At 39.2% G+C, this 66,270-nt stretch overlaps 3 protein-coding genes across 6 annotated transcripts; 1 reads left to right on the forward strand and 2 right to left on the reverse strand.

Moving 5' to 3' along the window:
- Positions 1-671: 671 nt before the first annotated feature.
- LOC309395403 (complement factor I-like) lies at positions 672-19,007 on the reverse strand. The gene is made up of 13 exons (XM_081959600.1): positions 18,765-19,007; positions 18,351-18,606; positions 17,024-17,174; positions 15,216-15,385; positions 13,852-13,962; positions 13,631-13,735; positions 11,574-11,600; positions 6,683-6,718; positions 6,219-6,322; positions 4,787-4,893; positions 2,520-2,797; positions 1,676-1,777; positions 672-942 (listed from the first exon to the last, which is right to left on the reverse strand). Exons 1-13 carry the CDS (start codon positions 18,825-18,827, stop codon positions 725-727), a joined length of 1,728 nt encoding a protein of 575 aa, XP_081815726.1. The 5' UTR covers positions 18,828-19,007; the 3' UTR covers positions 672-724.
- Positions 19,008-27,363: 8,356 nt separating this feature from the next.
- On the reverse strand, positions 27,364-45,049 carry LOC309395402 (complement factor I-like). Its single transcript, XM_081959599.1, has 14 exons — positions 44,687-45,049; positions 44,273-44,528; positions 43,628-43,778; positions 41,759-41,928; positions 40,413-40,523; positions 40,190-40,294; positions 38,202-38,228; positions 37,176-37,220; positions 36,425-36,445; positions 35,963-36,066; positions 32,649-32,755; positions 30,657-30,934; positions 29,065-29,166; positions 27,364-28,184 (listed from the first exon to the last, which is right to left on the reverse strand). The coding sequence occupies exons 1-14, from the start codon at positions 44,747-44,749 to the stop codon at positions 27,967-27,969; spliced, it is 1,758 nt and encodes a 585-aa protein (XP_081815725.1). The 5' UTR covers positions 44,750-45,049; the 3' UTR covers positions 27,364-27,966.
- Positions 45,050-52,867: 7,818 nt separating this feature from the next.
- GAR1 (GAR1 ribonucleoprotein) lies at positions 52,868-61,803 on the forward strand. 4 transcript variants are annotated; one of them, XM_081959977.1, is made up of 8 exons: positions 52,868-52,892; positions 53,897-54,010; positions 54,780-54,957; positions 55,039-55,193; positions 57,196-57,255; positions 58,803-58,923; positions 60,146-60,271; positions 61,419-61,803. In XM_081959977.1, exons 3-8 carry the CDS (start codon positions 54,789-54,791, stop codon positions 61,430-61,432), a joined length of 645 nt encoding a protein of 214 aa, XP_081816103.1. In that variant the 5' UTR covers positions 52,868-52,892; positions 53,897-54,010; positions 54,780-54,788; the 3' UTR covers positions 61,433-61,803. The 4 variants fall into 4 exon arrangements, with proteins under 4 accessions (XP_081816103.1, XP_081816101.1, XP_081816104.1 ...); XM_081959975.1 differs by having other exon boundaries at positions 52,877-52,956; XM_081959978.1 differs by having other exon boundaries at positions 52,877-52,956; positions 60,155-60,271.
- Positions 61,804-66,270: the final 4,467 nt, after the last annotated feature.

Raw genomic sequence — 66,270 nt, forward strand, 5'->3', positions numbered from 1 at the left:
TGTAAAAAAAGATCTCGCGAGTTGAACTAATGAGAGTTTTTTACAAGGGGATTCAATCAGCGAAAGGGCGAGGAACACGACGGAGCTGGAAAGGTAGGAGGCGTGCCTTGCTTCTCCCCCCCACCCCACCTGCCGCCCCTCGTTAAAGGGACGGCGGGGAAAGGAACCAGGCAGGCTGCCTTTACCATTGGGGCAAAGTGGGCGGTGTTGGGCCGCGGGGCGTGCCTCCTACCTTTCTAGCTTTGTTGCATTCCTCGACATTATATTCAGGGAAGTCCCTGGTAAAAAAAAAAAAAACCTTCTCGCGATTTCAAGATGTTTGATTGAACTCGTGAGAAGTTTATTTTTTCACCAGCCGCTTCCCTGAGCACAATGGCGAGGAACGCGAGGAAGGGAACCAGGCAGGCTGCCTTTGCCATTGGGGTTGGCGGTGTTTTTTTGCACGAGTAGGAACAGGCAGGAGGGGGTGATCACATTGCTGGCCTGCCGCTGTTTTTGCGGCGAGCCCTCTTTTTGCCCCGGAAGCTGTACCGGTAGGTGGTACAGTGTTAATGGCGGGGACTGGGGGCGGGCTTATTTTCAGGGGAGGGCGTATTGTGGCGCATGCTATGAAAAGCCCGATTGGGCTTATTAGCAGGGCGTGGCTTATTTTCAGGGAAACACGGTAGTTGATCTTTGTTTCATTAATGCTGGTAAAAGGGGAAGAATATTTGCATTCTAACAATCACAAATTATATTTGGAAATGAGATTTATTCCAGTATGTCGAGCAATCCAATCAAAATAGTGTACCACTTTTGTATAAAGACCAGGCTTTCCCCTTTCACCACAGGTTTCACGTCTGCTCACAATGCCCCAAAGATATCCCACATTGTTAGGGTCAAAGCAAACCAAAGGTCCTCCTGAATCGCCTTTACAGGCATCTACAGAACCATCATACGTACCTAAAATAAGAAAAAACAAAGAGTTCCCTATGAACATTCTTTATTTTATATTTTTAAGCAGAATTTCACATATTTCACATATTCACTGAAAACATACTACTATACATATGCAGTATATTACTTGTATGCTATGATTTTTAATCTAAAGTATTTGTAGTTCATTCGGTTAAACAATTATCCCTCCGTTTATTATTTTATTTTACTTTATTTTAGTATTTTTTATATTTGCATCTTGTCTTTTCTCCAGGAGTTCAAGGTATACACACAAGATTCCTTGTTCCTGTTTTTGCCACAACCAACCATCCTGTGAGGTATTGAGAGATTATGATTGAATTGATAGCAATTAATTCAATGTCAGCGTTAAGCTTCTATGGCTGAGGTAAACCTGAACTCACATCTCAGATCCCTACTTCAATATGTGAACCTTTATTCTTTACTGGCTTTTAATACTGAATTAAAACAATGTCCAATTTGGAAGAAAACCCAAAGTGCATAAAAACCTGTGGTCCCAGAACTGGATGGATGCGGCCAATGAAATTCTTTCTCAAACAATGTTTAAATTACCTATCCATAATTGGTTTGTGATGGCTGGAAAGGAATGCATTCTAGATTGGGATGATATAGTTAATATTGAAATTTTTGATCACCAGACCAACATTTGATGGCCCATTCTATCTACCAGCTCAGGTAATGGTGTCAGAATGGAGGTAAGAATTATTCATTTCATGCTCACCGGCACATTCCATTCCTTTGAAATATCGATTCTTGTAGATTTCTGAACAGTTATCCATTAGATTAACATAACCCCACTTAAGAGTATATTGCCTTGTAGATCCTAAACAAGAAATGGGAAAGAGACAAATAAATCAATACCAAAGCTTAATTACAAAAAGATTTCTAATAGGTTGCCAAATCTTTCTAATGTTTTAAAATCCAAATTGACTTAATTGATCCATTTCTTTTTGTGACAAATAATTAATTACATTTTTTAGAAATCATGTATTTCTTCTTTCAAGATGTATACATTGTAGGGCATTTTTCAAATCCTATTTAAGAATATTCTATTTTGCCCATTTTTTTCCTTGTGGTGTTGAAAGTTAAGCGAGACAGTTGTTAAATGAACATGTGGGCTGTTAAATGGAGCATGGGGTGCTTCAAAGGTGGGCCAAGGCCTACCCCATCCCTTATTACCCCTTTTTCCACTCTCCCTCCTTGGGGTGACTACAGCCCTTGGACCTGCTTCCCCCCACACCAGATCCCTGCAGACATTCCCTCTTTTCACCAGGTCGCTTCCTTTGGCCTCTTCCCTGTCATCCATTGCACACTTATAATTAGAAGATCTCCAGAGCTCTGGCACTTTCCACAGTTCTGTACAGACTGCATTAGGAATGCAGAATAGTATGGTCTGTCCCTAGGCCACGTGGCAGCCTCTGGGAAATGGATGCCATTTTGACATGCTAGGAATAAGTGGCCTGCCCTCTTTCCCCAACAGCCTTCGGAGGTTTAGATAGACTATGAACATATTCATTCCAAAGAAAACAGTTTTATAATCTCACCAAATAGTAAGCATTAATTACCTTCACCAAGTCCCCAGCCAGATACTTTACACTGTTGACCGCCTCTGAACATATATTGTGACCAGGGAATGCATAATGGCACAGTATCAGGAGGAGAACATGGTTTCCCTCGATTTTTCGTTTGCATCTCCAGCAAAGCAATATCATTTTCATACGTTTCAGAGTTATAGTTCTCATGTATGATCATGTTCTTTAAAGAATATGTTTCTACCCTGTTATCGAACCGTAAAAGGTTTAATGTCCCAGTCCAAATCCTATAAATTTGAAGATGGCTCCTCCTAGCAAAAAGAAAATGGAAAAAAAAGAGAAGAGAAATATTGTTTAAGGTATAACTTGATAGGAAAGTAAATTTGGCTCCAATTAGATTTTGAGTTGATTAAGGAGCAAAGTGTTTTATATAGTTATTTTCAGGGGTAGGAATCAGCTGGTTCGTACCAGTTCAGCGAACCAGTAGCTCTGATAATCAGCTGAGAGCGAACTGGTTCACTCCAACGATTATGTCCCCCCCCCATCTGCACTCGCGCTTTACTTATCATGCCTCAGTTGTGTTACTCCCCAAAAAGTAATGTGGAAGGGAGGTTTTGGTAAAACTGCGCATGCGTGCACAGCGATCTCCGAATTGGTTATTAAACCGGCAGGATCCCACCACTGGTTATTTTCCACTTTTAGTGACATACTTTACCCAATTGATAGGAAGGCAGATTCTTAATAAACATTAGAGAAAATCTATGATCGAAGTATAGGAATACTTCGATCATAGATTCAATTAGCCAAAGTTGTGGTGAGATCCGTCTGCTGAATGTATTCAAGCGGACGCTACATGGGGTTCTATTAGGAGTGATTACTGCAATTTGGATTCCTGAACCCAGCAGCAGAGTCAATGGTGTGAATATTCTACCCTTTTCAACTTCATGAATCTAGGATTTTATAGGTATTTTTATCGATGTTTCTAACATTCATTAGAGAGTTTGTATTTAGTCACTTCTGAAGCTCTACCAGAGCACTCAATGCTCTATCTCAGAGGTGGGGAATGATTTGTCTTATATGAATTGTGGACTTCAACTCCCTGAATTACTGAGCTAGCCATGCTGGCTCAGGAATTGTGGGAGTTGAAGTCCACAATTCATAAACAGGCCATCATTCCCCATCCCTGCTCTAGGGGAATGTGTATGTAGATAAGCATTTGTACACAGATGCTTTAAACACAAGCACCCATGTCTATTTCTCTACTTGTCTAATCTCACAAGCACTATATAAATAGAATAGAATAACAGAGTTGGAAGGGACCTTGGAGGTCTTCTAGTCCAACTCCCTGCTTAGGCAGGAAACCCTACACCACTTCAGACAAATGGTTATCCAACATCTTCTTAAAAACTTCCACTGTTGGAGCATTCATAACTTCTGGAGGCAAGTTGTTCCATTGATTAATTGTTTTAACTGTCAGGAAATTTTTCCTTAGTTCTAAGTTGGTTCTCTCCTTGTTTAGTTTCCACCCATTGCTTCTTGTTCTACCCTCAAGTGCTTTGGAGAATAGGTTGACTCCTTCTTCTTTGTGGCAACCTCTGAAATATCGAGACACTGCTATCATGTCTCCCCTAGTCCTTCTTTTCATTAAACTAGACATACCCAGTTCCTGCAACCATTCTTCATATGTTTTAGCCTCCAGTCCCCTAATCATCTTTTTTGCTCTTCTCTGCACTCTTTCTAGAGTCTCAACATCTCAACATATACTGAACTTCGAGATGGCTTTCCTACCTCTATCCACATTCAAGCACAACTCTACATAATCCAAAGGACCTTGGAAGTAGGTCCACAAGGTAAAACCAAATACCAGCAGACATACCTCTGTAAAATAGTGGGCAAAGTAAAGAGACAGGATGTTGATTCAGGCAAATCAACAGCTCTTTATTCGGTAAAACAAGTAGGACCCATCAACTTGCCAATCTGACAGTTCTCCCTTTTATAGGGAGCTGTCAGACGGCTCAACCAATGAGATTTTTCAGTCCTAATATTTAACACCTTCTTCCTCACAAACATACGTTACAAGTAGAATTTGATCCTCTGTTATTATATTTCCAGGACCACGTAGGTAACTTTGAATAGATTTCTTAAGGAAACTTTTATAACTAACAATTGTTGGGCTGTTACAGTTTCAATATAAGATTTTAGCTGAAGTTCCTGTTTTCCTTTAATCGTCGCTACAAGAAAGTCCCAATCACCTTAATGTAAAACTTTAAGGAGTTATAACAATACAAAAGATTTCCTACTGAACACAATGTGCAGCTGTCAAAACCCAACAGCCTCCAATGTACGTCCCACCACAGTCCAATGGATACTCTTTGCCTCTAATAGCCACTTGCCAGGGAAATTCAAGCTATTAAAAAGGGGAAAGAGACAAAAAAAAATCAGTGTAACTATTATTATTACGGATTATTACAGATACACTTTTAAAAGCCAGAACAGATTTTGATAAAATTTACATAAATACACAGCAAGCTCTTACTGTTTTGCCCATTGGTGGATTTATTTAATCTACAGAGATAGCAAAATGTGTAGAATAAATAGCAATTCTCCAAATATTACAGAACATTAATTTACTTGTGCTGTCCATTCTGGCTCTCTATCGTAGAGAAAGAGAGAAGGGAGAAATAAGAAAGCAGGATTGAAAGTATAACAGCAACTTGACTTTGCTGTTGTTTTTCTTTTGAAAACATTTTGCTTCTCATCTAAGAAGCTTCTTCAGCTCTGACAGAATAGTGGGGGATGGAGGGATTTATATTCCTTGCAGACAATTTACAGGGACTCTCTAAAAGGATGCAAATTACCAGTTGTCTCCTGAAAAAGCCCCTTTGGGACAACCATGACCTGGATGACTGAGAATCTCTAAAGACCTTTATAACATGGAATTAATTCCTCATTATAGTCTCCAGATTTTCTCTTTTTGAACAATCATTAGATTAGAGGTACTCCTCAATTTATGAACACAACTGAGCCCAAAATTTCCCTTGCTAAGAGAGACAGTGAGGGAGTTTTGCCCCATTTTACAACTTTTCTTGCCACAGTTGTTAAGTGATTCGCTGCAGTTGTTAAGTTAGTTCAATGGTTGTTAAGTGAATCTGGCTTCCCTTTTGACTTTGCTTGTAAAAAGGTTGCAAAAGGTGATCACATGACCCCAGGACACTGCAACCATCATAAAACATGCCAGTTGTCAACCATCCAAATTTTGATCACGTAACCGTGGGGATACTGTATAAATGGGCAAAACAGTCATAAGTCACTTTTTTTCATTGCCGTTGTAATTTTGACTGGTCACTAAATGAATAGTTGTAAGGACTGCCTGTATTGCAGAGGTGGTATTCAGCAGGTTCTGACCAGTTCTGAAGAACCGGAAGCAGAAATTTTGAGTAGTTCAGAGAACCGGTAAATACCACCTCTGACTGGCCCCGCCCCCATCTATTCTCTGCTTCCCGAGACCCAGCTGCAGTAACCCTTCCTGGGGTGGGGAGGGAATGGAGATTTTACAGTATCCTTCCTCTGCCATGCCCACCATATGCCACGCCACGTCCACCAAGCCACATCCACAGAACTGGTAGTCTAAAAATTCGAATCCCACCACTGCTGTATTGCACCCCATTAGTATATTATTTATGCATTCTTATCAATGTTATCGTTTAACCAAATGCCACCTTTTGCGTTTACCGGTTGTGCAGTAAATCCACCAATGATTCTCTTCCGACGAGTAACTGCGTGATTTCTAATGCCACAGGATATTACTGGAAGCAAAGTCTTTATCCTTTTTCTTTCTTTAATAAAATAAATAAGCAGTGTCATAATACTCATAGGCTAAGGTTTTTTAATGCCTTTATTATTAAAGATTTAATATTAGCTATTTCTATTTTTTTTTTTTTACTTTTAGAGAGTTATTATCCCAAATGTCCATTGAAAATCAATATGGTAAAATTCTAATGACAAGTGTAAAATCTGAGTTATGTTCAGAGCCACTTTAAAAATGGATGATATTTCAGTTTAGCAAATTGCTTTACATTCAACTGATGTATATAACCCTACTTGAACATTGTCACATCCCTAGAATTTACAAATGTGAAAAAAGAGAAGATTGTTTTTAAATATGAGGTTTTATAGTAATTTATCTACACATTTACCTTCATCCATGGACTCTATAACTTGATTTGATTCTTCTGCAAAAAAAAAAAACATTACAATTGAGTTGAAAGTACTGTAAAAGAAATGTCCATACATACATACATACATACATACATACATACATACATACATACATACACACACACACACACACACACATACATATACACATACATACATAAATACATATATACATACATACATACATACATACATACATACACACACACACACACACACACACACATACATACATACAGGTTTTGGTGTATTCGGGTCTTTTCCCGTGTAAGATTGAGAGAATCTTGGCAACATTTCGAAGAGGTCACACTCGTTATCTTCAGGCTGGTGCCTGAAGATGGCAGCTCCGATCATGTTTTGCTCGCACAAGCACGAAGCCTAAGGCACCAGCCTGAAGATGACGAGTGTGACCTATATATATATATATAGGGTTTTGGGTAGGAGCTCCAGTCTTTCTATAAATCTTGGTGGGGGTGTGTGGAGTGCTGGCTTTGTTTCAGTAAGTGGAATGATTGGTTGTGTGGTTGTATCATGATTGTTAGATTGGTGCTGATTGGTGCTGGCTGTGTGTCCGTTGTTTTGTGTTGTAATGGCCTGGGTGGTGGGTGGGGCTTGTTTGTTGACTATGGCTGGTTTACAGATGTCTGGTAGGTGGGAGGTATCGTCACGTTTATTCATGTTGTGGGGGTGTTTCTCTATTTCGATAGCTTCCATAATTATTCTCTTGTTGAAGTGTTCAGTTATGGAGATTAACCTGATTCCTTCAAAATTAATTTCATGTCCTGTAGCTTTAAGCAGCTGGAAAAGGGAGGAAGTTTTGATTAGTTCCCATCCATTACTTCCATTGAATCCATTGGGGACAGAGCAGGGGTGGGTTCTTGCCAGTTCTAACCTCTTCTATGGAAGAGGTTCCACAAATCTACAGTGCCGTTTAGAACCTGTTCCAGCTCCCTCTCCCCGCCCGTCCGCACATCATCAAAATGAAGAGCGAGAGGAGGAATTCTGGGAGTTGAACTCCACAAATTTTAAAGCTGTCAAGTTTGAACACCCCTGGATTTTTTTTCTAAAGGGTTAGGGGTGCAAGAGTCTTATAACTTGACAGCTTTAAGACTTGCGTGCTTCAAATGCCAGAGTTTCTAATATAATTAAATATCTCCTTTTGTAGAATTTCAATACCTCCTTTGGGCCCCTATTAGTTTTCTAGCATTACAAGTACTTTGATTCTAAAATACTTTTATCACATTCAGCCAGACCACCTGAGAGTCTAAGGCCGGGATGTCGAACCTATGACACGCTGAGCCACTTGTCAGCTGGCCAGCGCGCATACGCGCGCTGGCCAGCTGAATTCACCCGTTTTAAAAGCTATTTTTCGCCCTCCACGGGCTCCAGGGGCTTTATAGGAACCTGGGGAGGGCAAAAAGAGCCTCCCCTGCCCTCTGGAGGTTTCATGAGCTTCCCTGAAGCCTCCGGAGTGCAAAAAAACGCCCCTATGGGCAAACTGGAAGTTTGGGAACGGACTTCCGGTTTGCTCGGAGGGTCGTTTTGAGCGCTCCGAAGGCTTCAAGGAAGCCTTCTGAAGGTCACTGAAGCCTTCGGAGTGCTTAAAACGACCCTCCAAGCAAACCAGGAGTGACTTCCGGTTTGCTCGGAGGGCTGTTTTGACTGCTCCGGAGGCTTCAGGGAAGCCTCCTAAAGGTCCCTGAAGCCTACAATACAATACAATACAATACAATACAATAGTAGAGTTGGAAGGGACCTTGGAGGTCTTCTAGTCCAACCCCCTGCCTAGGCAGGAAACCCTATACCGTTTCAGACAAATAGCTATCCAACATCTTCTTAAAGACTTCCAGTGTTGGGGCATTCACAACTTCTGGAGGCAAGCTGTTCCACTGATTAATTGTTCTCACTGTCAGGAAATTTCTCCTCAGTTCTAAGTTGCTTCTCTCCTTGATTAGTTTCCACCCATTGCTTCTTGTTCTACCCTCAGGTGCTTTGGAGAATAGTTTGACTCCCTCTTCTTTGTGGCAACCTCTGAGATATTGGAATAATGCTATCATGTCTCCCCTAGTCCTTCTTTCTCTTAAGCTAAACATACCCAGTTCCTGCAACCGTTCTTCATATGTTTTAGTCTCCAGTCCCCTAATCATCTTTGTTGCTCTTCTCTGCACTCTTTCTAGAGTCTCCACATCTTTTTTACATCGTGGCGACCAGAACTGAATGCAGTATTCCAAGTGTGGCCTTACCAAGGCATTATAAAGTGGTATTAACACTTCACGTGATCTTGATTCTATCCCTCTGTTGATGCAGCCTAGAACTGTGTTGGCTTTTTTGGCAGCTGCTGCACACTGCTGGCTCATATTTAAATGGTTGTCCACTAGGACTCCAAGATCCCTTTCACAGTTACTACTACTGAGTAAGGTATCACCTATACTGTACCTGTGCATTCCGTTTTTGTTGCCTAAATGTAGAACCTTACTCTTTTCACCATTGAATTTCATTTTATTAGATAGTGCCCAATGTTCAAGTTTGTCAAGATCCTTCTGTATCTTAAGCCTATCTTCTGGAGTGTTGGCTATTCCTGCCAGCTTGGTATCATCTGCAAATTTGATGAGTTCCCCATTTATTCCCTCATCCAAATCATTGATGAAGATGTTGAAGAGTACTGGGCCTAAAACAGAGCCTTGGGGTACTCCACTGCATACTTCCCTCCATGTAGATGCAGTTCCATTGAGAACTACACGTTGAGTGCGGTTGGTCAGCCAGTTACCAATCCATCTGGTGGTGATGCTGTCTAACCCACATTCTTCTACTTTATCTAGTAGTAGGTTATGGTCTACCTTATCAAAAGCCTTACTGAAGTCCAAGTAAACTATATCAATGGCATTCCTCTGGTCCACTAATTTTGTCACATTATCAAAGAATGCAATAAGATTAGTCTGGCATGATCTGTTTTTGACAAATCCATGTTGGCTTTTGGCTATTACTTTGTTTGCTTCTAGGTGTTCGCAAATTCGTTGCTTGATTATTTTTTCCAGAATCTTTCCTGGTATTGAGGTTAGGCTGATAGGTCTGTAGTTTCCTGGATCTAATTTTTTCCCTTTTTTGAAGATGGGAACCACATCAGCTCTTTTCCAGTCCTCTGGTAGTTCCCCGGTGTTCCAGGATCTCTGAAAGATATAATTCAGTGGTTCTGAGATCTCGTCTGCTAGTTCCTTCAGAACTCTGGGGTGTAATCCATCCGGTCCTGGTGATTTGAACTCATCTAGGGTAGACAGGTGCTCACTTACCATTTTCTTCCCTATTTCAATTTGTGTTCCTAATTTTGTGGTGCTGCTTTTGATAGGTTGGACTGTTTTATCCCTTTGTGTAAAGACAGATGCAAAACATGAGTTAAATAGTTCTGCTTTCTCCCTGTTGCTTGTCACCTTCTTGCCACTTTCTCCTAGCAATGGACCAATTGTTTCCTTAACTTTTTTCTTGTTTTTAACATGTTGGAAGAAGCTTTTTTTGTTAATTTTTACTTTTGTGGCAAGCCTTTCTTCATTGTGAGCCTTAGCTTTCCTCACTTCATCTTTACAGGCTCGGGCTATTTGCTGATATTCTGCCTTAGTTATGTCCCCCTCCTTCCACTTTTTATACTTACTTTTTTTGTCTTTCAATTTGTCAGATAGTTGTTTATGCAGCCATGCTGGTTTCTTTTGGGAGCTGTTGTTTTTCTTCTTCATTGGTATTGTGTTAGACTGGGCTTTTCTAATCTCATTTTTCAAAATTTCCCAAGCTTCTTGAGTTGTTTTCCCCTCGAGGATACAGAGGGCCTCCGGGGGGGGGGGGGCGGAGGAGGCTGTTTTCACCCTCCCCAGGCTCCTATAAAGCCTCTGGAGCCTGGGGAGGACGAAAAAAGCATGCAGAAAATGGGGAGAGCACCTGTAGTGCGTGCATGCGCACTGGGGGGGTTCATTGCATTATGGGTGCAGCATGCCTGCACACGACCCCCCTGCGCTCCCCCCACTTATGGCACGTGAGCCAAAAAAGGTTTGCCATCGCTGGTCTAAGGTGAACAGTAGAACATATGAAGTTAATGCAGACCTGTTTTTGCCTAGCTATTGATGTGTTCACCTTTAAAACACAGGAAGAATAAATACAATCTCTCAATTTTCCTTACAAAGCAGACAATGAAAACACACAAAATTACAGAATGTTGATATTAGTAAAATATTATCTTTATAGTCTACATTTACTTTTTTTCTGTGGCCAAATTTACCTTTCTTGTTTCCTTCTGTTTCTATTGAAGTAGAATAATAGTTAACATTTATGGTAGGTGAAATTCTTATTATTTGTCTTTTAAATCTTATTTAACACCAAAGTATAGTTTCAAAAATATCACCTTGAAAGGTAGAGAAAGAAAATTATTGTATAATTAACTAATAAAAAATGATTGTATGCAACAAAATTCGTAAAGTTATTTTTTGGTATAAAAAGAATATGGAACTTAAAGCCAAAATCTCCACTGCGCTATTATTCATAGAAGCTAAAAAAAGATGCTATTATTTGCCATCCAGATTTTTGAAGCCCATATATGGAAGCCTTTGTTTAACATCCTATTTTTATTATTATTGCATATTAAATTTATTGTATATGTCATTTTCAACATATCTACAGCTCCTTTTCAAATCAAGATTCTCAAGGAAACAGATAGAACTTATTAAAATTATTCAGAGTAATTATTCCCCCAGACAAAAAGCCAGACAAATATCACTTTGTTTCCATCCCTACTAAGTGGTTTCCAGCAAAGAGCTGAGATGATAAAGAGACAATCCCATTTAAGAATAGAAAAATAAATAGAGGAAAAAAACATACAAAGAATTTTACCTTCTTTAGTTCTTCCAGTTTTATCACCTAATGAAAATAAACACGAATACAAATAAATGATTTAAAACGTTAAAAGGTGCCTTTTTTATGCACAATTACATATTCAGACTATGACATGACGTGAACCAGCTTGTTTCAACCAACGTGATAAAATTAGGCCCATAAAACTCACTTTTTAAAAAAGTGATTGCATTCATTCCAAGTAAAATCCGTATCATATTAAAATGAATAATATACCAGCCTTCTGTAATAAGGTTTTCCCCAAACAAAGAAATCTTTGTCAGGTTTTCTACATTCTTTCAGCCACCATTGCCCTTGAGAAGTTAAGCTATTTGGACACACAGAGAGAAAAAAAACCGCTTGTATAAACCAGAGATTTTGAATTGCTAAACTATGAGATTTCTCTGGCCCACTTGCTTCATTGCTGGTGACTCCACTGACTTTCACCTGTGCCATGTCCTTCCCTTGGGAGCTATTTGGAGGACAAGGAGAAACCTTATGGATGCCATTTGGGATATCATTCTTCCAGAAAGACTGACAATATACAGTTAGTCTTTGACTTACGACCACAATTGAGCTCAAAAATTCTCTAGCTAAGTGAGACATTTGTTAAGTGGGTTCTGCCCCATTTTACAAATTTTCATGCCACATCTCTTACGTGGATCATTGCAGTTATTCAGTTAGTAACCCAGTTGTTAAGTGAATCTGGCTCCCCCATTGACTTTCCTTGTCAGAAGGTGGTCACATGACCCTGGGACATTTCAGCTGTCATAAGTATGAGTCAGTTGCTAAGCATCTGAATTTTGATCACGTCACCGTGGAGATGCTGCAGTGGTCGTAAGTGTGAAGGATGGTCATAAGTCACTTTTTTCAGTGCTGGTATAACTTTGAATGGTCACTTAATGAACTGTTGTAAGTTGAGGACTACCTGTTCATCCTACATTGCCTAGTAGAGAATATACATATGTTGTTTAGGACTGAATGTTTTTCTGCGGTTGTTTTTTTCCTGCTGACATTTGCAGAACAGGTAATCAAACTGCAATAGAAAAACAAGCAAGCTCGGAGAATACCAAGAATCCAACCGTAACCCTGCCTTACCAATGGCAAAATGTACTTTGGCCTTGTCAGTTGGGAAAATGTAAAGTGGTTCCTGCCAGTTTGTGGCATAAGCTTTTCCCGTTGTGGAAAGGAATTCTTTGAAATCAGTTCAGCCGTTCTCTCATTCCAGATCATACAAAGTTTTGAAATCAACTAACTCCATCCAGCCATTTCATCTGATTCACTCTTTTTCCAGTGAGGGAAATGGGGATTAGATGAAATCTAATGTTACAAAGCAGGTGTTCCCCTTGCCCTTCTTCTAAGGAGATGCATAAAACCAAGAAGGAAGGCTTCTAAGCGAAAGCCTTGCCCTTTGATCTCATTCAACTCTTCAACCAATCTTGTTTGACCTCCTTGTTGTAAATCAGATTGATAATCAGATCATTTCCTGACTGTCATTTGTTATTTTATGCTTATCATATTCACCCAACTGGAATCCAGCTATTGAGCTGCGGTGGCACAGTGGTTAGAATGCAGCACTGCAGTCTCTGCCACGCATTTGCCATGGGCGCGGCATATGCGGGAGACACATGTGTGCATGCCTGGGGGCAGAGTGAATGCAGGGGTGGGTGCTCGCATTGCGATCATCCTTGCGCCCTGTTTTGGGCCTCAAAAGCCTCCTGTACCAGCCTGGAAGCCAAAAATGGGTGGGGGGGACAGGTGCATGTGCAGGGAAGAGCAGGTTGTCATGCACGCATGCATAGGGCAGGGGCATATGTGCATGCATAGGGTAGTGCACAAAAGGGGGGGTGGCACACGCATTGCATTATGGGAGTTGGGACACGCTTTGGCACGCGATGACAAAAAGGTTAGCCGTCACTGCTCTATTATACACTAGTTTTAAATAGCAATAATAGCTGATTCCAAACTGATATCTGAAACTTATTCAAGTGCTTATATCCATGGGGGAAATTACGGTTTTAACCTAGCCATAGATAATTTTCGAAAGCAATGCTTACAATTGTGTTCGTCTTCTCCTGTTAGGCAATCCAGTTCATTATTACACACGTAGCTGCTTGGAATACACACATCTGAGTTACAATGGAACATGTTCCTTTTGCAGGCTATTGGAAAAGAAATAATTATATAATAAGTAAAGGTTTGTTAAAAGTTATGCTAAGCACTGTGCAATAAATACATATGTGTATATAGAACAGATGCGTGTAGAAAAGGAACATACCTTTGCAACATAATTCATCACTTGAATCACCACAGTCATTCATTCCATCACATGTTCTCATTAAAGAGATGCATTTTCCATTGACACAGCGGAATTCTCTGGCGTTACAGCCTGACAAGTTGAATTTTAAAAAAAACAATTGTTAATCATGGTGTGGAAAATAAAATGGCTAAATTGGGTTGCTCCAACATGTTGCCTTTCAAATGTGCCGGAATATAGATAGGTCCCACTATCTTCAGTTACAGGTAGTCCTTGACTTAGAACAGTTTGTTTAGTGACCATTTGAAGTTACAACGGCACTGGAAAAAGTGACTCGTGATCATTTTTCCCACTCCCCACGCCATTGCAGCCTCTCCATGGTCACATGATCAAACTTCAGCCACCTGGCAACTGACTCATATTTATCATGGCTCCAGTGTCCCAGGTCATGTGATCACTTTTTGCAACCTTCTGAGAAGTAAAGTCAATAAGGTATCCAGATTCACTTAACAACCATATTACTAACGTAAGAACTGCAGGTATTCACTTAACAACCATGGGAAGAAAAGTCATAAAATGGGGCAAAACTCACTTAACAAATGTCTCACTTAGCAACAGAAATTTGGGGCTCAATTGTGGTCGTAAGTCAAGAACAACCTGTATTAACATCTCTGGAAAGCATCAGTCGAATTTTTGGGGAGAACATTCTGAAAACAAGAGCAGCTTGACAATGGAACCATCTCATGAGGAAGGTAGTAACTCCTCTTCCTGGAATGAATTTAAGTGAACACTGGAGAGATGTCTTTCAGGGATATTTCACTTTGGCTTGAAGGACAGAAGAGAAGATTGAACTCATTGACCGTAATCAGCGGTGGGTTTCACATTTTGTTTCCACCGGTTCGCCACACACATGCACACTCACTCCATGGACACATGTGCCCCTTCCACGCATATACACGGCCTTCTGTGCATGCACTTTGCTTTTACACACGCCTTCTGCACATGCATCTGACCTCAAAAACGTGCCTACATAGGACGGCATAGAGCAAGGACAGGTGGGCCAGTGAGCGGGCCCACCCGCGATTTCTGCTACCAGTTTGGGCGAAGTTGTCTGAACCAGCTGAATACCACTTCTGACCATAATGCCCTCTTCTAATTGAATCAATTACGATTCAGTCATATCCACCCACAAAAAAAACCCCGCTACTAAGGCCAGATCATTGCAGTGGCTACAAATATGCTGAGAGAATATAAAGAGAATATGCCTCGGTGGAACAGTGAAAATCAGTATTTTGCATTATATTTTATTGCAGACTACTTTTGTCTCTAACTTATAATTACAATATCAGAAATTGCTAGTTATTTACACTATATATTTTACCAACCTCTGTATTCTGCACTACATGTCACCTTAGCCAACTTCCCAGTGGTCAAACTCATTCTCCTTAACTCACACTCAGCCAGCCTGGTCTCTATCCCTCTGCAGGTTGCTTTAAGGCATTCAAGTGACCCCTGGTCTTCGTCTGGGTCAATAGCTTCTCTCCTATCAGCTCCTCTGTACAATTCAGCAAAAAATAATCAAATCAAATCAAACATATTGAAATTTTCATCTCTCAGCATTGTAAAATTAGATGAATCACTTAGTTAACTAGCTTTTACTTTGCCACCCAACAAACAATACATCTATTATTGATCATTATCTATGATTTAGGGCATTTATCTTATTTAAGATTATCTTAAAAAATGATATGTCCAGAGAAAAAAGAGCAGGGGGAAGATGAGGAAGGAAGTTCAAAGGAAAAAATAGTGCACTGGGAAATGAAAAATGGAAAAAGAAAAGAATAGAGCTGGAGAAAGAAGATACACAAAAATATAACTGAAAAAAAAAGAAAGAATTATCTGTTTAGACATTAACCACAACAAAGCAGCAGAGAAAGCAGTGATATGTGCTACTTTCCAAGTAAAAAAAATGCACCACAAATTTTTTTACATTGAGTCCTTGTTATTCTCTGAGTTTTGTTGTTTGCTGGCAGGTATTTTATTACCCAACTAGGTAACATGATCAGTGCCAATGATGTTAGTAACTAGGTAATGGAATGTTTGCCAACAAATAATCAAGTTCATAGTGCACCAAGCATTCTGAAATTCAGTAGTGAGCTATGGATAGTCTCTTCTTTGGGATTTTATTTTTCGGTGGTATTAATAGTTTCTTCCATAAATCAGGAATAAAGAATCACTTCTTCCTCATTCACCTTCATTCCAATGAATTATTTGAAAGGAAAATTATTGAATCAAATAAAATAAGTGCTGTCCTCTTTTTAAAAACTTCTTGTTCTAAAGGAACAGGTATGTGATTGCTACAAAATATTATTTTTTTCAAGTTGTGGATTGCACTTTAATTTAATCACACATTTTTGCTCTGGCCTCATCCCTTTTTTCCTGACCATTCCAACTTTTGAATATTGGCCTCACTGCATCACACAAAACTGAATGAGGGTCTTGGCACCACAAAGTTTGCCCATGCTACTTGAAGTAAAGAGACTGAAATTTTATACATAGATGATATTGTCAACAGATTGTGATTTTTGTAATGATACTTGAAAATCTACATAGTGAAGGAAGCTCCTCTAATATATTTTCATTTATTTTTTTAAAAAGGAAAATATTGGAACAACTACAGTTCTCCAAAGAATATTTTATTTAAAGTTATTAGCACAAAAGCATTTTATTCTATTAGAGCAGGAGTGTAAAACTCAAGGCCCTGGAGTTGGAGTCGGCCCATGGAGTGCTTAGATATGGCCTGCAGGGCTGCCCTGAGAACAGTGAAGGACCAGCCCGTGGTGCCTCTGCCAGAGAAAACAAAGCTCAGGAGGGTTGCATGAGGCCCTCCTGAGGTCCATTTTTGCTGGCAGAAGGTTGCAGGAGGCCATCGCAACCTAAAACAGAGCTTGCGAGGGCTGTGGGAGGCACTCCCAACTCTGTTTTCACTGGCAGAGAGTTGCAGGAGGCCATCACAGCCAAAAACATAGCTTGGGAGCCCGTTTTCGCTGGCAGAGCACTTCAGCAACCACAAACGCCCCAACATGAGTGACACTGAGCTGGCCACGCCCACCCCAGCCCCCAAGGTCAAACACAACCCTGATGCAGCCCTCAATGAAATCAAGTTTGACACCCCTGTATTAGAGAATCTTACCTAGCAAAACCAATATGTCTACAGATCACGTTGGCTTCATTGATGGTTAATCCTTTCCCACATATGTATGATATCTCTGAGTTGCTCAGTTCAACCTGAACAATTCCTTCTGAGCTGGAATTTCTTGGATTGAAAAGAATATTAAAACGATCTAGAAAACACATCAAAATCTATTAATATATACTGTATGTTTCTGCACCTTACAGAAGACAGAGATTGATTCTATGAACTATAAACTGGCTAATCTACAGCAGTAATACACAAATGCTCCAATAAAACAACTTATGTAAATATCTACAAATATATACATTTGTAAAAAAAAATGCCACTAGAATATTTTTTGTAAAAATATGAGTTTAATAGAACTTTCTTCTGATTGTCAAGATTAGACAGTCCCCATCCCTCCAATTCATTTTAGTAGCCCACTTCTCACAATCCAGTGGTGGGTTTCAAATTTTTTTAGAACCTATTCTGTGAGTGTGGCTTATTTTGTGGGTGTGGCTTGGCAGTTATGTGACTGGGCGGGTATGGCCAACTTGACATCACTCATGCACACTCAGTCACATGACCACACCACCACCCCCAAGCCATGTGGCAAAATTTTGGGGGACTCCTATGAAGGGGGGGGGGGAAGAGAGGGGAAAACCTCCCAAAAATAGACAACTGGAGGATCAAGGGCCGAAATTAGGGAGATTGGAGAAGGCAGGACAGAGAGGAATCCAGTAGAAAACTATCACAGGCTGGGGAAAGAACCTTGGGAGATCGGAGGAGGCAAGACAGAGGGGAATCCAGTAGAAAACTATCGCACACTGGGCAAAGAACTTTGTGAGATCGGAGGACAGAGGGGAATCCAGGAGAAAACTCCTGAGCTTGCCGATGCTGTCTGGTGGATTGTGCTGCTGGACCTCTCCATGCTTCTCAGTTCACCACCTCCACTCCCAGGTATGGAACTTGACACCAAATTGGGCTAGGATAGTGCAGACGGGCAGGCGGGTGGGGGAGTGAGCCGGAAGTTACTTCCGGGTCCACCGTTCGAACCTCCTCTCATCGGATCGGTAACTTTCACCATCCGGTTCTCCTGAGCTGGTGCGAACCGGCAGAAACCCACACTGTCACAATCCTATTGTTCTTTGAGCCATTTATGAAAGAAAACCAGACCTAGGAAAGGGAAATACATAGTAATCTCTAGAATTTGGCCCAAAGTGAAATAGAATTACTCAAAGTACCTATCATTGTCAAAATACTTCTATATTGCATTTCAGTCTTAAAGTTTGTCACCTCCTACTAGTGTTAGCTGAAAAAGCAAAAAAGAAGTCTTTTTTTTTACCTCCAGGGTTACAACTACCCCTGTTCATAAATTTGCTGAATTTTTGACGACACTCGTAACTTTTTAGTTGACAGTAAGTTTGGAAGCTCCTTCTGACATTGGAACAAACTGAAGTGCCATTTTTGGGGCACTGGTAAGGTATTTTACACAGGCAGGTTCCTGCTACACACGTCTGCCAAGGCTCACAAAAAACTTTCTCACAAGATCGCTCTGTGTAATTGTTCTTCACACATTCCTCTATCAAGTAATTCTCTTGCTAGGAGAAAGAACAGAAACAAAAATTATGAAATTAACTCATTTTCTTAAGATTTTTAAATATATACTTCACAGGAGGTTTATTAACTGCTTAAAATACTCCTTAAAATATAGTAAGGAAAGTCTGTCAACCACAATTTAATTAAAATAAAAGCTTACCCCTTGTGCAAAAGCATGATGTGACAGGTACAGTATAAACAAAAGAACTGGTCCTTGTTTCATGATGAAGAAAAATCTGCACACCCAGAACAGATTCTTGCTCTCAAATCCTCTCTTAGTTGCCTGTGTTTAATTTTTAACTATAAACAAATATTTAAAATATAACGCTGAAATCAGTACAAGTCCCTCTCTACTGTGGTAGTTCTAGAATTTCTGACTCTTTTGAAAAGGTTCTTCGCCTCAGTTTCACCCCAAGTCCAAGAAAAGGCTGTTGTAAAAAATAATATAAAGAAAATGCCTAGTACAAATGTACTATTTTGTGCTTAATCCTTCAAATCCAGCCTCAACACTTTCAGTTTTCCACAGAGCACTTCCTTTATGTGCCTCTGTAGAAGAGTCCTAATACATCAATCATGACTGGCTGTTATTTGCATAATAAACAGTAAATTTACATCAGGGTTATGCTTGGTCAGTTGCTCAAATTCTTGGACTAGAAAGCTGTGCTAGAAAGGAGAGAGATGCAAGTAAGTTCTTCCTTATGTTGGAGAGGACAGAAATAATGCAGAATAGTACAAAATACAAATCAAATTATGAAACCATGGAATATCAAGCAATTTGACTAGAGTGTCAAGGTTCAAAATAGCATCCAAAATTAAATCAGAGTCCAAGGCAAAGTATTGCTCAAAGTTCCAATTTATTAAGAGAGCCATGTTGGCACATTTGGGAAAACCCGAATCTGAAAGCTTCCTGGTTTTCCCCACCCAGTTGAAAGTTCAAGATCTTGCCCCCAAAAGAGATAAGAGTGTTTTGTTACTGGATAGACACAGGTTGACAATGAATGCTGATAATTAAAAACTTAGTTAATATTTGGTGATTAATAAGTAGGATTTTGTAGATGCTCATAGAATGTTCTTGTTCTTTTTAAAATGTTTATTCATTAACAGATAATTCATTATGATAATAATAGTGAAATAACAACTCTAATTAGTGAAAACAATTTGGATATAAACTGTAAATTGGGACCTGGGAAAAGGACTTATCAATTTTATTAATACTTTTTAGTTTGGATTTTGTTATGAAGATGTAATTCTTTCTGGGTACCTATAAATTTTACTACAATTTAGATATAAACTATAATATGGGACCTGGGGAAAAGATTCATTAATTATATTTGTTTAGATTTTGTTATAAAGATGTAATCTTTCCTGGGTACTTATAAATTCTAGTAATAAATTTTTGTCTAGATTTATTATAAAGATGTTAGATAACTACAATAATAATAACGAAATGTTAATGGATAATGTTTAATGATTTTACATGGGTTGGCATTGATGAAAGCAATTGGATATAAGCCTGAAATTTATAGAAATAGCTAACAAATGCCAGTATGTGGTTGTATCCTTAAATACAAATGATTCTAGATAAAAGCACGTTTAAACAAATATAGTTAAATGAGAGTGATGGTACATTGATGGTATATAAAGATTTTTCATTTAAAATATATAATCCAATATGAATGAAGTATAAAGAATGATTGTGGTAGTAACGCACGAAATTTATTTGTAACCAATCGACATGCTTTCTGGAAGATGTAATGAAGAATGTTTTTGTGTGTGTGTGTGTGTTTAATTAAAACAATAAAAAAAACTTTAATTAAAAAAAAAGATCTTGCCCCCACACCCACAAGTCCATCACATGGTCCAAACTTCCCCTGCCATGCGGGTAGTTCCACCCATCCAGTTCCGGTCAGGTGCAGAGGTGTAGAGACAAAGGATGACCTTGGATTCTAGAAAAGAATTTTATTTTAGCTACATTGTTGCAAAAAATCAGGAGACTCAGACTGCGAGATCAAGATAAGCTTTATTTGGCCAAATGGCTCAGACAGTGTAAACCCACATTTGACGTCTGAGCGAGCTTCTTAGGGAGAAGCGTGTTCTTATAACTTCCTCAAAACAGCTAACACAGAAATATCTTAAAACATTTCTATTGGCTAAGCAGATTATATTGTGCTGTCCTTTCATGTCTAGGCTGCAGTTGGCATGCAGGAAGCACTAGTTACATACTGGCTTTTGCGGTTAAGCACTATACCTGACTCACAAGCGAGACCTCCAACTGACTTGGCCTACAACAGCAGATGTTATTTTTTGTGGTTTGACATTCAAGTTTCCTGAGTTCAAGTTTCTGGTTTTACTTCAAGACTCAGTAAATGTATAACAAGATAGAAGGAATAGACGCTCCCCCCCCCGCCGTAAAACTTATAGTCTGACCCCGTTTCATGTTATGTCCAAATCTCGCTTTATGTCCTGCCTTAGTCCCCCCCTTCAAGACTCTATTTTGTGTCTTGCCTCTTATTGTATCTTATTATGACATTTAGCATTGCATATGGCAAGATTAATATCTCAGGAGTACATATTAGCAATGCAAACATATAATACTATCAGTTCAGGATAATGATACATAGCAGTGAGAAGAAAAAAGACAAGTGATACATATAGAATGATTCTCAGATCTTACTCTCTGAAGGCACTTTCTCCAGTCCCCAGGGTGCATGTTCCAGTCCAACTGCTAGGTAGGCATAAATATGCATTTTTCCCACATAAAAGAAAACTCCATTTTCTCCTACACGCACCTATGTTCATGGAAAAAGGCATGGGTTCGGAGGTTCTTTTCATTAGTCCAGGCTTGCAAAGTTCCTGCCAGGAACATACCAGTAAATGGTTGTAATGGAGCTTCTTGCTTAGGGTCCTTTCGCTTATCCCTGAGAACTGAACCTTCAAACAGATAATGGGAACTGGTATTTCCAAGGGGAAAGTGGAAACATAATCCTGATGAGGATTGAATCGAGAGCCAAATTGGGAATCAGGGTGGCTGAAATGGCGTTGGGCATTTTTCAGTAGTCAAATTCCCCTCCCAACGGTTACTAGCGAGGGGGGGGCAGAAGCGAGAAGGTGACCTTCTGTTGGAAGAGGTTGTGGGCAGATGGAGACATACTGCAGGTTAATTTTACATGCACGAGTGTCTTTCTAGGGGCAAGGTACATTTCGGATGGACATTGTTCTTCTGACAGTGACCCCACAGGAATGCCAGGTTTCTGATAATGTTTGACGCACAAGGAGGGTGACCCTATGATTTCCATACCCATGGCTATGGGGCCAACAATGGATAGGTGATTCATCCCCAGCCTTTGGAGTGCATTATAAAAGTCACCTTGAGACTTGGCTTCTGCTGTGTTGGTTCTCCATCTACCATCTCTCTCAAGGACTATTGTGGCCCTGGTCTTTTCCCAAAGATCTGGGTCAACTGGAACTGCATTGTAAGATGAAGGGCCAGCAGACAAGCACAACCAGCACTTTTGACTTAGGGCAGGGTCAGACTGATTACTTAGGCTTTGACCCAATTCCAGTATTCTTAACATATAGTTCCCTTTTCTCAATTGTTGCAGGGGCCCGTTCTCCCTTTGTTCTATCCCACTTTTTACCGGGATTGTCAGAGGCTGGTCCTTAGGTCTTGGAGTTGGCCTATGGTTCCATCCCCATGCATAGACAATGCGCCTTTGGCGGGAGCGGACCTGTCCCAAAGCATCCACACCCTGTGACCTGATCCTGCCCTGTTCCTTGGGGTTCTCAACAGCCTCGGATCCTCCCTCAAGGGCAAGGGGGGGGTCACTCAGGCATTCTCACAACACTAGGAACTACTGTTCAGGATGTTATCACTCAGCAGGCCCTTTGCCAATAACAGGCAAAGCCATTAAAAAACTCATAATTGTCCTTTACAAAGAACCTACCCAATCACAATTCTCTTAATCTACAAAATCACCACGTCAGGAAGAAGGTTAGGGTTATATGTGACTTGGGAAAGGGCAATATCAATCTTAGGTGTTCCACAAAACCAACCCCTATTTGTAACATACAATGTCCACAGACCTAGGACTAATATAGCACTACAGAGAGCCCACTCCCAGGTTTCCTCAAACATAAGTGTCTCCAGGGGTTTCGTAATGCTGTCTGTCACAATCAATGATTTTTTGACTCAGCACCTGCCTTTCTGGGGAGGGAGCGAATCCAGTAGAATGAATATCCAACACAGCAAATCACAATAAGGGCAAGCACACTCACTAAAGCAACAGATAATGTAGCTCTGGCTATGTATGCTTGACTATCCATCCCCTGACAGGGTTACATCTAACAATTGGAAAGTTCTCTTCTTCCTCCAAATCTTCGGCTATATGTAAAGATGTCAGCTTCCAGGGGTGACACCAGTAAGGCCTCTTCTGCCCCATATGTAAGTTGGCCATTGCCGGTAGGACAGTTATAGGGGCGCTTTCTCAAGCGTACCACTAAAAGACGGGCTTCATCCTGGTCTGGCTCCCAATGCTCATCAGCAGCTGGCTTAACTCGAGTCCAGTGAATCCAAAACCTGGATTCCAACACTCTTACTGCAAGTGGAGAACCCCTAACCACAGTATACAGGCCCTTTCACTTGGGTTTCAAGTTCTTCTCCTTTCCAGTGTTTTACCTTTACTTTCTCCCACCTGAATATTATGACTAGAGGTGCTCAGAAACAGTGGGCTAAGGGACACACAATATTGTTGGATTTCTTATGTCTGTTTGTTTAATTCTCCCACCATTTGACTCACTCATGAGGCCCCTAGTTAGGCAAGAGGGTGGCCACATTAAGGGCATTTGTCTGTTTCAATGTCACTTGAGGATTATGAGTGAGGAGAGTTTGATACTTATAAATTAGTTGGTTGTCCAAAAGTCAATTTATTAGCTTTCTCTATCAGAAGAGCGGTGGCTTTGAGTTCACATACAAATTAAAAGGTTTCTTGGGAAGTCCCATAACAGGAGCTTGAGACAATTTTTACTTCAAGGTTTCAAATGCTTGTTTCTGTTCCAGTTCCCAAACAAAGGGTTCTTTTTCACCCCCTTTGTAAATTCATAGAGTAGTTTGGCTAGTTGGGGAAAATTTGGCATCCATTCCATCCTGTCTTTAGGTTGTTTTATGCACAACAGAGACAGGTACTTTCTTTCCAAATAGCCCCATGAGCATGTAAAACTCTAAATATATATATTTTCTGTCTGTGTAGACATTAACCATCTTTCCTTTTGCCAACTGGAGGGCTCGTCCTCTAATCCGGCATGGGATTCTAATTACTGATACTTCTGGCAACCCCTGGCATCCCACTCTTTCTGTCTAAGAGCCTCAGTGAGAAAAAATGTGTTTCCTCTCGCCTTTTAAAGTTCCTTCTTCTCTAAAATTTGAGCCCAATTACTATATGCTTTATATGCTAATTCCATAAGTTCAGAGATGCCTTTCCTGGGGGCCCCTTGGTCTTCTCTAATTTGCCTCTAATGTCATCTGCAGACTGACCAATGAAGATCATATTGACCATTCTCTTATTTTCTTCAGCCTCAGGATCTAATTTGGTATATTGCCTAAAGGTTTGATAAATGCATTCTAGGATTTCCCCTGGATTTTCATCCTGTTTCTGTTGAATTTGATAGACCTTCTCTAAGTTCTTAACTTTTGTTTGAGTCCTAACAAAACTAATGTCCAATAGTTTTGCAGCTGAATGGACTAAGGGTCCCAATCTGGTTCCTTTAGTAACCATGTCCAGTCTGGATCTTTTGCATGATCCTTCTGCAAAGGCTTATTCACCAGCCTTCTTTTCTCTGGGGTTAATAAAAATTCCTTCAGACTTTGTATGTCTGCCCAAGTACACTGGTGAGTGTAGAAAAATGGATGCAAAAAGGACACGCATCTCATCTGGATTTTCTCTATAATTAGGAATTTGATTTTTCCAATTATATAAATTAGCCATTGAGAATGGAGCATATATCCACACCTTACGTAGCTCCCCCTCAGCTCCTGGCAATAACATTTCCCTTAAGGGCAGTTAGAGTTTTTGTTTCAACTGTTCCCTTCGGTAACCTTTTTGGTTTCTTCCTCCTGGCCCCACCTAATGGGACTGTTTGTTCTTTCTAACCAATATCTGATTCAACCTTTTGTCTTCCTGAGTCTCCTACTTCTTCAGTGTCAACCATTTCATGTCAAAGATACACAGGTGGAGGGCACTGATGTCAGAGATTCTCTCTCTTTTCTTTTCTTTTTTTTTAAAAAACAAAACAAAAAACACTTAAACATATCAACAAAGGCAAACACACAAGTTAAAACAACACAGGAACTAAATGTTTCATTGAGACTCTTTTTTTTCTTTTTTTTTCTTTTTCTTTCCTGCTTGAGGCTTGTTACCCATCCTGGTAACTGACTATATCTCAGGGTTTTTTTCTAAGAGTGTTGTATCCTGTCCTCCCAGGATTACACACCTTACAACTCTTTTTTCCTTCTTCTTCTTTGTTCCGGGGTATCCAGTGTCTTCTCTTCTCTACTTTTTTGGATCTCCCAGCAAGTGCTGGCATATTTTTAAAGATCAAGATCTATAGAGTAACATGTTTTGAAGAGGCGTTCGAGAAACGCTTCCTTCACCACCCATGTTCTATTTCTAAGACACGGTCACTGACTTGGGAATACCACAGTCGCCTTCAGGAACTGCGATGACTTAACCACCCACACAATTCTAGAGCCTCATTAGGATACACCGGTTTTGTTAGGAAGGGACGCTATCCTGGACTCAGGGGGGTAATTGGGCCCCCTCTTCCACTCTCAACCGAGTGGGTCTACAATTCCCACAATACTTGGCTGCAGGTGTCTTCTTTTCTCAGCCGGCGTTATTTATGAGCTTGTTTTGATCTCGTGGTAGTTCTTGGATCGGTCGGTGACCACCAAGTGCCAAAGAGGGCCGTGAGTCACCTTCCAGAGAAACACTCTCTGTTGGCGCCTGAAAGTAGGACTAGACGGCCTCAATTGGGCACTGGTCAGTCTGTGCCATCCTCAGCGAAATATCGCTCCTCATCTCCTGGCTGGCTCGCCACAAATGTTGCAGAAAATCAGGAGACTCGGACTGCGAGATCAAGATAAGCTTTATTTGGCCAAATGGCTCAGACAGTGTAAACCCACATTTGACATCTGAGTGAGGTTCTTAGAGAGAAGCGTGTTCTTATAACTTCCTCAAAACAGCTAACACAGAAATATCTTAAAACATTTCTATTGGCTAAGCAGATTATATTGTGCTGCCCTTTCATGTCTAGGCTGCAGTTGGCATGCAGGAAGCACTAGTTACATACTGGCTTTTGTGGTTAAGCACTATGCCTGACTCGCAAGCGAGACCTCCAACTGACTTGGCCTACAACAGCAGATGTTATTTTTTGACATTCAAGTTTCCGGTTTTACTTCAAGACTCAGTAAATGTATAACAAGATAGAAGGGATAGATGGGGGCCCCCAGGAGATCTTATAGTCTGACCCGTTTCATGCTATGTCCAAATCTCGCTTTATGTCCTGCCTTAACGTAGCATTTAACTCCGTACAATCCCCCTCCCATTTTCTCACAATAGAAACAGCATGGTAGAATAATAGAAAGTGTGGCAGGCCAAAGGTCCAAAAGAGAATATGGCTGCAGGCCTGACATAGAGATTAGATTATTATCTGCATTAAAATCAAATTAGTGTCGCACTATTTATATAAGATTGATGGTCACCCTATTAAAACCAGCGTTATAAGATTAATTTCATTTTTAGGCAGAGGGTGAAAAAGAAGTAGAAAGAAATTTAAACATTTTATAACATTTAGAATTTTTAAGTAGAGGCGAAAAGGAAGTGGAGAGAAATAGAAACCATGCTGTGTTTCTTTTTACACAGACATCCTCTTATCTTAAGAGTATCATACTCTTATTTTACACAGACATATTCTCAAAAAGGGAAGATTGGCTTTTGTTGCCCTCTGTTGCAAAATTTAAAACAAATAGTCTAACAATGAATTTCCAGGAAATGTTGAGTAATAAGTAGCAAGATATTGGCCAGGAATTGCTTCAGGATGTTGGCACTAATAAAAGACCTCACCCATAAAGAACGCATGTGCTCTCCCCCTTGCACACCCATGCATGCGCCCTTTCCCCTGGGCATGCATGCGCAGCTCCCCCACACTCCCCCATCCTCCCAGGCATGCACCCCTCCCCCTCCCCTTGCCCATTTTTGGCTTGGTGCAGGAAGCTTTCCAGCCCCAAAATGGGGTGGGAGGGGGGCTGCATGCACCACCCACATTTTGAGGCTGGAAGGCCTCCTACACCAACCTGGAAGTCAAAATGGGATTCAGGGGCACTACGCAAAGCCCCAAAATGCAATGTGATTGCCCCCCACACCCCATTTTGGGCCTGGAAAGTCTCCAGCACCAACCTGGAAGCCAAAACGTGCATGAGCGCACTGCACGAGCTCCCAAAATGCAATGTGAGCGCCCCCTGGCATGTGCCCCATTCCTTCTGCATGCATGGCAGAGACCTGAAGACCAGCTGGCTGGTGGGAGCGAATGCATGGTGGAGCTAGGCTGGGGCGATGGCCGGCCTGCCCGCAAAGAGGGCTCGGTGTCACCTGTGGCACATGTACCATAGGTTCGCCATCAAGGTGTATCTTTATTTATATTTGTAATATTGTTATATCACTAACATGCATAGTTAGTGGATCTTAATCAAAACAAACTGAGAAACATTGCCTGTTGCATACATCATTTTTTATTTGAATATACAAAGTGAATACATACAAAAATAGAGCAGATTTTTCTAAAATGTCAGCAAGGTTTTAAAGCCATAAATGTACAATTTTATAAGTCACTAGAGTTCTTCTGGGGCATAATCGATATTGAAATACGCTTTTAAGTACTAGAGATTTTAACAGGTTTAAACTCTACTTTTATATATAGTAATATATCTATTTAGGAAGATGTTTCAAATAATTCACAATTTCCAATTTATTATAATGGTTAACTCATCAGGCTAGAATCCTTAGGTGCAAAGTTACCTGGCCAAATTCGCACCAGTCAACTCTGTTTCAGCCCCTATGAAAAGGGAATGGCAAATCATTTCTGAAATCTTACTGAAATTGCTGGGATCAGGCAGCTACCAAGAGTCAAGGCCGAATCAAAGGCACAAACAACAAAGCAAAAATTTAAATTGTATAAGAACTGTTGTTGTTGTATAGTTAAATCAGTTAAACTTCAAGTACTTAATATTTGTTGAACTGAGCCACCAGTTGCCTAGTTGATCTTTGTTTCATTAATGCTGGTAAAAGGGGAGAATATTTGCATTCTAACAATCACAAATTATATTTGGAAATGAGATTTATTCCAGTGTGTCGAGCAATCCAATCAAAATAGTGTGCCACTTTTGTATAAACACCAGGATGTCCCCTTTCACCACAGTTTTCACCCCAGCTCACAATGCCCCAAAGATATCCCACATTGTTAGGGTCAAAGCAAACCAAAGGTCCTCCTGAATCGCCTTTACAGGCATCTACAGAACCATCATCTGTACCTGAAAGAAGAAAAACAAAGAGTTCCCTATGAACATTCTTTATTTTATATTTTTAAGAAGAATTTCACATATGTTTTGGTCATTCACTGAAACATACTACTACACATATGCAGTATATTACTTGCATGCTATGATTTTTAATCTAAAGTATTTGTAATTCATTCGGTTAAATGATTGATATCCCTCAGTTTATTATTTTATTTTACTTTATTTTAGTATTTTTTCAGATTTACATCTTGTCTTTTCTCCAGGAGTTCAAGGTATACACAACAAGATTCCTTGTTCCTGTTTTTGCCACAACCAACCATCCTGTGAGGTATTGAGAGATTGTGATTGAACTGATAGCAACTAATTCAACGTCAGAGTTAATCTTCTATGGCTGAGGTAAACCTGAACACACATCTCAAATCCCTACTTCAATATGTGAACCTTTATTCTTTACTGGCTTTTAATACTGAATTAAAACAATGTCCAATTTGGAAGAAAACCCAAAGTGCATAAAAACTTGTGGTCCCAGAACTGGATGGAGGCGGCCAATGAAATTCTTTCTCAAACAATGTTTAAATTACCTATCCATTATTGGTTTGTGGTGGCTGGAAAGGAATGCATTCTAGATTGGGATGATATATTTAATATTGAATTTTTTGATCAAAGACCATCATTTGATGGCCCATTCTATCTACCAGCTCAGGTAATGGTGTCAGAATATAGCAGGGGTGTCCAAACTTGGGAACTTTAAGACTTATGGACTTCAACTCCCAGGATTCCCCAGCCAGCCATGCTGGCTGGGGTATTCTGGGAGTTGAAGTCCACAAGTCTTAAAGTTCCCAAGTTTGGACACCCCTGGAATAGAGGTAAGAATTATTCATTTCATACTCACCGGCACATTCCATTCCTTTGAAATATCGATTCTTGTAGATTTCTGAACAGTTATCCATTAGATTAACATAACCCCACTTAAGAGTATATTGCCTTGTAGATCCTAAACAAGAAATGGGAAAGAGACAAATAAATGAATAGCAAAGATCAATTACAATTTTTTTTCAGTAGGTTGACAAATCTTTCTACAGTTTTAAAATTAAAATTGACTTAATTAATCCAATTATTTTTGTGACAAATAATTAATTACATTTAAAAAAAAAACCAGGTGTTGAAATTTAAGCAAGACAGTCTCAGCGACCCCTGTTCTCCCTGATGCAGTCGTTAAATGACCATACGGGCCGTTAAATGGAGCATGGGGTGCTTCAGAGGTGGGCCAAGGCCTACCCCATCCCTTATTACCCCTTTTTCCACTCTCCGCCCTTGGGGTGACCACAGCCTTTGGACCTGCTTCCCCCCACACCAGATCCCTGCAGACATTCCCTCTTTTCACCAGGTCGCTTCCTTTGGCCTCTTCCCTGTCATCCATTGCACACTTATAATTAGAAGATCTCCAGAGCTCTGGCACTTTCCACAGTTCTGTACAGACTGCATTAGGAACGCAGAATAGTATGGTCTGTCCCTAGGCCACATGGCAGCCTCTGGGAAACGGATGCCATTTTGACATGCCTGTAAAGAATTGTGGGAATGCTGAAAGTGGTGCTCTCTTCTGGGAGGCAGCCAAACATCCCAGGAATAAGTGGCCTGGCCACTTTCCCCAACATGAAGTCCAAATATATTCAGAAAGTAAATGGGGGATGGGCTGGCCCAAAGGTCAGATGGGGTAGAGAGGCAGGGGAGCCGTTACAACATTGGTGCTGAAGGTTGTAAGAGGAAATGACCATGAGACACTATAGCAGCCATAACTTCAAAATATGATCATAAGTAGCTTTTTGGGCAGTGTGTGTCTGTCATAACTTCAAACAGTGACCAGATGTTAAGTGAAGACTTCTTTATACCTAACAAATTTTATTTATTTAAAACATTTATCTAACCACCCGTTTTATATCAAACTCTGGATGATTCCCAATCAACAATTACAACATTATGAATAAAAGGGTATTTTGCCATTTTGACATGCCAGGAATAAGTGGCCTGCCCTCTTTCCCCAACACGAGGTCTGAAGATCTTCAGAAAGTAAATGGGGGATGGGCAGGCCCAAAATGAGATTGGGGAGGTGGAGGCAGGGGAGCCATTACAAAATCCGTGCTAAAGGTTGTAAGAACAGCCATAACTTCAAAATATGGTCATAAGTAGCTTTTTGGGTGGGGGTGTGTCTGTCATAACATCAAACAGTGGCCAGGTATTAAGTAAAGACTACCTGTACCTAGTAAATTTTTATTTATTTAAAACAATTATCTAACCACCCATTTTATATCAAACTCTGGATGATTCCCAATCAACAATTGCAACATTATGAATAAAAGGGCCTTCCGTTGCTTTATGTCCTCAAATGGAGCCTAGACAGCCACTGAGGTTTAGATACACTATGAACATATTCATTCCAAAGAAAACAGTTTTATAATCTCACCAAATAAGTAAAGTATTAATTACCTTCATCAAGTCCCCAGCCAGATACTTTACACTGTTGACCGCCTCTGAACATATATTGTGACCAGGGAATGCATACTGGCACAGTATCAGGAGGAGAACATGGAGTCCCTGCATTTTTCGTTTTCATCTCCAGCAAAGCAATATCATTTTCATACGTTTTGGAGTTATAGTTTTCATGTATGATCATGTTCTTTAAAGAATATGTTTCTATCCTGGTATCATACTTTATTGAGTCTAACATCCCAGTCCAAACCTTATAAACATGAAGACGGCTCCTCCTAGCAAAAAGAAAAGGGAAATAAAAAAAGAGGGGAAGAGAAATATTGTTTAAGGTATAACTTGATAAGGAAGTAAATTTGGCTCCAATTAGATTTTGAGTTGATTAAGAAGCGAAGTGCTTTATATTATTTTCCTCTTTTAGACACATACTTTACCCAACTGCTAGGAAGGCAGATTCTTAACAAACATTAGAGAAAATCCTCCACAATAGGAATACTTTGATGATATAAATAAAACCATATATAAAACTGGTTTTACATACTGCATATTAACTGCAGCTAGAATTGTATTTGTGCAACAATGGAAAAATAATGAAATACCGTCAGGTGAGAGTGCAATTAAGAAAATATTAGAATGCGCAGAAATGGACAGATTATCGCTCATTATTAAGGATAAGAAGAAACTGAGTATTTCTTGATGTGGGATGTATTTTACCAATGATGAGACAATAGAAACAGAAGTTATAAAAGAGGAGATATAATAAAAGAGTAAATGTTAATGTGGAGATAATTTCATGATGAAGATGTTATGTGCTATTGTAATTGTATTGATAGATAGTTATATTATTAATAGTATTTTTCTGAATATTATTACAAATATTTGGATATTGATTGATTTAAACCCAGATATCAAACTGTTCAGTGGAAATAGAAAGTAATATAAATAAAATAAATAAAACATGAAAAAAAGGGAATACTTCGATGATAGATTCAATTAGCCAAAGTTGTGGTGAGCTTCAAGCGGAGGCTACATGGCCTTCTACTAGGAGTAATTAATTTGGATTCCTGAACTAAGCAGAGGAGTCAATGGTGTGAATATTCTACCCTTTTCAACTTCGTGAATCTAGGATTTTATAGATATTTTTAATAGATATTTCTAACCTTCATTAGAGAGTTTGTATTTAGTCACTTCTGAGGTACTACCAGAGCACTCAATGCTTAGGCAGGAAACTCTACATCACTTCAGATAAATGGTTATCCAACATCTTCTTAAAAACTTCCAGTGTTGGAGCATTCATAACTTCTGGAGGCAAGTTGTTTCACTGTTTAATTGTTCTAACTGTCAGGAAATTTTTTCTTAGTTCTAAGTTGCTTCTCTCCTTGATTAGTTTCCACCCAATGTTTCTTGTTCTACCCTCAAATCCTTTGGAGAATAGTTTGACTCTCTCTTCTTTGTGGCAACTCCTGAGATATTGGAACACTGCTATCATGTCTCCCCTAGTCCTTCTTTTCATTAAACTAGACATACCCAGTTCCTGCAACCAGTTTTCATATATTTTAGCCTCCAGTCCCCTAATCATCTTTTTTGCTCTTCTCTGCACTCTTTCTAGAGTCTCAACATCTCAACATATACTGAACTTTGAGATGGCTTTCCTACCTCTATCCACATTCAAGCACAACTCTACATTATCCAAAGGACCTTGGAAGTAGGTCCACAAGGTAAAACCAAATACCAACAGTCATACGTCCTTCCTCCCAAACATATGTTACAAGCAGAATTTGATATCCTATTATTATATCTCCAGAACCACGTAGGTAACTTTGAATAGATTTCTTAAGGATACGTTTAAAACTAACAACATTTGGGCTCTTATGGTTTCAATATAAGATTTTATCTGAAGATCCTGTTTTCCTTTAATTGCCGCAACAAGAATGTCCCAATGAACTCAATGTAAAACTTTAAGGAGTTATAACAATGCAAAAGGTCTCCTACCGAACACAGTGTGCAGCGGTCAAAACCCAACAGCCTCCAATGAATGTCCCACCACAGTTCACTGTTTGCCCTTCACCTCTAATGGCCACTTGCCAGGGAAATTCAAGCTATTAAAAAGGGAGAAAGAGACCAAAGAAAATCAATGTAACTATCTGGATTATTAAGGATACATTTTTAAAAACCAGAACAGTTTTTGAAAAAAATTACGTATATACCCAGCAAGCTCTTACTGTTTTACCCATCGGTGGATTTATTTAATCTACAGAGACAGCAAAATGTGTAGGATAAATAGCAATTCTCCAAATATTACAGAACATTAATTTACTTGTGCTGTCCATTCTGGCTCTCTATCGAAGAGAAAGAGAGAAGAGAGAAATAAGAAAGCAGGGACCTAAGGATTGAAAATATAATAGGCAACTGGACTTTCTTGTTTTTTCTTTAGAAGACATTTTGCTTCTCATCTAAGAAGCTTCTTCAGCTCTGACAGAATAGTGGGGGATCTAAAAGGATGCAAATTACCAGTTGTCTCCTGAAAAAGCCCCTTTGGGACAACCATGACCTGGATGACTGAGAATCTCTAAAGACTTTTATAACATAGACATTAATTCCTCATTATAGTCTCCAGATTTTCTTGTTTTGAATGATTATTAGATTACAGGTAGTCCTCAATTGATGAACACAACTGAGCCCAAAATTTCCCTTGCTAAGAGAGACAGTGAGGGAGTTTTGCCCCATTTTACAACTTTTGTTGCGGCAGTTGTTAAGTTAGTTCAATGATTGTTAAGTGAATTTGGCTTACCCATTGACTTTCCTTGTAAAAAGGTTGCAAATGGTGCAAAACATGACCCCAGGACACTGTAACCATCATAAAACCTACCGGTTGCCAACCATCCAAAATGTAATCACATAACCATGGGGTTGCTACAACAGTTGTAAATGTGAAAAAGAGTCATAAATCACTTTTTTTATTCCCATTGTAATTTTGATTGGTCACTAAATGAATAGTTGAAATGAGGACTACCTGTATTGCAGAGATGGTATTCAGCAGGTTCTTACAGTTCTGGACAACCAGAAGTGGACATTTTGAGTAGTTCGGAGAAACGGTAAATGCCACCTCTGGCTGGTTCCACCCCCGTCTATTCTCTGCCCCCCAAGTCGCAGCTGATCGGGAGGGAATGGGGATTTTGCAGTAACCTGCCATGCCCAAGCCACACCATGCCCACCAAGCCATGCCATCAGATGCATCCCCGTATGGCATAGGCGCAGATTTGAGCCACAGGCTACCTAATGGAATTGAGGCGCCCATTGCTTACTTTTCCCGCTCCTTGTCCAAAACAGAAAGAAATTACAATCAATTGGACAAGGAGGCATTAGCAGCCGCAGCGGGCATCAAACATTTTCACCATTATCTTTATGGCAGGCAATTCATATTACAGACAGATCACAAGCCCCTTTTGAGAATTATAGCTGGGGACAAGCCCACACCAACTATATTATCACCCCGCATGTTGAGATGGATTGAATTCCTCACAGCTTATTCATACAGAGTAGAGTACAGACCAGGGAAACAATTGGGGACATGCAGATGCACTCAGTTGTTGTCCACTTCCAACATTGACAAATGATCCTGCTCCAGCGAGCAATGTATTACTTATTGATGAATTGCAGCTACCACTATCTGCAACAGATATAGCTGCGCACTCTAAAGCAGACCCCACAATCTCAAAAGTTTTAGAATGGGTTCGACGAGGATGGCCCAATAACCAGATTGCTGAGACATTCCAACCGTATTTTAGAAGAAGGTCTGAACTTTCCGAACTCAAAGATTGTTTGCTCTGGGGATCACGAGTAGTAGTACCCAATGCCTTACGCAATGAAGTACTACAACATTTACATTCAAGCCACCCAGGCATATGAAGGCATTAGCAAGAGGATATGTTTGGTGGCCAAAAATGGACAGCGACATAGCCGATTGGGTACTGGCATGCCTTCCATGCCAAAGCTCGAGGCCAAATCCTCCAGCAGCACCACCAAGAGAATGGGAAACACCAAGGGGCCCCTGGTCAAGATTACATATAGATTTTGCAGGCCCAATGCAGGGGCACTCGTTCTTAATAGTGGTAGATGCATTCTCACATTGGGTTGAACTTTGTACCATGCATTCTATTACTTCTGAAGCCACAATAAGAGTTTTACAACGTCTATTCACAACCCGTGGCATTCCCGACATCATAGTGTCAGATAATGGGCCGCAACTGACCTGCCACATTCCAAGCATTTTTGGCAAGCTTAGACATCAGGCATGCATTAATAGCTCCGTACCATCCGGCGAGCAATGGCAGGGCTGAACGTGCCATCCAGTCTGCAAAAGAAGCACTCAGCCGTATGGGGCAAGGCCCATGGGAACACAAAGTTAATACTTATTTATTAGCACAACACACAACACCAGGTCCTACTTCTGGAAAAAGCCCAGCTGAGCTTCTTATGGGCCGTAGGTTACGCACAATTTTAGATCGCCTACACCCTACATACCAGTCCGACACCCCAATACCATGTAATGCCACCTGCAAATTCCAACTTGGGGAAAGAGTATTTGTGAGAAACTGTATAGGGGATCCCAAATGGGTTCCAGGTGAGATTATACAGGTAACCGGACCATGTTCTTATAGGGTCCGGTTGGACGACGGGCGGGTGTGGTGGCGTCATGTAGACCAGCTACGGAGACATGTAACAGACCAGAGGCAACCCACCCCACATACATCTACAACTGACCCAGATAATGACTGTCCGGAGGAACTGGGGCCTGGACCAGCAGTTACAAGTTTCACAAACGCGACTGCCACGTTCTCGTCGGAGGACTTACATGCCTAGATGGAGCAGATGAGTCTTCCCTAGGTAGCAGCGACTCTAGTACTTCCCAAGACATGGTGCAGGTGCAGAACCCGGCTGAAGTTTCGGCAGGGCCCAGGCGTTCCGGAAGGATCCATAGTAAACCCGCTTACCTCAAAGACTATGTGTGCTCTAACTGGGCGGAAGGAGTGTCACATATGTAAGTGTCCCGCCCCCTCCTGTCAATCAGGCAGGATGCCAGTTGATTGACCCGTTCACGTTTGTTTCAGACGGGAAGTTTAGAAGAATTCTATTGGTTGCTGCGATGACAGCTCGGGGTATAAAAGAGCTGTCAGAGCACTTGTTTGCGCTTGCGTCTATTCTGTTCCAAATAAAACTGTTGTATGAGCAATGAGCCTCGTAATTACCTCAGGCGCCTGAGATTAAACACCTTTCGTTAACCAAATGCCACCTTTTGCATTTACCGGTTGTGCAGTAAATCCACCAACGATTCTCTTCCGACGAGTAACTGTGTGATTTCTAATGCCACAGGATATTACTGGAAGCAAAGTCTTTATCCTTTTTCTTTCTTTAATAAAACAAATAAGCAGTGTCATAATACTCACACGCTAAGATTTTTTAATGCCTTTATTATTAAAGATTTAATATTAGCTAATTTCTGTAATTTGTTTTACATTTCAGAGAGTTATTATCCCAGATGTCCACTGAAAATCAATATGGTAAGATAATGGCAAGTGTAAAATTTGAGTTATGTTCAGAGCCACTTTAAAAATGGATGATATTTCAATTTAGCAAATTGCTTTGCATTCAACTGATGTATATAACCCTACTTGAACATTGTCACATCCCTAGAATTTACAAATGTGAAGAAAGAGAAGATTGTTTTTAAAATATGAGGTTTCATAGTAATTTATCTACACATTTACCTTCATCCATCGACTCTATAACTTGATATGATTCTTCTGCAAGAAAATAAAAACATTACAATTAATTCGAAAGTATTGTAAAAGAAATTTCCCTAGTAGAGTATATACATAAATAGTTTTAGTCGAAGAATTACTTGTTAACATTAAACTGTCTCATTTATGTGGCTTTCAAGGGCTTTTTGATGTTTAATAATTAGAGTTCATCTCCACGTGAACATAAAATCTGTTTTTAAAAAACCTAAAAGTAAAGTAGTGGATTAAAACTGCAGTGTCATTTGCTGCAGATTGTTACTAGGATTCCAGTAGACTAGAGGTTCACATAATTAAACATATCCTTGTGTAGAATATCAATACCTCTTTGGGGCCCCGATTGGTTTTTCAGCTTTTCAAGTGCTTTGAGTCTAAAATAGTTTCATGACATCCAGCCAAACCGCCTAAGAGTCTAAGGCAGTGGATTTCAACCTTCCTAATACCGCAACCCTTTAATACAGTTCTTCATGTTGTGGGGACCCCCAACCATAAAATTATTTTATGTTTTCCGTATTTTTTCTAAAATATATGTTTTCAGATGGTCTTAGGCGACCCCTGTGAATGCAGACCTGTTTTTGCCTAACTATTGATGTGTTCACCTTTAAAACACAGGAAGCATAAATACAATTTCCCAATTTACCTTACAAAGCAGACAATGAAAACACAAAAAATTACAAAATGATGATATTAGTAAGATATTATCTTTACAGTCTAGGTTTACTTTTTTCTGTGCCAAATTTACCTTTGTTGTTTCCTTTTCTTCCTTCTGTTTCTATTGAAGTAGAATAATGGTTAACATTTAGGTGAAATTCTTATTATTCGTCTTTTAAATCTTATTTAACACCAAAGTATAGTGTCAAAAATATCACCTTGAAAGGTAGGCAAAGAAAGTTATTGTACAATTAATATTCAGTATGACACTAATACAGGGAGACAGTGGCTCAGTGGCAAAGTCACTGAGCTTGTCGATCAGGAAGGTCGGCAGTTTGGCGGTTCAAATCCCTAGCGCCGAGTAATGGAGTGAGCTCCCATTACTTGACCCAGCTTCTGCCAACCTAGCAGTTTGAAAACACGTAAAAAATGCAAGTAGAAAAATAGGAACCACCTTTGGTGGGAAGGTAACAGCATTCCGTGCGCCTTTGGCATTTAGTCATGCCGGCCACATGATCACGGAGACGTCTTTGGGTAGCGCTGGCTCTTCGGCTTTGAAAGGGAAATGGGCACTGTCCCCTAGAGTCGGGAATGACTAGCACATATTTGTGAGGGGAACCTTTACCTTTACATATGACACTAATAAAAAATGAACTGTATACAACAAAATTCATGGAGTTATTTTTATGGTATAAAAAGAATATAAACCTTGGAACTGAAAGCCAAAATCTCCACAGGGGTATTATTCATAGATGCTAAAATAATAATAATTCATTACTGCTATTATTTGCCATCCAAAAATTTTCCAGCCCTTGTTTAACATTCTATTTTTACAATTAATGCATATGAAATTTATTTTACATGTCTTTTTAAACATATCCATAGCTCCCTTTCAAATCAAGATTTCCAAGGGCACAGATAGAACTTATTAAAATTACGGTATTCAGAGTAATTATTCCCCCAGACAAAAAGCCAGACAAATATCACTTTGTTTCCACCCCTACTAAGTGGTTTCCAGCAAAGAGATGATAAAGAGACAATCCCATTTAAGACTAGAACAATAAATAGAGGTATAAAAACATGCAAAGAAGTTTACCTTCTTTAGTTCTTCCAGTTTTATTACCTAATGAAAATAAATGCGAATACAAATAAATGATTTAAAATGTTAAAAAGTGTCGTTTTATACAAAATTACATATTCATACTATGAAAAGCTGTGAAACAGCTTGTTTCAACCAACTTGATAAAATTAGGCCCACAAAAAAAAGTGATTGTATTCATTCCAAGTAAAATCCTGTGTGAGTCATATTAAAACGAATAATATAGCAGTGATCAGGTTTTCCCCAAACAAAGAAATCTTTGTCAGGTTTTCTACATTCTTTCAGCCACCATTGCCCTTGAGAAGTTAAGCTATTTGGAATTGCTAAACTATGAGATTTCTCTGGCCCACTTGCTTCATTGCTGGTGACTCCACTGACTTTCACCTGTGCCATGTCCTTCCCTTGGGAGCTATTTGGAGGACAAGGAGAAACCTTATGGATGCCATTTGGGATATCATTCTTCCAGAAAGACTGACAATACACAGTTAGTCTTTGACTTACGACCACAATTGAGCTCAAAAATTCTCTAGCTAAGTGAGACATTTGTTAAGTGGGTTCTGCCCCATTTTACAAATTTTCATGCCACATCTCTTACGTGGATCATTGCAGTTATTCAGTTAGTAACTCAGTTGTTAAGTGAATCTGGCTCCCCCATTGACTTTCCTTGTCAGAAGGTGATCACATGACCCTGGGACATTTCAGCTGTCATACGTATGAGTCAGTTGTCAAGCTTCTGAATTTTGATCACGTCACCGTGGAGATGCTGCAGTGGTCGTAAGTGTGAAGGATGGTCATAAGTCACTTTTTTCAGTGCTGGTATAACTTTGAATGGTCACTTAATGAACTGTTGTAAGTTGAGGACTACCTGTACATCCTACATTGCCTAGTAGAGAATATACATATGTTGTTTAGGACTGAATGTTTTTCTGCGGTTGTTTTTTTCCTGCTGACATTTGCAGAACAGGTAATCAAACTGCAATAGAAAAACAAGCAAGCTCGGAGAATACCAAGAATCCAACCGTAACCCTGCCTTACCAATGGCAAAATGTACTTTGGCCTTGTCAGTTGGGAAAATGTAAAGTGGTTCCTGCCAGTTTGTGGTATAAGCTTTTCCCGTTGTGGAAAGGAATTCTTTGAAATCAGTTCAGCCGTTCTCTCATTCCAGATCATACAAAGTTTTGAAATCAACTAACTCCATCCAGCCATTTCATCTGATTCACTCTTTTTCCAGTGAGGGAAATGGGGATTAGATGAAATCTAATGTTACAAAGCAGGTGTTCCCCTTGCCCTTCTTCTAAGGAGATGCATAAAACCAAGAAGGAAGGCTTCTAAGCGAAAGCCTTGCCCTTTGATCTCATTCAACTCTTCAACCAATCTTGTTTGACCTCCTTGTTGTAAATCAGATTGATAATCAGATCATTTCCTGACTGTCATTTGTTATTTTATGCTTATCATATTCACCCAACTGGAATCCAGCTATTGAGCTGCGGTGGCACAGTGGTTAGAATGCAGCACTGCAGTCTCTGCCACGCATTTGCCATGGGCGTGGCATATGCGGGAGACACATGTGTGCATGCCTGAGGATACTGCATACTGAGCAGCTGGAGCATCGCGGAGGCGCTAAGATGCATGCATGCACTGTGCGCATCCATGTGAATGCTGCAGGGCCCATTCCAACCATACTGGTTTGAACGGGATCCGGAACCCACCACTGATGCACGCATGCATGGGGATGGCGTGTGCGCATGCATGGGGGTGGGGTGCAAAAGGGTGGGGTCGCACATCCATTGCATTAGGAGAAAGTGCACGCGCTTTGGCACGCAATGTCAAAAAGGTTAGCCATCATTGCTCTATTATACGCTAGTTTTAAATAGCAATAATAGCTGATTCCAACCTGATATCTGAAACTTATTCAAGTGCTTATATCCATGGGGGAAATTACAGATTGAACCTAGCCATAGATAATTTTCGAAAGCAATGCTTACAATTGTGTTCGTCTTCTCCTGTTAGGCAATCCAGTTCATTATTACACACGTAGCTGCTTGGAATACACACATCCGAGTTACAATGGAAAGCTTTCTTTTTGCAGGCTATTGGAAAAGAAATAATTATATAATAAGTAAATGTTTGTTAAAAGTTATGCTAAGTACTGTGCAATAAATATATATATATTTACATAGAACAGATACGTGTAGAAAAGGAACATACCTTTGCAACATAATTCATCACTTGAATCGCCACAGTCATTCATTCCATCACATGTTCTCGTTAAACGGATGCATTTTCCATTGACACAGCGGAATTCTCTGGCGCTACAGCCTGACAAGTTGAATTTTTTAAAAAAATTGTTAATCATGGTGTGGAAAATAAAATAGCTAAATTGGGTTGCTCCAACATGTTGCCTTTCAAATGTGCCGGAATATAGATAGGTCCCACTATCTTCAGTTACAGGTAGTCCTTGACTTAGAACAGTTTGTTTAGTGACCATTTGAAGTTACAACGGCACTGGAAAAAGTGACTCGTGATCATTTTTCCCACTCCCCACGCCATTGCAGCCTCTCCATGGTCACATGATCAAACTTCAGCCACCTGGCAACTGACTCATATTTATCATGGCTTCAGTGTCCCAGGTCATGTGATCACTTTTTGCAACCTTCTGACAAGTAAAGTCAATAAGGTATCCAGATTCACTTAACAACCATATTACTAACGTAAGAACTGCAGGTATTCACTTAACAACTATGGGAAGAAAAGTCATAAAATGGGGCAAAACTCACTTAACAAATGTCGCACTTAGCAACAGAAATTTGGGGCTCAATTGTGGTCGTAAGTCAAGAACAACCTGTATTAACATCTCTGGAAAGCATCAGTCGAATTTTTGGGGAGAACATTCTGAAAGCAAGAGCAGCTTGACAATGGAACCATCTCATGAGGAAGGTAGTAACTCCTCTTCCTGGAATGAATTTAAGTGAACGCTGGGGAGATGTCTTTCATGGATATTTCACTTTGGCTTGTAGGACAGAAGAGAAGATTGAACTCATTGACCGTAATCAGCGGTGGGTTTCACATTTTGTTTCCACCGGTTCGCCACACACATGCACACTCACTCCATGGACACATGTGCCCCTTCCACGCATATACACGGCCTTCTGTGCATGCACTTTGCTTTTACACACGCCTTCTGCACATGCATCTGACCTCAAAAACGTGCATAGAGCAGGGACAGGTAGGCCAGTGAGCGGGCCCACCCACGATTTCTGCTACCAGTTTGGGCGAAGTGGTCTGAACCAGCTGAATACCACCTCTGACCATAATGCCCTCTTCTAATTGAATCCATTAGGATTCAGTCACATCCACCCACAAAAAACCCCCCTACTAAGGCCAGATCATTGCAGTGGCTACAAAGATGCTGAGAGAATATAAAGAGAATATGCCTCGCTGGAACACTGAAAATCAGTATTTTGCATTATAGTTTATTGCAGACTACTTTTGTCTCTAACTTCTAATTATAATATCAGAAATTGCTAGTTATTTATACTATATATTTTACCAACCTCTGTATTCTGCACTACATGTCACCTTAGCCAACTTCCCAGTGGTCAAATTCATTCTCCTTAAACCACACTCAGCCAGCCTGGTCTCTATCCCTCTGCAGGTTGCTTTAAGGCATTTAAGTGACTCCTGGTCTTCGTCTGGGTCAATAGTTTCTCTCCTATCAGCTCCTCTACACAATTCAGCAAAAAATAAATCAAATCAAACATCTTGAAATTTTCATCTCTCAGCATTGTAAAATTAGATGAATCACTTAGTTAACTAGCTTTTACTTTTCCACCTGATAAACAATATATCTATTATTGATCATTATCTATGATTTAGGGCATTTATCTTATTTACGATTATCTTATATTTCAGAGAAAAAGAACAATGGGAACAAAAGTAATGTTTTCCCCAAAGTAAAATTACCATGAATGTAAGTAAACCCCATCCCCAGAGGTAGATAGAAAAATGATATGCTCAGAGAAAAAGAGCAGGGGGAAGATGAGGAAGGAAATTCAAAGGAAGAAATAGTGCACTGGGGAATGAAAAATGGAGAAAGAGAAGAATAGAGCTGGAAAAAGTTGGTGCACCAAAAGATAACCGTGAAAAGAAAGAAGAAAGAAAGAAAGAAAGAAAGAAAGAAAGAAAGAAAGAAAGAAAGAAAGAAAGAAAGAAAGAAAGAAAGAATTATCTGTTTGGACATTAACAACAACAAAGCAGCAATAGCAGGGATAGATGTGATACCTTCCAAGTAAAAAAAATGCAGCACATTTTTTTTTACGTTGAGTCCTTGTTATTCTCTGAGTTTTGTTATTTGCTGGCAGGTATTTTATTACCCAACTAGGTAACATGATCAGTGCCAATGATGTTAGTAACTAGGTAATGGAATGTTTGCCAACAAATAATCAAGTTCATAGTGCACCAAGCATTCTGAAATTCAGTAGTGAGCTATGGATAGTTTCTTCTTTGGGATTTTATTTTTCGGTTGTATTAATAGTTTCTTCCATAAATCAGGAATAAAGAATCACTTCTTCCTCATTCACCTTCATTCCAATGAAATATTTGAAAGCAAAATTATTGAATCAAATAAAATAAGTGCTGTCCTCTTTTTAAAAACTTCATGTTCTAAAGGAACAGGTATGTGATTGCTACAAAATATTATTTTTTTCAAGTTGTGGATTGCACATTAATTTAATTACACATTTTTGCTCTGGCCTCATCCCTTTTTTCCTGACCATTCCAACTTTTGAATATTGGCCTCACTGCATCACACAAAACTGAATGAGGGTCTTGGCCCCACAAAGGTTGCCGATGCTACTTGAAGTAAAAAAACTGAAATTTTTATACATAGATGATATTGTCAACAGATTGTGATTTTTGTAATGATACTTGAAAATCTACATAGTGAAGGAAGCTCCTCTAATATGTTTTCATTTATTTTTTTTTAAAAAAGGAAGAACTATTGTTCTCTAAAGAATATTTTATGTAAAGTTATTAGCACAAAAACATTTTATTCTATTAGAGCAGGAGTGTCAAACTCAAGGCTCGGGAACTGCAGCCAGCTCATGGGGTGCTTAGATCTGGCCCACAGGGCTGCCCTGAAAACAGTGAAGGACCAGCCCATGGTGCAGCCTAAAATTGAGCTCGCAAGGGCTGTGGGAGGCACTCCCCACTCTGTTTTCACTGGCAGAGGGTTGCAGGAGGTCATCACAGCCAAAAATGGAGCTTGGGAGCCCATTTTTGCTGGCAGAGCGCTTCAGCCACCACAGGCGCCCATGAGTGATGCTGAGCTGGCCACGCCCACCTGGGTCCCCCAAAGTCAAACACAACCCTGATGCAGCCCTCAATGAAATCAAGTTTGACACCCCTGTATTAGAGAATCTTACCTAGCAAAACCAAGATGTCTACAGATCACGTTGGCTTCATTGATGGTTAATCCTTTCCCACATATGTATGATATCTCTGAGTTGCTCAGTTCAACCTGAACAATTCCTTCTGAGCTGGAATTTCTTGGATTGAAAAGAATATTAAAACGATCTAGAAAACACATCAAAATCTATTAATATATACTGTATGTTTCTGCACCTTACAGAAGACAGAGATTGATTCTATTAACTATAAACTGGCTAATCTACAGCAGTAAGACACAAATGCTCCAATAAAACAACTTATGTAAATATCTACAAATATATACATTTGTAAAAAAAAAGCCACTAGAATATTTTTTTTAAAAAAATATGAGTTTAATAGAACTTTCTTCTGATTGTTACGAGTAGACAGTCCCCATCCCTCCAATTCATTTTGGTAGCCCACTTCTCAAAATGCTACTCTTCTTTGAGCCATTTATGAAAGAAAACCAGACATATGAAAGGGAAATACATAGTAATCTCTAGAATTTGGCCCAAAGTGAAACAGAATTACTCAAAGTACCTATCATTGTCAAAATACTTCTATATTGCATTTCAGTCTTAAAGTTTGTCTCCTCCTACTAGTGATAGCTGAAAGAGCAAAAAAAAAGTCTTTTTTTTTACCTCCAGGGTTACAACTACCCCTGTTCATAAATTTGCTGAATTTTTGACGACACTCGTAACTTTTTAGTTGACAGTAAGTTTGGAAGCTCCTTTTGACATTGGAACAAACGGAAGTGCCATTTTTGGGGCACTGGTAAGGTATTTTACACTGACAGGTTCCTGCTATGCACGTCTGCCAAGGCTCACAAAAAACTTTCTCACAAGATCGCTCTGTGTAATTGTTCTTCACACATTCCTCTATCAAGTAATTCTCTTGCTAGGAGAAAGAACAGAAACAAAAATTATGAAATTAACTCATTTTCTTAAGATTTTTAAATATATACTTCACAGGAGGTTTATTAACTGCTTAAAATACTCCTTAAAATGTAGTAAGGAAAGTCTGTCAACCACAATTTAATTAAAATAAAAGCTTACCCCTTGTGCAAAAGCATGATGTGACAGGTATAGTATAAACAAAAGAACTGGTCCTTGTTTCATGATGAAGAAAAATCTGCACACCCAGAACAGATTCTTGCTCTCAAATCCTCTCTTAGTTGCCTGTGTTTAATTTTTAACTATAAACAAATATTTAAAATATAATGCTGAAATCAGTGCAAGTCCCTCTCTACTGTGGTAGTTCTAGAATTCCTGACTCTTTTGAAAAGGTTCTTCGCCTCAGTTTCGCCCTAAGTCCAAGAAAAAGCTGTTATAAAAAGTATATAAAGAAAATGCCTAGTACAAATGTACTATTTAGTGCTTAATCCTTCAAATCCAGCCTCAACACTTTCAGTTTTCTACAGAGCACTTCCTTTATGTGCCTCTGTAGAACAGTCCTAATACATCAATCATGATTGGCTGTTATTTGCATAATAAACAGTAAGTTTATATCAGGGTTATGTTTGGTCAGTTGCTCAAATCCTTGGAATAGAAAGGTGTGTTAGAAAGGAGAGAAATGCAAGTTCTTCCTTATGTTGGAGATGATGAAATAATGCAGAATGGTACTAAAATACAAATCAAATTATGAAACCATGGAATATCAAGCAATTTGATTAGAGATTGCAGCAGTATGCTAGATCATCAGTTAGATTATTATCTTCATTAAAATCAAATTAGTATAGCATCAATAAGAATAATAAGATTGATGATCACCCTATTAAAACCAGTGTTATAAGATTAATTTCATTTTTAGGCAGAGTGTGAAAAGGAATTATTAGAGAAAAATGAAAACATTTTATAACATTTAGAATTTTTAAGCAGAGGCGAAAAGGAAGTGGAGAGAAATAGAAACAATGTTGTGTTTCTTTTTACACAGACTTCTAGTTTACTCTTATATCTAGCTGAGAAAGGGAAGATTGTCTTTTCTTGCCTTCTTGTATTACAAAATCTAAAACAAATAATCTAACTGAAGGAGTATATGAATTAATATGAATCAATATTGGTTATTTGCTTTTATTATGAAATGCTTATGTTACTATATAATTGTTACTGATTAAACCAATATTTGCTGTTTCCTTCTGATAATATATACTGCTAGAAATCATTTATTAAAAGTTAAGGTCTGTTATTGGCAAAGGAACCAAACTAGGGAGTTTTCCTGGCTCATAAATCCTTAAAGCATTCTGCCTAAAAACAACTTGGCAAAGGGGTGGGGGGTGCCACCCCCTACACAAGGCTATAGGAATACTCCATAGATAAGGGAGACGGAGACAGGAGCGTGAACAAAAGAACGCTTTAAAGATCACGTTGGTAACGACTCTTTGTCTCTGATTGAGTTTCTATCTGCCTAAAATGTATATACCCTGTTTCCCCGAAAATAAGCCCTCCCTGGATAATAAGCCCAATTGGGCTTTTGAGCACATGCGCTAAAATAACCCCTCCCCTGAAAATAAGCCCTCCCCGAAAATACTGCAACCCAGCAGCAGCCCTGAGGTGACCACACTCGCCGCCTCCTGCACCTCAAAAATAATAAGACCTCCCTGAAAATAAGGCCAAGTGATTATTTTGGGGGTCAAAAGAAAATAATTATTTTCAGGGAAACACGGTAATACTCTGAGCCATTCTTGCAGGTGGTGGCTATTCCTTACATGCATTTGTTTGTATGTTTTGGATATAGTTTTGTCACCCAGCTTTTGCTATGACCATAAATAAAAGCTGCTATTTTTGCAAGCCTTGTCTGGATTCTCCCTCTCTTTGGTATTTCAGTGGCTTGGGAAAACTGCTGGAACCTTAAATAACAATGAATTTCCCAGGAAATGTTGAGTAATAAGTAACAAGATATTGGCCAGGAATTGCTTCAGGATGCCGACACTAATAAAAGACCTTTGATATATTTAATGTGTATGAAATATGATAAAATGACACAGCAAAATGTCACATTGTCTCAGGCTTTTTAATATTAAAGTTGTCTATTGTTATTCCCTTCAGTTTTTCATCTATCAAGATATGGGTGTACCAGTGATGGGTTCCGATCCCATTGCAACCGGTACGGTGCAACGGGGCCTGGCATCCACCACATGAATGGGTGCAGCATGCATGCACACGCATGCACCACGTGCATTCGTCCTTGCCTCCTGCAATGCTCCACGATGCCTCCGCGATGTTCCAGCTGCTTGGCGGAGAGTTGTGCAGACGCTGTACACTCCATGCGTGTGTGCGGAAGCACCAAAGAGCTCAAATACCGGTAAGGAGTGCGGGCGGGCAGATGGGCCCTCCGAAGCACCATACTGGAATGGTACTCGGTGCTCCGGCAGGCACCGGTATGCCCACACCGGGGCATACCAGTCATAACCCACCACTGGTGTGTACTTTGTTTAAAGGTTTGGTATTGAAAAAGAGAGAATCAATCAGTCCTAAGGGAATTTGACATTTTCCAGATATTGGTAAAGCCAAAATTGAATAGCCACATCTTATTCCCACTATTCTCCCTCCCTCCCTCCCTCCCTTCCTTCCTTCCCTCCTTTTCTGTAACTTTGGATCCCATAGCTAGAGGCACAGACCATGATCTTATCCTATTGTATGGCTTATTATGACTAATGATGGAGAAGGTTTGGGTTTTTTTTTTAAAAAATGACTGCTTTATTCGTTTTTTGAAATAAAATATATTTAAATCCAAGACTTCTCTAGTTGACAATATACTTATTTGGAAGTCAGAGTCTCATGAATATGCCCTTGTTTATGAGAAGTTTCAAATCAGACTATAAACATTTTCAGACTATAGATATTTTCTTGCTGAACAGTTCTGCATTCTACATTCTTCCCATGGTTCCTGGAAGTATTGTACAATACGTCATCATACACTTATTGACTGCAACCGGGATCTAAATGACAGGTTTGGCTGCATTCTGCCTTTTATAAATATTTCTGTGTCCAGAGTACTGAGATTTCTGACTTCCTGCTAGCTTCCCCACTGACTTTGTGGCTACGAAGTTTGCAGGGAGAAATTCAGTGAGGAAACCAATTGGGAAAGTCCCAGATTGCTCTGGTATGTTCTCCGCACCTGCACACTCTGGGGGCTGCACTCATGTGGCCACTCACATACCCTGTTCCAGGGAGTGGAGGGTACAATCCTTGTGGACTGAAACCTAGTTCAATAAATAGACTATTATGCCAAAGTAGGAGGAAATACATATTGATGAAGACAATGGTCTTGGTGTCAGATCCTTAGCCCATCAATATAGAGGTATATTTTATGTGTACCAGGATTTTCTCAAAGTGTCCTGTAATGGATATCTTCCCCACCTGTTTCATTCTCTACTTCTAATTCTTCTCCTTTGAGGCTGGACTATAATTTAATGCGGAAAGTAATGAGGAAAGTAAAGTAATGTAATTACTTTACAATTATATATAATCCTGGGACAAACTTTACAAATTCCTTGGAAGGCAAAAGCAAAAAGAAAGAAAAGCAGCCACAGAAGAACAACGACCTGCAAACAGCTGGTGTTAAGCAGCTTTAGATGATGGATTAACTTTATATTTGCATATATCAAAGGTTTCTTACCAGTGGAAGTTTTTAAAAAGTGTTTATTTTGAATAGGCTGTAAATCATTAATGATATATTTTATGGTTACATTTGAAAACTGTGGGATAAGCATGTTCTCCTCCGTCCTTGAATGTATTTATTTCATTTATTTGCATCCCATCTTTATTACTTTTACAAACAACTCAGGGTAGCAAACGTAACCAACACACCTTCCCCCTCCTATTTTCTCCAGAATAGCAACCCTGTGAGGTGAGTTGGTCTGAGAAAGAGCGAGTGGTCTAAAGTCACCCAGCTGGCTAAGGTGCAACTTGAACCATGGTCTCCTTCTTTCTAGCCTGATGCCTTAACCTCTAGACCAGGGGTCCCCAACCTCTGGCTTGCAGCCCACTACCAGGCCGTGGTCTGTTTGAAACCAGGGCGCTAGAGAAATGGGCAAGCTCTTGTGAGTGGAGGGTGCTTGAGCAGAGAGCACTTGTGCTAAAGTGTGAAACTCCTTGCACGTGTGGAAGATTCTTGCACTCAAGCACAAATCTCTACTCACATAAGTGTGCAGGGTGCTTGCGCTTGCACATGAACCTCCACTCACATAAGCAAGCAGAGGGCTTGTGTGCATGCACCTGCTATTCACATGTCGTAAACCTCCCCCCCCCCCCCAATGTCAGGGCAGGCTGCCAAGCTGGAAAGATTGGGGACTGCTGCACTAGACTAGACCAAAAATATGTTGGCCTTACTTGTGCTTGCCCAATAGTCCAGTCTATTCAACTTGATACATGGGGCAGAAAGTGATGCTGTCCATACAGTTTTAATAAGGGGAAGTTAAGGAAATTAACAGATGGATCCTTTCTGGCTTCCAGGTTAAAAAACAAACAAACTACAAGATGCTTTATTTAATCAGGAGAATGTGCCAGCTGGCAAAGCCCAGCTCTCCTTTTCAGTTTAAACTGAATTTAGGCATGAAACCAGAGCTTTTAGGGAAATACTAAGCCTCTTCAAAAAGTGGGGGGGAGGGGGAGGATCCGAAATCGCAATGAGACGACGTGCAATCTCAATGCTCTGAGATTGCAGTCGATACTTTTGCCACTGGGTGGTCCAAACGGACCTAAACCGTCCCGCAGAGATGGTGAACAGGAAGAATACGTCTTGCTGATCTCAGGGACATCACAAAGTCCCTGATTAATCCAAGAGAAGTTCTTCAAGCCGGTGACAAAAAATCCAGTCATTTGGCTGATGAAGTCAGGGCAGCTCCAAAATGGATATGGAAAGAGAAAGTGTTTCCAGCTGGTGAGGAATTTTTATTGTTTTAAAAGTGACTGCCTATAAAAAACTTAAAATTAATTTAAATTGGAGAACAGAACAAATAAGCGGCAGAATTAAATTTGGAATGGTTTTGGACAGTGAGTTATTTTACTTTTTAAACGCTATCTTTACGGATGGAATTTATGCAAGCCTTTTAAAATGATTAAGTTTTCTATTTTTTTTCTGTTACTATTCTTTGTAATTTATGGAGTAAAATTCTCTTCTTTCATTACTGTGGGGGTTTTGCTAACTCATTTAAGAATCAGACTTTTTTAAAAACTTGAAATACAAAAAAGATACAAAAAGAAATGAAACACTATTTTTTCACTGATTATCCTGGCTTGGCACTTCAAGTCAAACTGCTTGTTTATAGAGAGTGATAAGAAAAGCAGACAGATGTTCCTTTGAAGTATATTTTTAACCAGAGAAAGGTGAAAATGAAATGTTATTGTGAATCTATGCTTAATCCTGTTAAAACCTTCTAAGCTAGAGCAGCAGTGTTGTTAGCTGGAGATAATGGCACAATTTCAACATCAGAAAAAAGTTTTAAGTCTGCAAAAGATATTCTCAGAAATACAGAAATTATCAGATACACGTGAGAGGATAGAGAAGAAGTTGGAAGACTTAGTGCATCTAACAGCAAAATATGATGAAGTTGAAGATGTTTATCAAATGGAAAAAGTGGCAGTTAAAATCCTAAAAATTGAAGAGGAAAATTAATATAAATAAATTAAAATTGCTGATATTTATGGTGATTGGGAAAGGGAAAGAGTGGAATACTGAAAGAGGAATTAAATGGAGGGGAAATCTATCCCAGATGGCAAGATACAGAAGAAGAGAAAACAAAATAATTTATGGATTTAAAGAGAGACATTTTATTAGCAATATCATTGATAACACTACCGACAATCAAAGATAAGCTGATTAAGGAAACAGAAGAAGGGCATTGAAATTACATGAGAGATTTTATAAGCAAAGAGTTGCTAAGAGGAGTCCATACAAAGTTGATTAAGGAGATGATTAGAGGACTGACACCACAAATGGCAGAAGATATGAGACTGTTTTGCTACTGCAAAGATACAGGTTGATAGATGGAAGAGTACAATTTTAAATAAATAAATAATTGATAATGATAATAATGTATACAATGTGTAGTGTTATGATAAGTAATAATTGGATATGAATATTGAATGGTACCCATGAAAGGAAGATTAGAAATCCTTCTGTATTATATATAAAGGTTAATAAAAAAAGAATTAAGTTAGATTCAGTTAAGTCTTGATTATTAGGGGGGGGGGGAATGATATGATACAGAATATAGTCAAATAAAGGAGGGATAATGATAACAACGTATATATATGTATGGGTACAACATAAGGAAATGGGAGGTAAATTGTAAACAGTGATTTGGAAAGAAGGATTAGAAAACGTTGTTATTAAATATTATGGATGTTTAGCTAGAATAGGACATAAGGATTCAGTGTTATTGGAGGATTTTAGTAAATGAAATGCCAGTATGTGGTTATGTATTACATCTTGGAATATTTTATGATGAAGGACATTTAAACAATTATAGTCAAATGAAACTGGAGGTATGATGATGGTAACATGTATAAATATCTGAGTTAAAATACTTGAGTTAATATGAATTGTTTGTTGACTGTGGAAGAGATGCACGAAAGCCTTTTTAACCAACTGATACATTTTCTACAGTATGTAAAGAAGGATGTGTTGTGTTTGTTTTGAAAATAAATAAAAAATAAAAAAACTTTTATAAAAAAAGTGTGTGTGTGTGTGTGTGTGTAGGCTGTAGACTATTAGTATACAATTAGTCTTCTTTTTAAAAAATCATTATTCTCTTTACCTATAGGCTTCTAGATTATGATTCTGAACAAGTAGGATTTTATGAGGCACTTGCATACAATAGATTTTGTGTTGTATTCTAAGCAAAAGATTGATGTTTATTGCAAAAATTGACTTCTAGTATAAAGTAATCTTCATATGCCCATTCAGTGATTTTATAAGAAGATTTGTGAGCAACATTTGGGGCTTAGTATCTGCTTCTTTACAACAGATATTTAAGCAGGAGTCTCTTCAAGCATTTGCCTCCTAAAGGAATAAAAACATGATAAATTTGATTTATTAAGGTAAGACTGAAGTAATTAGCAAAGGATACCAGGGTGATAAAAGAGGTGTTGAATATGAATAGACCATTATTTGTATAAACAAAAATGGATCTTGGGCAGGTGATGGATAGGGATTTAATAAAATATATAGAGTGAAAGTGTTTATACAGAACTGATCACATGCTGTAAGAAATAAATAAAAAATCTGTACCAGAATGATAGTGATATCAAAAAGTGGGATTGAATGCTCACTATGTTAGTGCCAAAGATTTTTTTAAAAAAGGAGAAAATGGAAGAATGATAAGACCGCAACATGTAATCAGATCTAGCTGTTCAAGTGTAACATTTAGGTATACACAACACAGCACTGCACTATATTAAGATTAGGATTTAAAATGAATACTTATAATTAGATTTGACATTTTAAAAACCCATAAAATTATGATTACCAATGAATTCTGAAACTATTGTCTATCCTAGAGTAAACTAACAACATAAAAATAAATTGTACAGTTAAACCTAAAAAATCAATGTTACAACCAAATTCAGGCACAACAAAAGGCTAACCGATGAAGAATGAAGTAGTTTATTCACATAAACTGGAAATCAAGTCATTTATGTATCTTCAACTACTTGGAAAATTTCAATTTATTATGCGGAGGAAATTAGCATTTCTCAGATCCACCTTCAACATGCAACACAGAAGAAAAATGACTCTTCTTTGACTACCATTATAGAAAGGTGTGAGAGGAATCCCAAAGGTGGTTCCCCCCCCCCCCCAAGAGGCCACTGGACTTTCTGATTTTTCTTTGAAGACGTTTCGCTTCTCATCCAAGAAGCTTCTTCAGCTCTTCAGAAGAAACGTGAAAAGTTAAACGTTAAAAGAAAAAGCAGAAAGTCCAGGTGCCTCTTGGGGAAAAAAAAAACCTTTGGGACAACCATGTCCTGGATGACCGAGAACCTCCATAGGTGTAAGAGAAGGGATTCAACCGAACCACCACCGTAACGGTAGATTCAACTACCGGTACCCATGAGAGATATTAGCGGGGTAGTAGCTTGGGCTGTGCAGTTGCTCCAGCGTGAACCGTGCCTTGCAGCTGGCTGCAAATTACTTACACGACACACTGGAAAACATAATTATAGTGAAGCGGAAACGTGATCATTGGTGGGCGGAGTTTTTTTTTGCAGAAGGGCTGGGATTGGTCAAAGTAGCTGGCGCAGTTTGTTGAGATCATCAAAGGTGAGCCGTGGAGTCGCTTTTTGAGAAAGAGAGGCGGCCACGTGGGAAAGGGGAGAAGTTTTGGGTAGGTGGGAGCCGTCACGGTTTTGGGTGGGTGAAGGTCTGTCTGGGAACGGGAGCTGCTTCTGCGTTGCCGTCTCCCGAAGTCTCCTTGGTGTCTTTGTAGATCAAAGTGTGTATGCGTGTGTGTGTTTGACTGTGATACATGCACGCGCATAGGGTTGCTGTGTGTGTCTGTTTTGTTGAGGATGTAACATCACTTTTGGGAGAGTAAATTATTGAATGAAAAGAGCGTCGATCCTATAGGCCTATAGTTGTACTTTAAAAAAATAATAATGTGTTTTTGCGTTTTGACTTCCAAAGTGGGAGTTCTTCACGAGAGTTTTAGTCCCGAATTAGATTTGACCCAAGGCTGCGTATTTATTGAGCTTCATTGGCGTTTTGAAAAATGGTTAAGAAAGGTTGCACAGAATAAGGCCACGAGGTTCAGGAAATAGTTGTTCTATTATCTCTCTCCCCCCCCCCCTCTCACACGGCATTATCTCACCTGTTCCTTCTACACATTTTCCGTTGGTTAGAATACAAAATAACGTTGGAAGTCCAACGCTAGTCCAACCTCTTGTCCCAGCAGGAGACTCTATATCTTTCCGGATGAATGGCTGTCCATTCTCTTCTTAAAAATCTCCAGTGTTGGAGCACCCATAACTTTTGAAGTCAAGGTGTTCCACTGATTCTCACTGTCAGGAAATTTCTTCTTAAGTTTAGGTTGGCTCTCTGATAAATTTACACCCATTACTTCTTGTTTTTCCCTCAGGGGCTTTGGAGAATAGGTTGTCTCCCTCTTCTTTGTGACAGCCTTAAAATATTGGAAGACTGCCATCATGTCACCTACCTGTCCATCTCTTCATTAGGCTAGGCATGACCAGTTCCTGCAACCATTTATCGTATGTTTTAGCCTCTAGCCTCCTAATCATCTCTGTTGTGCTTCTCTGCACTCTTTCCAGAGTCTCAACATCTTTATTTGTGTCGTGGTGACCAGAACTGCAGTATTCCAACACACTAGAAGAGACAGGTCTCACTGCAGTCATTTGAAATAGCATTTCAGGCCACTAACACAGGTGAGTGGACATTTTTTATGTTAGTTCTTGCTGACTTGTAAAAAGAGGATTTTAAAAAATGGATAAATATATTGCCAATAGTATTGTATCTTGCGCTTTTTATTTGCATATTGAAACATTACAAAACCCTTTTTGGTAACTTTTAGGTGTACAAGAGTCTAATTCATAAGAAAGAAGATATTTTGAAAAAGTTTATGAGTAATGAGAGATGGAACAGGTGTACCACTTTTTCTTGCAACAGATAATTCTCTCTAGATGTTAGAAACAAAATCAAAACATTTATTATGGTCATTGATCAGAAATAGAAGCAAGATATGATGTCTTACTTTTACATATTAAGATTATCTTTTAGTTTAACATGAGTTATGTTCTACTGATGAAGTCTGGCAAAAGGAAAAAAGGATTTTGACTACCCTGAAAATTTTACTTTTAATCCTGTGAAGTTAACAGGCCTGACAAAAATGCTATTTAATACCAATATATTAGATATGCTAATTCATTGAAAATACATTGGTGTCACCTGATGTCTTATCCTATTCTATCCTAAAATGGTCAGTATATGGAAAATTTTATAGGGGCGTAAAAAAGTGTATATTTTCTATGATTGCTGTGAACCTGAACTATTACTTATAGCTAAGTTATTTCTTGCTTTGAAATGACTATATTATCTACTAGCTGCCTAAGGAGTATTATACAATTGATAATACTGGTTAATACATATAACTGGAAGTTCAGTTGATCTTTTACACTTGTTATACATATTGAACAGAAAGAAGACATGTCATTTCGAGGGAGAGGTGGAAATAATCGTGGTGGATTCAGCCGTGGTGGTGGTGGTTTTAACAGAGGAGGAAGAGGTGGTGGAAGAGGTGGATTTGGACGTGGAGGAGGACGTGGCGGCTTTAACAGAGGCGGTTATGACCAAGGACCTCCAGAAAGTGTAGTTAGTAAGTATACTGAATACTAGAAAAATTAGAAGAAACAAGAGAATCTAGCTAACTTGATTTCTTAATCCTTCTTCTTTGCAGTTCTTGGACAGTTTATGCATCCTTGTGAAGATGATATTGTTTGTAAATGTGTAACTGAAGAAAACAGAGTGCCTTATTTCAATGCACCAGTTTATTTAGAAAATAAAGAACAGATTGGGAAAGTGGATGAAATATTTGGGCAACTTAGAGACTTTGTATCCTTTGTGTACTTTTGAATGCATCTAAATAGTTAATTTGTTTATATACAAGAAAAGATAAAAGGTTCAGTTTCGGCTGTATGTACCACCATATTCTGTCTTTTAAGAGAAGATGTTTTACATTTGGATATTTTGGTTTGACCAAACTTCTAGATTAGTAAAAAAAAATGAAGATAAAGTCTTCTTCAGGTTGATCTCAATTTCTGAAGACTTTATAGATATAGTTATTTATATTTCTGGATAACAATGAAATTAGAATTCCTAGTTGCCTCCTATCCAACTTGTGATTTGGACTGATCTCAGATACCTGATCCAGATCAGCCAAGGTGTTGGATGGGACTTTTTCATTAGCTAAGGGAATATATGTTGAATTTGCCACTTAGTATTTAATATTGACAGAGCTTTTCAGTTGGTATCTAAGTTAATATATAGTTACTATTTTGCTGGCTCTTTAGAGTCTATGTTTATTTTTTTTCTACCTATATCTTGCAAATTTGATATCACAAACTGCAATATTTTCTTAAGAATCTAACTATTTAGCAGTGTAAATGAATCCTTTAGTCTTATGTTCAGTTTTATTCCTAGTTTTGTGTGTATGTATTTGTGTGTGAAAGAGAGAGAGACATAGAGCATGGTTTTTATTTTCAACTGGTAAATAAAACCTTTTTGAATGCATTTAATTTTTGGAAGTCTGTCCTGCACTTGGAATCTAATGCAAAATCTTAGCATCATCTGATCATTTTATATTATAAGAAATTACTTGCAGGCTAATGAACTTCTTGAAGAAAGTTAGGCTCTCTACCTTGCTTTGGGGATCTCCTTGTGTTTCTTTGAGGGACATGAGAAATGGAGGACTTCTTCCCTAAGCTTGTGCTATTCTACTTTCTTTTTAATACCAAAACGTAGGGAGTGCCGTAATTCCAGCCTATTTTTATCTCCCTGTGTTATTGAACTCCAATGTCTGTGATAGTTGGGAGATTTTAAAATAGGCATCTTCAATATATCTAGAACGTATCATGTTGGTGTCATGTTGGCTGTTAGTTTGTTGCTCCTGTGTTTCATAATATTTATTTTAATGATCACTCCAAGGAGGTGACTTTTTTTTTAATTCAAGATTTTTTTATTTTTTAAATACAAATTATACATATTGTAGGAACACCCTCTCATTTACATAATCCATTTTACATCATAGTTTTGTTTTCACTTTCAACCAAATTATTCTTTTCTATTCTTTTCATCTTTATACTTATTTTGCTTAATACATAAAAAAATACCTTCAATGGCCCTACATCAAATTTTCATTTCTTATTTTCTCCATGTATATGTTTTACTATAAACAACATATATCTTCTAATTCAATTTAAACATAGAGAGCATTTCTACAATTAACAATATACTATAATTTCTTTATTTCTTAATTAATTACATAACAATAATCTTACTGCTATTCTCTTTTGTCTACTAATGTAACTCCTTTCCCCTTTCTTTCTCTTGTAACCATTTTCTTTTGTGCTCTCAAAAATTTCCCTTTTAATTCTCCTCCTCCTCCTCCTTTTTCTTTTTCCTATTTTTGTGGTTATTGTATCTTTTCTTCAGGGTATTTACTTTTATTCTAGTAACTTTTCCCAGGGTTTTCCCTGTTCCTCTCCCTTCCTTACTGTTTTGTGGTTTCTTTTTTGGGGGGGATCTCCCCCTTTGTCTGCTTTTTCTTTGGGACTGTAAATTCCAGTGAAATCTTCTATCTGCATTTTATTTTCAATTTTTCTTTCTTCCACGTTATCTTCCTGTACCTCATTTGTGCCCTCTTTCACCTCCTCTTCTCCTATTTCTTGTTCTGTATGTTCCTCCAAGGAGGTGACTTGTCATGAATGGGTTAAGAAAGTCTTTTATAGATTTCTACCTATTGGATCATCATAAAATTTGAGGATTTACTTTTAAATTGATAAAAAGACATGTGCGACGAATCTTGATAAGAGTTTTCCTTAAGCCACTTTGAAAGTACTTTTCAGTTAAACTCTCAGAAAACATGAAAGCTTCATCTTTCAAAAAACTACAAAAGGTAAGTCCTGCTTTATGTTCCCTTTATGTGATAATCTTGCTGGCCGTTAAATATTCATAAACATCTGTCTAAATTCTAAAAATGTGTATGAAACTTACATCCTACTTGTTAGTGTTATCACATTGATGTGTTATTCTTGTGGTGTTTCTTTGTCATTGTGTATGTTATTGTTCTGTCATCTTATTTTTGTTTATGTTCACTTCATTTTGTTCTATTTTATTATTGTAAGCCACAATGGTGAGATAGGTGGCAAATAAATTTACCAAATAATAAAAAATAATAGTGGTTTATTAACTGCTGGTTCACTAGGGCAATATCTATGGCATTGGACTAGGAGTAGAATGCAAGAGACTGTCTCATCTTAGGCACAAAGAAACTGAGCCAGTCATTCTCTCAGACCTAGGAAGGAGGCAATGGCAAACCACTTCCAAAATCTTGCCAAGAAAACTGCAGAGACTGGTTTAGGCAGGTGCTAGGAGTCAACACTGATTCAAAGGCACACACAGACACAGTCACACCCAGAGACACACAGGGAAAAAGTAACTTACTACATTAATGGTTATTGTGACTACTAAACATTGGCATTCTCTCATGCTCAGTGGTGCACTTTGGTGCTTGTTTTGATTCTCTTTGTCATTCTTGGATTCCCTGAGGGTTATCTCTGCAGTACTTCCGAACAGTAATCTCATTTTTTATTTTCATTTGGGTAATAATTGCGGCTCCTTGTTTTTCAGTAATATTTTTTAAATGAAATAAAATCCCCTTCTAAAAGGAAGAGAAAAGTTAACCAATTTTGCAAAAAAGATGTGATATCAAAAATGATTTAAGTTTCCCAGTGATGAATCTGTTCTCCTTCCGCCCCAAGAAAGGAAAACCAAAAGATTGCATCCTGTTTATTGTACTGCATTGTATTATCTTCTAATTTCCAAAGACAAATTCCTTGTGTGTCCAATCACAATTGGCCAATAAAGAATTCCATTCCATTCTATTCTATTGAACATACTTTATGTGCTTGAAAGAAGTATGGGTTGAATTATATGTGGCTAATTTATCCCATAAGTCATGATTACAGGTAGTCCTTGACTTACAAGGGTTAAAATAGTGACCGTTCAGAGTTGCAGCGGCACTGAAAAAAGTGACATAAGACCATTTTTCACACTTATGACCATTGCAGCATCCCCATGTCACATGATCAAAATTCAGATGCTTGGCAACTGGTTCATGTTTGTGACAGTTGTAGCATCACAGGGTCTTGTGATCACCTTTTGGGACCTTCTGACAAGCAAAGTCAACGAGGAAGCCAATTTCACTTAAGAACCATGTTACTAACTTAACAAATGCAGTGATTCACTTAACATCCGAGATAAGACAAGTCGTAAAATGAGGCAAACTCCCTTAACAAATGTTTCACTTAGCAACATACATTTTGGGCTCAGTTGTGGTTGTAACTTGAGGACTACCTGTATTTTTAATTGGTTCAAGAAAACAGCAACATCTAAGCCAAAAGCAAAAGCTTGGCAAAATCTAACGCTCATCTCCTCCTACAGTTTTATATCGACCCAGCAAAATTGCTCCCCCTGCAGAGGTTTTTGCCAAGGCCGCCTGGGGAGAAAGGAGCCCCACGAGGTGGGCGGGGAGGAAGAGGAGGGCGAGGCGGGCGAGGCGGAGGTAAGTAGACTTCTTTCTTACAGGGCGAACAAAGCATATGGAATAATGGAAAAAGTGATTTTAGAAGATTGCAAACAATATGCTCCTGACAGCAGCTAGGACTGCTCATTGGATTTGCGCAGAACTTCAAATGTGAAGGAGAATGGAGTAATTTGGAAGGAGGCTGTAATTTATTCAGTGATGAACAGATGAGTCTGAATTAACTGTTTTCTTCTGTCTATAAGATGCCCCCATGTATAGGATGCCCCCATGTATCATGTAGAGTAAGTAAGCACACTACAAGTCATCACTATGCAAAAGCCCTCTTATTAGAGAGTGAGTAATACAAGCACAGGAAATGCATCACAGGAACAATAGAGAGGAAACCTAGGCTGGCAATGTGATACAGGAAACAACTGCAATAGAGAGGAATGCTAGAGCTGCATATAAGGTAGAGGCTCGTCCAGCAGAGCTGGAGGATGGGGATGGACCACACTTTCTCCCCTCGGCCTCCTGTGTATAAAACGCCTCTCCATTTTCAAGTAAACATTTTAGAAAAAAAATGGTGTCTTATACTGTACTGCAGGGGTGTCCAAACTTGGCAACTTTAAGACTTGTGGACTTCAACTCCCAGAATTCCCCAGCCAGCTTGGAGTCCACAAGTCTTAAAGTTGCCAAGTTTGGACACCCCTGCTGTACTGCATCCCGAATATCATTCTCCAGAAAATTAACCTATCTACATAGTTTTAGGATGCTGAAAATGCAGCCATAGCAAAAAGGAATAAACCCCATGTATCGGTTGTGTAAAATGCCATAGTGGGAAGGGGAGTGCTGATTTCAGTTTCCTTCACAGGAAGACAAATCCCTGGTTAAATTGTCTGTTAATCCCAGTTCGTCATCCCAGTCACATTATTTGGATAGCCGGCAGGATAGTAAATGAAAAGGAGTGCCTTGCGTGCTAAGCTGGCCCATCCTAGGAACAGCTTAGTTCTTTTATAAAGAAAAAAAAGGCAGTTGCATGCTTTAAAGATTGGTGCTATCTCTGATAATGAGCTCCATTATCTATAAGTGAAGGTCTTATTACAGTTTCTTAGGAATGGTTTCTGCATACTTGTTTAACGGATGAATTTATGGATCTGTTTCATTTAGGCTTCTGTTTTCTATGTGCTATTCTCACTCACTGGATATTGTAAAAGTCTCATTTGACACGCACATACACTCCTCTACCTTTATTTGTTTATAGGTGGCCGAGGTTTTGGAGGTGGCCGAGGTTTTGGAGGTGGTAGAGGTTTTGGAGGTAATAGAGGTTTTGGAGGTGGTGGAGGTTTCAGAGGAGGACGAGGCAGAGGTGGTGGCCGAGGATTTAGGGGTAAGTGTATTCATAACCTAATAATATTCGTTTTTAGTATAATTACCTATCTTGCTATTTGTTGTGGGCATATTCTGCATTATCTGTGCAATGTTTAGGGTCTCTGCTTCTCAGATAATTAGCAATCTTCAAACTTTAGAAGAAAATGTAGTATTTCTTGCAAAGTCACCAGAGCTTCCTTATCAATCATAGATTATTAGTTTCCTAAATGGGAAATGTGAGAACACCAGTACCAATGGCAAAATATGAGAACATGTTGCACGAGTATTTAGGCATATATGTACAGTTTATATGAACAATCATAATGCTTAAAGAACTCGCCTGGCTAATTGGGGATGAATATGTGTCAATACGTGCCAATATACTGCAAAATAATGTTATGATAAATAAAAAACACGAAGACAGTATAGAAATGGGGTTATAGAAGATTTAAAAAGCCAGGGATCAGAAATTCCCAGCATTTTGGCGCAATCCAGCACTTTAAGAAGATCCAATGATGCTGGACTTTAACAGTGATGTGCAGTTAGGAAACTACTCATTTTATATACTGTTGTTTTAATAATCTAGGTGTGGTGGTATAGGAGACATTCAGTGAGGGGACTATTGGCTGCCACTTTTGTGGAAAAAAATTTTACTCTGGAAAAATTACAGCTGAATTTTACTAAAGGGATATCAAAATTAATCCAAGGAGTTGTGAGATAAAAGACAATGCCACAGCCAAGCTTTAATCTTTTTAAGACTAGATATGGAAGATCTAGGTGGCTCAATGGCTAAGACACTGAGCTTGTTGATCAGAAAGGTCGGCAGTTTGGCGGTTCGAATTCCTAGCATCGCGTAACGGAGCGAGCTCCTGTTACTACTCCCAGCTTCTGCCAACCTAGTAGATCAAAAGCATATAAAAATGCAACTGGAAAAATAGGAACCACTTTTGGTGGGAAGGTAACAGCATTCCGTTGCACCTTTGGTATTTAGTCATACCGGCCACATGACCACAGAGACATCTTTGGACAGCGGTGGCTCTTCAGTTTTGAAACGGAGATGAGCATCGCTCCCTAGAGTTGAGAACGACTAGCACGTATGTGAGAGGGGAACCTTTTACCTGTATCTTATGGAAGATCTAATTTTTCTTGTTTTGTTTTCATATTAGGAAGAGGATACTGAGTGGAGCTGCTGGAAACAGGAAATTTATGGCTTCATTAGAGAAATGTAAAGAGAAGACTTCTTATGAACTTGGATGATACAAAATGGAAACCATTTTAAGCATACAGTTAGCTGAAGGAGTAAAGTGTTACCATGCCAAAAGTTCATAGGTTTCTTTTAATATGCAACAGTTTTAAGAACTACAGATATCTGGCTTGCAATCTATGTCATTATAATGGAGACATTAAGTGGAAGGTTATTCTTAAACTTTTTTAAAGGGACTGTTTTTAATATCAAGAATCTATCCCCTTATATCATCAGTGAAACTAAATAACAACTTTCAAAGGTGTCTACTTTAAAATGTCAAATAAAAATCTTTTGCATTTCTGGAAGTTGATTTTAAAATAGTAATTTATAGAGCCACTCCAAATGTGTCAAAACATTTTAATGAGTTCCAATAGAAAACATGCAGTATATTTATCTCAGGATTGAACTGTGGGGTCCTTGGTGCTCTTTGAGTTGCTTGCAGATTTTTCATTACCCAGCTCGGTAACATCATCAGGTGATCAATGTATCAGAGTATCAATGATGTTATGTAGTGGATGTTCTGACCCAGCCTTGGCAAGTAATGATAAGCTGTTTACTCGTGAGTAAACACAAACTCCTTTTCAAACAGAGTGGGGACAGTCTTCTATTCATGTGGATAAACAAAAAGCCAAATGTAATTAGGCCCAACAGACGTGATTCTGATCTAGAAATCCGAATTGCTTGCTGTATCCTAAAAATGAATGTTTGTCTGAGACAACCAGCCACTCCTTAACCCATCCTATTTATTTCCCAGTCAGGGAGGGGCTAGCTATCATCCACGTCTGCTTTTCCCTGAGAGCCGGCTTAATGTTTTCCTTTGCTCTCCTCTCTATTCATCTCTGTGTATATGCGCATCTGGGAGGGGCCCAGGGGTGGGCTGCTACAGGTTCGGCCAGGTTCAGGAGAATCCGTACCTAACATGGCCGGTTTGGAGAACCTTCAAATCCCACCCCTGGCTGGCCCCTCCCCTGCCACCCCGCCTCTCCAAGGAGTCTCCACGTGGCCGGTTTTGGATGCGAGGTAAGTGCAGTGCCCGCTCAGAGGCTCAAGAAAGGGAAAAAATGGGCCTCCCGGAAGGCCTATGGAGCCTGTGGGAGGTAGTTTTCGTCCTCCCAGAGACTTGAGAAAAGCCTCGTTGGGGAAGGCTAAAACACACACACTTACCTGGTGGTGCAGGAGGCCGACTAGGCCACGCCCACTCAGGAATCAGGCAGAGAACCTGTTGCTGAAATTTTTGAAGCGTACCCCTGGATGGGCCCCATCTGTTCTTCCCCCTCACTCAGATCTGGCCCCAAAGATGGCTGCCTCTCCACCTGGGGGAGGATGGAAAACCCTGGCTTTGCCTCTGTCTCTGCAGCCAGCTCTGCTGGCAGCTGACGGGCCACAACAGTTGGGTAACACAATGTCTCAGGCAAACAAACTCTGAGACTACCAAGGATTCCAAAATCTTAATTAGGATTTGAAATATAGTACTTTAGCATTTCTAGTTGCAGCGGCCAATAAAGTTTTACAGAATAATGCTCAAAGGTCTTAACGTCCATGTGTTTGATGCTGAATGTGAGATGAAGATGACTATATCTTGTATTTAGCTCTCTGGTTTAAATGTCAAAGTTACAAAACAAAAAAAAATATCAGTATATGTGATGTCCGATTATCTAGAAAAGTTTACATAACAGGCTTTAAGACAAACAGAAAATTAATTCACAACTTGATTGGCTGAACAAATTCTTCAGAGACCCTTTTGTGAACTGATTGAAACATACCTCCAAGTTTTTTTTATTAATTAAATTAATAAATAAATTAAAGCAGCAGCTGGGTTTCTGAAAAGCTTAGTTGATGCTTATTTTGTGTCAGGTACGTAAGATACTTTTGAGAGAGATTGCAAGTATTAGCTGTAGTTTCCTGAAAAAGAATCTTCCAGACTACTTTTATTTTTCTATTCATGCTCTGCCATGCGAAATGTTCCTTGTTCTGTAACATTAGGAAATGTATAGTGTGCTGTCTGTATATATGAGTGGGTCTCTGTGCACATAAGGTATCCCATGTGCATTTTATATTTACAGATTTTCTGAATTTTGAAAATAAATTATTTGTAAGAGTTCTGTATCACTGTGAATGAAACAACGGGCGTCCTTTCTGGGAAAGGAGGAAAAATAAAAGGTAAAGGTTCCCCTCGCACATATGTGCTAGTCGTTCCTGACTCTAGGGGGCGGTGCTCATCTCTGTTTCAAAGCCGAAAAACCAGCGCTGTCCGAAGACGCCTCCATGGTCATGTGGCCGGCATGACTAAATGCCGAAGTCGCACGGAACGCTGTTACCTTCCCATCAAACGTCGTCCCTATTTTTCTACTTGCATTTTTAAATGCTTTCGAACTGTTAGGTTGGCAGAAGCTGGGACAAGTAATGGGAGCTCACTCCGTTACGTGGCGCTAGGGATTCGAATTTCTGACCTTTCCAATCGACAAACTCAGTGTCTTAGCCACTGAGCTACTGCATCCCTGAAAAATAATGCATATGCAATAATTATACCTAGTTTGATAGCTTTCAATTGTACTGCCCTAACTATGTGAATAATAAGACACTGAAGGGTAGTCTAACAAATTGATTTATTGGAGTAGTAAGTTAAAGAAAGTTGTACATATTAAGTCAATAATAATTCACACGGTGTTCAGCAATTAGGATCTAGCAGAATGTTTTGAAGTATAGTCTGAACATCTTTTTTGCCCAGTAAAAATGTCAAACGATTAATCTTTTTACAGTGCATTGGTCAGACTGCAGCTTGGACTTGCCCAAAGCCAAGACCTCTAAAAGCTGCTTAAAGTATTTTCTCTTACAATTTCTATGTCTTGTTCACTGACACACAAACATGTTTTACGCTGGCCTCGCTGCAAAAGAAGAAAAATACAGGCGTATGAAACAGGACAAAAAAACAAATGGTATGGATTTTATAAGAAGAATGCTTCTGAACTGAGTTTCTGTAGTATTCAGTATGAGACAGAAGAATAAAAGGAGCGAGGAAAAAAGGGGAAAAAAAGGACTCAGAAATGGGAAGCTGCAAAGAGGGAAAGCAGTGGTATGGCATAGGTTAAGTGTTGTTAGTCCCATCATTGGTTAGTAGAAGAATGCAAGTATTTTTTCCAAAAAGCAACTGGACTGTCTTGGGTTTTTTTTTTCTTTGAAAACATTTTGTTTCTCCTCCAAGAAATTTGGATAATAAGCCAAACATTTTCTAAGAAAAAACCAAGAAAAAGTGTCACCTGGATGACTGAGAATCTCCATAGACCAGGGGTGTCCAAACTTGGGAACTTTAAAGACTTGTGGACTTCAACTCCCAGAATTCCCCAGCCAACAAGTCTTTAAAGTTCCCAAGTTTGGACACCCCTGCCATAGACAATGCAGGCACTCCCTCTACAACGTAATGTTCAACACAAGAAATGATGGGAGAATAGTCGATTGGAATCGGGTGTACACAGTGTTGGATGAAATATCCATCTGGTTCAGTTCCAAGCCTGGAGAAAGACCCTGGAAACATGGAGGCTGATAGGAAAGATGGTTTAATGATGAAGCAGAACCACATGGGTGGTTCTGGTGTAGCTGACCACATGGAGTTGAGAGTAAAGGGTTTTTATACCTTCTCTAGGGCTTTGAACTTGAGCTTCCTGTTCCTGTGCAAGAACATGTATTCTATTGGCTGTTGTCAGGGGTGGGATCCTACCGGTTTAACAACCGGTTTGCTGAGCACGCGCTATGACTGGTTACAATCCAAGACCAATACTGACCTACCCCACTACCACCAGTTTTAAGTCGACTGCCAAATGGGCTGTCAGATCTGCAAAATTCGAACACTAAGGACCCTGCGATATGGGGATAACACAAAGAATGAAAGAAATGTTATTGGGTAGAAAGTGTTTACCTTATGTATGTCGTAGAGAAAAGTCCATCAATCCCTACAGGTTATGATGGAATGTTGGTTTAGTCATAGAGATAAGGAGTTACATAGTTTTCATTTCCAAGGTTGTGTACTACTATGGCAAGGTTGCTCTTAACCCTCCCCTCCCTCCCTCCCTCCCCCCCTGCTCTTCTCACAAATAAGGTGATTATGGATAGCTCGCAGATAGTAAAACAATAAATATAGGAACAACTACAATTTTAGATAATTAAGAACTTGAACGAAGGAATGGACAGCTTTGCACAAGGCCTTCATTCTTAGAAAATGCTCTTCAATGATCTCTACATCTTCTGAAAACTGCCCAAAAGCACAAACCCGTTCTTGTGTTACTTCCAGAGACCTCTTGAGAGCATCTCATTTTCACATGGTGTGTACAACTTCCAAAAATCACGTGAAAAGGGTGTGCTTTTGAGAGTAGCTGTTGGGTATTGGTGAATGCTGCTTTGTCACCTGCATGTCATGTCACCTTTGAAACGCTTGTCATAGTTTCGCCTTCACTGGTTTAGCATGTTGCATAAGTACAAAGTCAATAATAACATCTGCTATATAAACTGGCTTGATTCATGATCCAAATGTTTGATTCACGATCCAAATTTATGTAAGCCAGTTTATAGCAGATGTGTTAGAAATCGTTTCAGGTAGACTTCTAGTTTGCAGTGCGCATCTGCAATCTGTTCCTTGCAAACAGACCAAAAAAAATAATCATGCATTTTTGACAGAAACTGAGTTTATTTTGCTTCATGGCTTGCTATTAAAAGTGTGGGAAGTAGTATGTTCCTAAAATCCTAAAGACTGAAGTTCAAAACCTGGGTTTTCTGAAAAT

Source organism: Natrix helvetica (assembly GCF_964273705.1).
Source record: "Natrix helvetica genome assembly, chromosome: 7".
NCBI classification, from domain to species: Eukaryota; Metazoa; Chordata; class Lepidosauria; order Squamata; family Natricidae; genus Natrix; species Natrix helvetica.

What these genes read in the sequence shown, in the direction of transcription:
- LOC309395403 (XM_081959600.1), bottom strand. Translation starts at nt 18,827, where the DNA reads ATGAAACAAGGACCAGTTCTTTTGTTTATACTGTACCTGTCACATCAT. An exon ending in AGACATATTGGTTTTGCTAG is followed by an intron (nt 15,386 to 17,023) that starts GTAAGATTCTCT and finishes TGAATTGTACAG; the next exon opens with AGGAGCTGATAGGAGAGAAG. An exon ending in TGGCTGGGGACTTGGTGAAG is followed by an intron (nt 1,778 to 2,519) that starts GTAATTAATGCT and finishes TTTCTTGTTTAG; the next exon opens with GATCTACAAGGCAATATACT.
- LOC309395402 (XM_081959599.1), bottom strand. Translation starts at nt 44,749, where the DNA reads ATGAAACAAGGACCAGTTCTTTTGTTTATACTATACCTGTCACATCAT. An exon ending in AGACATCTTGGTTTTGCTAG is followed by an intron (nt 41,929 to 43,627) that starts GTAAGATTCTCT and finishes TGAATTGTGTAG; the next exon opens with AGGAGCTGATAGGAGAGAAA. An exon ending in GTGGATTTACTGCACAACCG is followed by an intron (nt 32,756 to 35,962) that starts GTAAATGCAAAA and finishes CCTTTTTAATAG; the next exon opens with CTTGAATTTCCCTGGCAAGT.
- GAR1 (XM_081959977.1), top strand. Translation starts at nt 54,789, where the DNA reads ATGTCATTTCGAGGGAGAGGTGGAAATAATCGTGGTGGATTCAGCCGT. An exon ending in TTGGGCAACTTAGAGACTTT is followed by an intron (nt 55,194 to 57,195) that starts GTATCCTTTGTG and finishes CCACTTTGAAAG; the next exon opens with TACTTTTCAGTTAAACTCTC. An exon ending in GCGAGGCGGGCGAGGCGGAG is followed by an intron (nt 58,924 to 60,145) that starts GTAAGTAGACTT and finishes ATTTGTTTATAG; the next exon opens with GTGGCCGAGGTTTTGGAGGT.